Source organism: Nicotiana tomentosiformis, chromosome 4, assembly GCF_000390325.3.
Source record: "Nicotiana tomentosiformis chromosome 4, ASM39032v3, whole genome shotgun sequence".
In the NCBI taxonomy this organism is placed as follows: Eukaryota; Viridiplantae; Streptophyta; class Magnoliopsida; order Solanales; family Solanaceae; genus Nicotiana; species Nicotiana tomentosiformis.
Genome location: NC_090815.1, coordinates 99,764,850 through 99,836,938, shown reverse-complemented (window position 1 = coordinate 99,836,938; position 72,089 = coordinate 99,764,850). Strand labels below are relative to the sequence as shown.

Sequence of the window (72,089 nt, the reverse complement as noted above, 5' to 3'; positions counted from 1 at the left end):
TCGAGCCTGGGACATGGTCATGGCCTCGATCAAGTTCGATCTTGGGTCTTGATCCTGGCCCTCGAGCCTTGCCTTCGATCATGGCCCTCGAGCCTTGCCTTTGATCATGGCTTCGATACTGAGCCTCGTCCCTGAATTTGACTCAGGCCTCGATCGTGGGCTCGATATCTGGGTTCGATCTGGGCCTCGATCATAGCCCAGAATATACAATAGAAGGGAAAATTGCAGCAGCTTTTTAAGTCCAACTTTTGATCCGTTAACCATCCGAAACTCACCCGAAGCCCTTGGGACCTCAACCAAATATATCAACAAGTCCTAAAACATCATACGAACTTAGTCGGACCTCTAAATCACATCAAACAACGCTAAAACCATGAATCATACCCCAATTCAAGCTTAATGAAACTAAGAGTTTTCAACTTCTACATTCGATGTCGGAACCTATCAAATCAAATCCGATTGACCTCAAATTTTACACACTAGTCATAAATTACATAATAGAGCTATGAAAATTTTCGGAACTGCATTCCGACTCCAGTATCAAAAAGTCAACTCATCGGTCAAACTTCCAAACTTAAATTCTTGTTTTTAGCCATGTCAAGCCTAATTTAACTACGGACTTCCAAATAAAATTACGAACACGCTCCTAAGTCCAAAATTACCATACGGAGCTGTTGGAATTATCAAAATTCTATTCCGGAGTCATTTTCTCAAAATATTGACCGAAGTCAAACTTGGCACTTTAAGGCTAACTTAAGGAACCAATTATTCCGGTTTCACTCCAAACACTTCCAAATTCCAAACCAACCATTCCCGCAAGTCATAAATCATTACAAGCACCTACGGAAAGTTTATTTTAGGGAACGGGATTCTAAAAGTTAAAATGACCGGTTGGGTCATTACAGAGGTAATGGATAAGAATTATCTTCAAAAAATTTCGGAATCCGGGCACGTGGGATTCCAAGCCTTGGAATAGGTTCGTATTGTGATTTATGACTTGTACGCAAAGTTTGGCATCATTTCGGAATGTTTTGGTATGATTTGGATGCACTCGTCGAAGTTTAAGAGTTTAAAGAAAGGTTTCGATCATCGATTCGCAATTTTGATGTTGTTTGGTGTGCTTTGAGACCCCGAGTAGGTTCGCGTTATGTTTTGGGACTGGTTGGTACGTTTGGATAAGGTCCCGAGGGACTCGAGTTTGAAACAGATTGAAACTTGGAATTGAGGACCTGCTAATGCTGTTGAAATCTGGTGCCATCGCACCTGCGGAAGGAGTGGCCGCAGGTGCAGTCACGCAGGTGCGAAGATTCCATCGCAGGAGCGATTGTGTGGGGAAGTCTTGGAGCATAGGTGCGAGGAAATTTCCGCACCTGCGAAGCCGCAGATGCGGAGAAGAATCACAAAAGCGAGGGCTATTGGTTTGAGCTGGAGCCGCACATGCAATAGAATTTACGTAGGTGCGGTGCCGCAGAAGCGGCTAATTGACCGCAGGTGCGAAGGTCACTGGGCAGTGGGATGTTTTTAATCCGAGACTTAACCCATTTCTCTCACACTTTCATTTGGTTAGACGATTTGTGGAGCTCTTGGAGGGCAAATTTTCATCATCTATGTCAAGGTAAGTAATTCCCATATATTGTGAGTTAAATACATTATTTATATGTGAATTTGAACATGAAAAATAGTAGAAATTTGGGATTTTGGTAGAAAACGTAGAAATTGGTATTTTTGGATTTTGACCACGAAATTAGACATAGAAATTGGAATAAATTATATATTTGAGTTCGTGGTGTTATGGGTAAAGCTTATCTTCGAAAATGTTCGGAATCCGGGCACGTGGGTCCGAGGGTTTACTTTATTGACATTTAGAGCGGAGTTGAGAATTGTTACAAATTGATTAATTATAAGCATTGGAGTATATTTTGATTGAATCGCACATTGTTTGGCTAGTTTCGGATCGTTTGGATTGAATTGAAGAGTTAAAGAGGCGTTGGAGCCGGTTATGGAACTTCAGAGCGAGGTAAGTCTCCTGTCTAACCTTGTGAGGGGGAAACCTACCCCCTAGGTGGTGTAATTGCTTCGTGGTACTAGTTGTGGGTGATACGTACACACGAGGTGACGAGAGTCCGTACGTAGCTAAAGCATGTTTATGTCCGATAGACTTAGGACCTTATTATGTAATAATTGAATTATTTGAACTCATTCTGCTGGCTTAATTATTTGAGCTTATAATTGAAATTGATTTAGAAATAAATATATGTATACTAAGCCGAGCCTTGTCACCTTGAGTTGTTGGCTAGTTATTTGAGAAACGGTAAAGATTGTATTCACTTTGTGCTCGTGTACTATATTGTAAGCATGTGTTTCGTAATTCGATAACTTCCTTCCTTTCTTGTAGAGCGGGCCGAATGACTCGACAGTATAATAGATGCATCTATGGTTCATGCCGCTCGACCCTCGGCAGTGTACATATTTTTCTTGATCGGGCCGAATGACCTCGGCATAATCATGAGTTATATCGCTCGCAGGTCGAATATTCACGAGATTGTCCTCCCACTGATGCCCGACAATGTATGTGGTATTTTCTTATCCGTTCGATACTGACACTTGATACATCTGAGCTGTTGAGATAGAATACGAGACCGAGAAATCTATATCTTTAAAAGAAACTTTTTGAAAGATTATCTAGCTTACAATGTTACCCCATTATTATTGTCGTGATTCATATCTGCTTATGATTTATCATATTTCTTTATTGGACCTCTAGTAAGTATCGATGTAGACCCCTCATCACTACATCTCCGGGGTTATGCTAGATACTTATTTGGTACGCGTTGATTTATGTACTCATACTGCACTAAATGTGCAGGATATGACAGGTTCATTTGGTGATTATTTTGACGTGTAGGTGTAACTGTCGAGGAGACTTTATGTGAGCTGAATTCAAGGCTACGCATCGCAGTCTACTGTGACACCGAATTTTGGGATATTCTAGGAGTTTTTATGATTTTGCTTAGCATTTATACACTTATATTATCTATTCCGTTAAAAAATGTAAATTTCTATGAATTTTTTTGCGTTGATATATTCTTCTAATAAAGAGTTACGATTTCTAAAATATTAAAAATTCATAATTAAATTGGTATTTCATAGTTGGCTTGCCTAACGGTGATGTTGGGCGGCATCACGGCCTATAGTGAGTTTTGGGTCGTGACAGCGTGGTATCAGAGCGTTAGGTTCACTTAGGTATCACGAGTCATGAGCAAGTCTAGTAGAGTCTTGCAGATCGGTACGGAGACATATGTACTTATCTTCGAAGGGCTACAAGGCTGTTATGAGCACTTCCCTTCTTGATTCCTTAGAGGCTTATGACTTTATTTCCTCCTTACTCGATCTTATACGATATAGAGTGCTTGTTATCAATTGGGCATCGAGAAGTTATAGTAGCACTACAGATGTGGTGTAGGATATTGTTTCCTGTGTATTCGGGCAGGCTACTATTGTCGCCTTGTGGAAGGATGTTCTGTCATTTCAGCTCAGTAGCTGTATTTCCGATGGTTTGAGGCTATGCACAGATTGCTATGATGTTCATGCATTATTATCGCACAATATTGATGTAATGGTGGGATGCTCGTTTATGTGTCGAGGCAGCGAATGACTTTAAAGGAGGATTTCTCGGTGCATGATTTAGAGGTTTGACATTTATTTCCAGCAGAGGAAAGGCAATCAGACTATGGATGTTTAGGCCTTGGTTGGTGAAGTAACGAAATTTAATATTTTCGAGCGTGGTGAAATTATCATTTGTGATGTGGTGTCGTCGTTCTTGTTTGAACGCATTAGGGTTCGCTGGTGTTATGGTCTTCTTCAATTTTGCCTTCGGGGTAGGGTGTTGTGAAGTGGTGCCTAAGAAGCGATTGTCAGAGATAGCGGAGTGTAGCAGTTTCAGAATCAGATTGGTATTTCTAATATTTATGGCTAGAGAAATATGATCTTCAGGTGCTACATGTATGGATTTGATTTGAGGCAACATTTGGGCAGCGAAGTATGAGAAAGGACATGGCTGGAGATGTCTCGCGAGGGTAGAATTTCTAGCAGGTAAAGTATGAAAAGCAGAGGTCGAGAAGTTGCTTAAAAGAGATGGTTTAAGCGAAGTGAGAGTGGTAGAGTAGCATATGGATTATGTGGTAAGATAGCCACATGCCTTGAGAAAGGTTAAGAGCAATTTGGGGAATCGTGGTGGGAAGTGACTAGGTCTACAGATTTTTATTTAAGATGGAGGCTACTGTAGTGAGGAAGATTGAATATAGCCGAGAGGAGTTTGCTTGAAATGAATAGGGGTGTGAAAACTTGATTATCGTCTTGGGATGCAACATGACTTCGAGTTTGGAGCGTATTGTCGGACTTTCAGTTGATGTTAATTGGGAATGAACAAACTTGTACAGCTGGTGGGCGAGTATGGGCTCAGGAGGGTTTACCGAGTTCGCGGTGGTGGTACCTAGTGCAGCGTCGTTAGAAGAGGTCGGTATGGAATTTTCACAGGTGGGTTATCTCCAATTAGCAGGTTAGTGTTTTGCGATTTTGATGAACTTTCTACGAAGAACTATACTTACTACCCGACGGAAGGTCGAATATGCGATTGTGGCTGATAATTCGGAATGCTCATGAATAGTTTAATAAGGAACTACAAGAAATTTGGTGGGTTGACAGTGTGAGATCATGGTAATTGAGAAGTAGAAACCTTTGTGGGTTCTAGGTTTATATAATTGTAGCTTAAAGCTAAGTAGGGGAGCCCTACCGTCTATGATTGGATCGCGTGGTTGTCCGCTGGTGCGGTTTCTGGTTATCGGTGCATTGGTAGGTTATTATGGCTAAGAAAATGAAACATTAGGGGTAATTCGAGCGGAGAACTTGATTAATGTGTGCTAAAATTCGCCTTATCGATTCATGTGCAATTTTGGAAAGACTCAGAGTTTATGCTTCTTGTGGATGTGATGTACAAGGAAAAGAATTCAGTCGGTTGCTTCATTGAGACGGTGTTCATGTGCTAGCAAAGTGATGGAGTTTGGTTATATTCGGGACCATGTCAGAGTGGGTGACTCTCAACAACGGTCCTAGTGGGTTCAAGAATTAAAGTGCAATGCCTAAGGATTTCGGATCCGTGATGTGGTTAAGGATCGAATTTTTGCAGTGGATTATGAACGAGACTTGAAGTGTTCTATGTTAGCATCGGGTATGTGGTGCAGTATTTGAGGATGGAAGAAATAGCTTTGGGTTCGCGGAAGGTTTTGTAGAATGAGTGTACCAGTTGGAGATGATATTGTGCGTATAAGGAGGGTATGAGATGGTTCATGAGTATTGAGAAGATGCGGTCTTGTGATGCGTGTCACTCGGGATGAGTGCGGATTTGGTTCGTTACATTTTTTAATGGAGCTATTATTATTTATAAGGCATGTCGAGAGTAAATTGGAAGAAGTTGGGTCGGTTAATAATAGTTGCATCAGCCTAATAATGGCAATGATCAGTTCCTTCAGCATGTGAAGTTATACATATGGTGCGGGCTTGACAACCACCACAACATGATTTATTTGGGAGTTATTTGATTCAAATGGCCTTGTTGTGTAAATGGATTCCGGAAGAGTCATGACGGTTTAGACCATGACATGAGGTTTGTATTTTCTACTGTTGGGGAATTCAGTTACGTGTTGCATTGGTTCTTCTGAAATGAGCTAAGTGAAAGATTTCTAGCCAATGAAGTGTTTATTCTACTTGCAGTTCAAGGGTTATGATGAATTATTGTATTCTCGCATAGCGACATGATAGGTGCAGTGAGCGGCATGGGAATTTGAAAGTTGAGGATCAAGGTTGCGGTTTGGTGTTGACAAGAATGTCACGAGCTCAAATGAGTAGGGGATAATTCAGATGTTTAGAGTAAGCTGGCATTTTCTTTAGTGTCACTTGAGAACGACGTTCTGTGTAAGAGGCTTTATGTATTGATTTGCGAATTCTTGATTTTATTTACATAATTAGTATGGTTGGTGGTATGGATGTGCGGACTTTGCTACCTGGGCGGAAGGTCGTGGGAGCGTACCCCACGGGGAGATTTGTATAAGTGTGACATGTTAGTCACTTGATTGTTAAAGATTGAAACCATGTATGGAGATCTTTGGTACTACCGTTAATGTAAGAGTTTATGCGTGGAAGGCGATCTATTCCTTTGGTTACCGTAAACTATGGGAATTTGGTCCGGGGTGGACGACTGCTTGTGTGTGTCATGAATAGGGCCATTTGTGGATCCTTGGAAGGTTATTGGCTCAGTATGGTATGATCAGAATTCGTTTGAGGTCCACTGGTGGGTCCAATGTGAATGTGTGCTCTACGTCAGGTCTGATGTGTTAATTCATCATAGCATTGCTTACGGAGGAGTCGTTGGGCATTGGATGTTATTCTCATTGCCAGCTATTCCGTGTAATCTCTATTGTGCTAAGTGGGTTGTGAGATGGCCTGATTATTCGCACATGTGTTGAGGTCCGTGTAACTTGTGGTGTTATATGGGTAGGATGGCTCTCGAGATGCAGGTCATTTATCGCACCTTAGTTGTGCTTGGGTTTCGTAGCGTATTGATAAGTGAGGATTTTGACTACAGATTAGCGCCTTTTTGCTTTCGTCTTAGTCCAAAAGCTCTTAATTTTGTTACAAAAAGTGATAAAATATGCTTAATTGCAGGAATATTGGAAGATGAGCTCCAAATATGAAATCCACTTCAAGAAGGAGTAATATGAACTTAAGGACAAAAATAACACAAAATCTAAAAGTGCGGTCCGCAGAATACCATCTGAGGCCGCAGGTCATGAAACAATTCAATCAGAGAAGGTTGCAAGATGTGGACCGCACATGAAATTGTGCGGCTGCAGAAACTGGATAAAAGCCAAAGTTCATAGAACCTGCATGTCAAGTTCGACAAGAGTGCGGACCGCACAATTATTGTGCGGCCGCAGAAGATTGTGATGCGTCTGCAACCACATTTGTGCGGACCTCAAAAGAACATGGTGCGGCCGTAGACATATTTGTGCTATCCGCAGAAAGGGAGAAGTGCGGCCGCAGTTAAGAATTGTGCGGCCGCAGGTTTCCAATCCTGTCAGGCTGAAGCAAAGTGCGGACTGCACATGGAATTGTGTGGCCGCAGAACCTCCGAAAAGGCATTTTTGTCCGAAAATTCCAGCACTGTATTAATAGAAGAGTTTCACTTTTTTATGTCAAGTTTTGGACATCACCGGCTACAGTAGACGGTTTCTTTTACTCTTTATAGTAGTTTTGTCTATTTTGAGCTTTTTGAATATTGATTTCATCATTTTAATTATCAATATGGGTTTAATTATCACTTCTTCTTCTTTTTCTTCCAATTTAAGCGTGAGTAGCTAGATTTTCACTACGGTTGTGACCCAACCCTAGTGTATAAACTTAATGTGGGTTTGATTTATTGCTTGTTTATGGTTGGGTATTGATTATCTAGCCTAGTTCTCGCTTTTATGTGAAGAATTAGTGGTTGCAAATATTATTTCATGCCTATTTGACTTGGTCTCTACTTGAGAAAGAGAGACTTAGTCTAGAAAAACTTGGCTAGTAAGAAATTGGGTCAATCGAGAGATTGATTAGCCCAATTAAAGGGTTGAACCTAGAGATAGTAAAACCCGACTTGATCTTATTATCAACTGTTTTGTTCAATACCCATTTGGACTTGAGAAATCCAAATTAGGCAAAACCACTATCCGACCGAGAGGTATTGAGTGGGTACTCGAGTGTTGATAGCTATAATATACCCCGACCAATAAAAAAAGCTTTAAAGTTTACAACTCATTAGGAAAACACCTAGGTGAAGGTCATAGCCTAGGCCTTTTATATCATTTGAAAAACAAACAAAAACAATTTCCTAGTTTTATTTTTTAAATCGCAATCGTAGTTTAATTTAGATTTTCAAATAAAACCAATTATTGTGGAAGTACAAATTTAGATATACAAACTCACGCGCTAAGATATATACTACTAACACCCATTCACATAGCTCCCTGCAGAATTTGACCCCGACTCTTGTTGGGTATTACTATTGCATAAACCATTTTCATATCCTCAAATAGAGAAGTGAAATTGGACGAGATCAAATTTTGGCGCCGTTTCTGGGGAGCTAAAAAACGGTGTTAGCTATATAAATAGGTGTGTTTTTGGAATATCTTCTTTTCCTTCCTTGTTACAAACGTGTGAGTATTGTAGGTGCAATCATGGCAAACAATGAGCTCAGAAACATAGCTGTGGGGAATGTGGACGTTGATGATGATGCAATGGATGAGGTCCCTCTTGAACCTCAAGCCAATAGACGAGGCCGACCGACTCAAGACAATGTACCCGTTCCACCCCCACCTCTACCACGAGCAGCTTCACACCAGGTGTTGCCGAATGAAGAGTATGTAAGTGCTATAGTCCCGCCCCGCATTAGGGCGAGCAACTTTCAAATCACGAATGTAATGCTCACATTGCTAGAGCAACGGGGATTCTTCACCGGGACTCCGAGTCAAAATGCATACAAATACTTGAAGGGGTTTGTGGATACTTATTGGGGGAGTAAACATACAAGCGTCTCCGAAGATGCTTTAAGATTGAGGCTATTTCCTTTCTCTCTATGGGGGAAAGCCTTGGATTGGTTAGAGAGATCGCCAAACCATTCCATCCATACATGGGATGAGTTGGCGGAGAAATTTATCTCCAAGTTCTTTTTTCCTGAACATATGGCTACTCTTAGAGACGAGATTCTAGCATTCAAACAAGAGCCCAATGAGCCGTTGCATGAAATATGGGAGAGGTACCAAACTATGGTCAAGGAGTGCCCCAAGAATGACACGACGGAGGCTATGATTCAACAAACTTTCTATCGGGGGATCAATACGACCAATCAGTGTGTGGTAAATCAACATGCCCGTGGAAATTTCATGACAACGCTGTATGCGGAAGCTTGTGAGATTTTAGATGAAATGGCGGACACTTCATCGGCATGGCAAAGTAGGGAAAATGTTCCTCAAGGTGATCCGAACGTGATTCACCTACATAAAGAATTACATGACCATGGGCAAGCCATAACCTAGTTGACAACCACCATGAACCAATTGGCAAAGACTCAACTTCAACAAGTACAAAACCCGAGGCAAGTCAATGCTATGGAGGGAGTCAATATGATGGTAAATAAGAGAAGAACAAGAAGTCCACAAGTGCAACAAAGAGTGGGAAATCTTGTGCAAAATGATAGTTGATTTGATTAGGGTGATTCTTACAATGATCAAGAGGAAGAGGTTCAATATGTGAACAACTTTCAAGGGCAAAGAAACAACTTCCAAGGCCCTAGTCAACAACAATGAAAACCTTTAAATAATCAATACAATTGGAATTCTAACAACCAAGATAATTGGAATAGTGGAAACAATCAAGGCAATTAGAGTGGAAGCAATAACCAAGGGAATTGGCAAAACAATAACAATCAAGGTAATTGGGGAGGCAACAACCAAGGTGGGTTGAACAACAACCAAGGAAATCGGGGGTCGGGTTTTCAAAGGTCCCCGATGAATCAACAACCAAGAAACCCACCTCCTTATCCTTCTCATGGTCCTAGTTCCTCCAATAATGAAATGAGTCGTATTGAGAACATGTTCAAGCAAATGATATCGAAGAATGCAGATTCTGATGCCCAACTTGCTTCACACAACATGTCATTCCGAAACTTAGAAGTGAAAATGGGTCAGATCTCTCAAGCATTAAATTATCGTCCTAAGGGGGCACCACCAAGTGATATGATGGTGAACCTAAAGGGTGTGAACAATACGGGGCATGCCATGGCCATTACTACAAGAAGTGGAAGTAGTGGGAATGCACCTACCTCAAGTCAAAGGCAACTTATAGATGATGAGCAACTGGTAGAGGAAGAGGAGATTCCAAACAATGTTGTGCACGCAAATGGGGAAGTGCGGATTGATATTTATGACATGGTGGAAGAGACTCAAGAGTATGTGAACCCATCTAGGTATCATGTGATTGACATACCGGAACCGGTAGTGCAAAAAGCTAAGGCACTATTGCCTAATCCACCTCCTTCCTATCCTCAAAGGCTTGCCAAGAAAAATGGAGAGAATCAATTCAAAAATTTCATTGATATGATGAAGAGTCTCTCGATAAATGTGCCATTAGTTGAAGCCTTGGATCAAATGCCCGAATATGCAAAATTTATGAAAGACTTGGTGACAAAGAAGTGGTCGATGAATTTTGAAACTATCAAAGTCACGCACTAAGTGAGTGTAATCATGCATTCGATGGCTCCTAAGTTGGAAGATTCCGGTGCTTTCACAATCCATTTTACCATTAGAAGTGCCGAGTTTGCAAAATCTCTTTGTGATCTTAGGGCGAGTATCAATTTGATGCCCTATTCGGTTTTCAAGATATTGGGAATTTGGAAACCAAGACCCACATCTATGAGATTACTAATGGCCGATCGTACAATGAGGAGACCGTTGGGGGTGATTGAGGATGTATTGGTTCGAGTTGACAAGTTTATTCTCCTGACGGATTTTGTTATTCTTGATTGTGAAGTGGACTATGAGTTCCCGATTATTCTTGGTAGACCATTCCTTGCTATGGGGAAGGCTCTTGTTAATGTGGAAGCTGGTGACCTCACTTTCCTGGTGGGTGATGAAAAGGTAGTGTTCCACGTGTGCAAATCTATGAGGCAACCAAATTGCAATGAAGTATGTTCGTTCGTGGACTTGGTGACCGATATGATAATTGACGATACAAGTGCCACGATTAATGTGGGTGACATGTTGGAGGCCGTATTGCTAAATTTTGATAATGATGAGATGGATGGCTTCATGGAATATGTTAATTCTTTGCAAGGAATGGGGTCGTACAACTATGCACCACGAAAGCTTTCCTTGGATCTTGAGAATAGGAAATTTCCTCTGATGTTTTAACTTCAATACCACACAGGGGGGGGGAGGGGGTTGATTTGTGTGGTGTCTAATTTTTCACTTAAACTGATTATGGAAGGACCTGGTTCTTCTAAGTGTTCCTTATCCTACTATTGCTGAAATAGTAAATGCAGAAAGTAAAGAACACAAGTATTTTACGTGGAAAACACCTGGCTCAAAAGGTGAAAAAAACCACGACCTACTTCCCAGTAGGATTTTCCCAAACTCTCCACTAAATCACTGAGCCAAAAACTGTATTTACAAAACACTTTTGTAAACCTAGGATTAACTCTAATCCCGTTATGGCAACCAACCTCTAACTGCTGCGACAACTTCAAGTTAACTCTAACTTGAATACTCTGAGTACCTATTACAATTGCCTCTAGATAAAGCTGAAAGGTACAATATAAAAACACCTACTACAATTGAACTAGAATAAAAGACAGACACTTGGAGCTGGTTCTTATATCTGGTTCATGTAGCTTCAAGTTTGCACACTTGAATCACACACGAATTTCTTGCAAAATGCCTTGCTATTTTTCTCTCAATTCACGTTTAACTTCTGCTTTTGTGCATCACCGTTGAATGAGAACATCCTGCGATTTATAGAGTTAGTAGAGTAGAAAATAACTAGAGTTCTAATGCTACTCTTCCTTGGTGGAAGAGTTCTAGTTGATCTCAACTTCTAACTCCTCTCTTATCTTGGATAGTGTTCTCTTTGGTTAAGGAGTCCTTCTCCTTATCAATTATGCAACCTTTTCGAATAGGAGATATCAATTGTACCAAGTTAAGCTTATCTCCTTTACGTGTATCCCACATGCTCGAATCTGCCCATGTCTATGCACACAAGAGATGGACCTGGTTCATGCCTGAGCTTCCTTTGTCAATCTTCAAAACAAACCTTCACTTGGGCCAACAAATTTTCCCTTTTTGATGATGACAAACACTGTGCTCTTCATAATCTTAGGCCCTATTTCAACTTAGCCCAACATCAACACAATGTTAGAACATTTTTCCTTTTTATCACTTATCATTATGGACTAGGTTCATTAGGTTATAAACATCACTGTTCAAAGTGAAAAGCACAACCCTTTTCCCCATTTTGGTATCATCGAAAAGTTGCATAAAAATGTACGATACCTAGATTTTAAAACTTACTCATGGCTACTAGGGCTACTTCAAATGCAATCATGGATTAATCATCATTGATAAAGCTAAGAATTTTAATCATCAAAGAAATATAAACAAACAGTTAGAGAAAATACCAGCAAATTTTACTGATACTTGATATAATTCTTCCACAAAGCATAAAAAGAAATAAAAATACTGAAAACATGAGCAAACAAAAGAAACATCCTAGATTGGGTCACTAAAGGATCTACACTAGGCTAGGAGCTTAAGGCTAGGAAGAAGTAGGTGCTTGGTTTTTGGCTTGGAGAAGTTTCAGCATATCTTGAAGAATGCCATCATTCTTCTCCTTTTCTCTTGCCAGCTTTGTTCTGAGAGCAGCTCTCTCAGTCTCCACCTCAGCCAACCTTTTCTTCCCCCTCTCAATCTCAGTATCCTTTTCCCCACTCTCCTGCACCAAGGCTCTGACCTTGCTATTGACATGTACCTTCTTGGATGAACCAGGTTCATTAGGAGTGGCATGAACCTCATAGTCACAAGTAATCTGAGTATTTGCCCCAAAGTGATCTTTGCTTGTAGCCACCTCCCACTTCTTCAGAGGCACCTTAATATGTGCAAGCACAACTGTGAGAATGAAGCCATAGGGAATGTCATGAGTCTTGGAGCCATTTATAACCCTATCAAGAAGCTGGATTATAAATCCAAGCCAATTGTTCTGCCTCCCGCTATCCAAACACTCCATCATAACCAAGTTCATGAAGTTGGCAATGTGCCTCCTTTCCTGCCTAGGCAGAACACACTTGTTGACGAATTCAAACAGAAACTTGTGGGAAGGCTTCATCTCACTCTTGTACATAGCCTTGGGCTCAAGTTCCTCCTCATTTTCACTGAATTTTCTAGTAATAGATAGGGCAGTAGGAAGGTTTTCTAGGCTTGGCCACTTAAGCTTTGTGTAGTCATTGTACCCTTGAGTAGGTACACTTAGAATTTCATCCAACTCCTTCACATTGAAAGAGATTTTCACCCACTTCACCAAGCTGGTAACCCGTCCATCCTTCGCTGCAACATTTTCCATAAATTCAACAATTTCACTCCTGGCCAACCTGCCATCCATCAGAAGGACCATGTCCTTCCAGCCTTGCAATTCCAATTTCTTCAATAGTAGCACCATCCCTTCCTCCTCCACACCCATGAGGAGTCTACCCTTCAGAATTGTCCTCTTGCCAAACTTGGCCATCTTGTCCTTCTTAGGATCTGAATCATCTTCCTCTTCCTCTCCACTCCATTCTTCTTCCTCAACAATTTTCACTTGTTTTGTCTTCACAACAAACCTGGTCCTTTTTGCTAGGGTGGATGGTTCATCAGACTTTGACACAGAGATAGACTTCTTAGTGGAAGTCTTGGCTTTTTTGGGTTTGGGAGTCTGAACCTCCACTTCTTCAATCACATCTTTATCTTGATGGACCAGGTCCATCTCATCAACACCAACAGCCTCAACAGGCTCAGCCATCTTCTTCTCCCCTTTTGCAGCCGCTTTTCTTTTGTTTTCTTCTAAGGCTTTTTGCAAATTTGCCTCATTCTGCTTTAGCTGGCTTCTTGTGGATCTTCCTCTTGTGGGAGGATTTTCAGTAGAATCAGAAGGAGCACTCTTCCTTTTTTTGTTAGCCCTGGCAGTGCTAGGGAACTTAGACTTGGAAGTTCTCTTCTTATTTGGGTTGTAGCTCTCACTCACTTTCTTCAATAGGTCTGCGGGGGTTTCTTCTACTGATGAACCAGGTTTATCTATATTTTGCCCAAGTTTAACCAGCCCTTCAGCGGCTTCGCCAGACCCACTTCCCCTTGTTTGTTTTCACACTTTCCTCCATTTTACCTGATTCTGCTCCACAAATAGCCATTATACCTGTATCAGGAGTGGGTGAAGAATCAACCACTCTTTTACCCATTCCCCTTTCGTCACTATGAGCACCATCACTCTACTTTTCTTTTTCCTTTTTTTTACCACCAATCCTTCTGGACTCAGAAGATTCTACATCAACCACAGATCCAACCAGAATAAACATGTTCTCCAGATTCTCAGCTAACTCAGAAATGACTTCAGTAGTAGTATTTGGACCAGAGGTTACCTTTTTTTTATCAGAAGACCCAGTTTCTTCCCCCTCAGTAGCAGACTTGAAGGATTCTTCAGAGTTCTGGGGTTCTTGGGCTTGGCTAACTTTCAATTGAGCGTCTAATTTCTTTGATAATTCACTCCCATCCACTGTCTTGCGAGCAAGCATCTTAACTCTTCTTTTCTTAGGCTGAGGAGTGATTGAAGATGAGGAGCATGGTGGGGGTGTGCTGGGTTTTTCAGAAGGGTTAGTCATTGCTATGCTTGGTTCTGGAAGAAAAAGAGAGGTAGATTGAAATTTGGAGGATGAGAGAAGATGGAGAGTATTTCGATGGCTTGAAAATTTTGGAATGAAGACAGAGATGATGATGATGATCAATTTAAAAGGGGGTAATTAATAGGTAACGACATGATTTTCAGACTTTTAGAAGTCTAATCAAACTGAATTGTCAGTTTTGAGGAGACGGTGGAGTCTTTCCCTAGTATCTAGTTGGTTTAATTTGGTTAGGATTCATTTGAACGGAACTGGTTCACTTATATTGGATAAGTTTAAAAAGGAATTTGGACTTAGGTAGGACTCTTCTCATGATCCAAATATTATTATTTCAAATTATGCAAAGTGTATAAAACATACCGTGTTATCTTGATGAACCAAGTTCTTCACTGAGAATTCTCTTGTGTAAGTCTAAATTTGCCAAAATAGAGAAAATATCATTAGATATTTATGAGTCATTTTAGCACATGGAACAAGAGTATACTATTGAAAGTATGAGTATGAGCAAAAATTAATCTAATTATATACACATTTTTAGATTTTCTAACCTAAAACAATTTATATTTTTTTCATTTTTTTTTTCATTGTGAATTCTGAACTGGTCCTTTTAGGTGATCTTAATCATCCCTAATTCTAACATGTTCCTTTCAAAATGATCTCTACTTAGGGATTTTGTGAAGATGTCAGCTATTTGCTTGTCAATAACATAAAATTCCACAGTGATCAACCCTTTTTTATAGTTATCCCTCAAAAGGTTATGCCTAACATCTACGTGCTTAGTTCTCTTGTAATGAACCGGGTTCTTTGTCATACTAATATCACTAGTGTTATCGCAAAAAATAGGAATACAACTAACATCAATTCCAAAGTCCATTAATTGCTATTTGATCCATAATAATTGAGCACAACATGAAGCAGTAACAACATACTCAGCTTCAGCAGTAGATAAGGCCACTGAATTTTGCTTTTTGGTGGCCCAAGACACAAGACATGAGCCAAGAAAGTATGCCATATCTGAGGTGCTCTTTCTATCCACTAGAAAACCTGCATAATCAGCATCAGCAAATCCCACTAGATTGAGATTACTACCTTTTGGATACCATAGACATAGATCAGTGGTGCCTTTTAGATATCTCAATATTCTCTTGACAGCAGTAAAGTGAGACTCCTTTGGATTTACCTGAAATCTTGCACAAAGGCCTACACTGAAAACAATGTCAGTCTATTAGCAGTGAGATACAACAATGAGTCAATCATTCTCCTATACAACTTCTGATCAACAGATGAACCAGGTTCATATATATATCCAACTTTGTAACTGTTGCAATAAGAGTGTCAATTTCTTTGGAATCTTCTATTTTAAACCTTTTTAGAAACTCTTTTACATACTTCTGCTGATGAATATAGTTCCATTTGAATTTTGTTTAATTTGTAAGCCTAAAAAGAAATTAAGCTCGCCCATCATGCTCATTTCAAATTCACTTCCCATTAGTTTAGCAAATTCTTTACTTAACTTATCAATAGTTGCTCCAAAGATTATATCATCAACATATATCTGAACTACCAAGAGATCTTTACCTTTTTCTTTCAAGAACAAAGTATTGTCAAATTTACCTCTCTTGTAGTCATGCTCAAGCAAAAACTTTGATAATCTTTTATACCATGCTCTTGGAGCCTGCTTGAGTCCATAAAGTGTTTTGTCAAGTTTGTACACATGATCAGGACTTTCCTTGCTTTCAAAGCCAAGAGGTTGCTTGACAAACACTTCTTCCTTTAGATAGCCATTAAGGAAGGCACTCTTGACATCCATCTGGTGAAGGGTAAATTCCATGTAAGCAGCAAAGCTATGAGAAGTCTTATTGCTTCCAACATTGCAACTAGAGCAAAGGTTTCATCATAGTCTATGCCCTCCTCTTGGCTATATCCTTGGACTACCAATCTTGCCTTGTTCCTTGTAACTGTTCCATCTTCATCAATTTTGTTTCTAAAGACCTATTTTGTGCCAATTACTGAATTGTCCTTGGGTCTTGGTACCAGATGCCAAACTTGACTCCTTTAAAATTGGTTGAGTTCATCTTGCATTGCATTTACCCAGTCTGTATCCTGCAAAGCCTCAGCAACATTTCTAGGTTCAATAAGATATAAGAAGGCATCAAAAGCATAAAGATTTTTTAATGAAGACTTGGTTTTGATTCCAAAGGTTGGATCAATGATTATGTTCTCAATGGGATGAGAACTTTGATACTTGTAAGATTTTACAACCAACTGGTTTCCCTTTGATGTTCCTTCAATGCTTTGTTATTGTGGAACAGGTTCATGGATAGGTTCCCTTGATGTTTGGAGATCATTTTCTCTTTGTTCTGTTCCCCCTGTCATGTTGCTCTGGGTGGAAGAACATGTTCCATCACCTGTTCCTTCTTCCAGTGCAGCTTCAGTCTGGGCTGTTGTTTCATTTAAGTTTCTTATCAGCCCAATTGCTTTATCATCATGTTCCTGTCTCTCAGAAAGAATGTTAGCTTCATCAAAAACCACATGAACATTTTCTTCAATACACATAGTTCTTTTGTTATAGACGTTATAAGCTTTTCTATGTGAAGAATATCCCAAGAATACTCCCTCATCACTTCTGGGATCAAACTTACCTAGGGAGTCTTTACCATTATTGTGCACAAAGCACTTGCATCCAAATGCTCTAAGATAGGATATGTTTGGTTTTCTCCCTTTAAGTAACTCATAGGGAGTCTTCTCTACAATAGGTCTAGTCATGCACCTATTTATGATGTAGTATGCAGTATTTATAGCTTATACCCAGAAGCTATGAGGCAATTTACTAGAAAGAAGCATAGTCCTAGCCATATCTTCAAGTGTCCCATTCTTTCTTTCAACTAGTCCATTTTGTTGTGGAGTCCTAGGAGCAGAAAAATTATGATCTATGCCATGCTCATCACAAAATTCAGCAAATTTAGCATTTTCAAACTCAGTGCCATGATCAGACCTAATTGATGCAAGTTGATTACCTAGTTGTTTCTGAGTATTTCTAACAAAAGAATTTAACATGTTAAATGCTTCATCTTTAGATGTTAAAAATAATGTCCAAGTAAACCTAGAGTAATCATCAACAGGCACCATCATATATCTTTTACCACCTCTGCTTAATGTTCTCATTGGACCACAGAGATCCATATGGACCAGTTCCATCGTCTTGGTGGTGCTTACCACTTTCTTACATTTAAAAGAGGATCTTACCTGCTTCCCCCTTGCACAAGCCTCATAAAATTTGTCTTCTTTGAACTTGATGTTAGGCAGCCCTATCACCAGGTCCTTGGAGACTAATTTGTTGAGTTGACTCAGACTTGCATGTCCAAGTCTCTTGTTCCAAAGGAGGGGATCATTTTCCAACATACTTAAACAAGTGAGTTCATTTTCTGAGAGTGTGGACAGATCTACAATATATATATTGTTCACTCTTTTTCCCTGCAAAACAATCTTGTCAGTGGTAAGATTATCACAAAACATTTGGTAGAGGTCAATGCTACCACGTTACCTCTATCACACAGTTGTGATACACTGATTAGACTGTATTTTAGGCCATCTATCAAGTAGACATTCTCAATAGAGTGAGAATTAGTCTTACCTACCTTTCCAACCCCAATGATCTCACCTTTGTTCCCATTTTCAAAGGAGATATTACCTCCTTTGAGCTCCTTAAGTGAAAGGAACTGCTTCTTGCTTCATGTCATGTGCTTTGAGAAGCCACTATCCATGTACCATATTTGGCTGCTCCCCTTCACTTGGACCTGCAAAAGGAAATCAGGGGTTAGTCTTTGGAATCCAAGTTTGGGTCCCTTTCTATAGGCAAAAGGATGAATCAGATTCTTTTTAGCCCAGCTTGATAGCCTATTCTTCCCTTGAACAAATTCTTTGTTCTTTTGGCTTGCCTTTTCTTTTGCATTGCATTCACTTTTATAGTGACCTGTTTTACCACAGTGAGTACAAATCTTGTTCTCAGGAAGTGTAAGGTACTTGCTTTTGGGATCCTATTTAGGTGGCATATTCCCAAAGCCAAGTCCTCTTCTATTGCTACTATGATGTTCCTGTAGCCATGAAAGTGCATCGGAGGACCTGTTCCATTTACAAGTTCTGTCTAGTTCATGCTTGACCTTACCTAGATCCTATCTCAAAATTCTAACCTGCTCATCCTTCTTATATAACTCATCTTTTAGTTTACCTACATTTTCTTCTAGAGTGAGTTGTGTGCAATCAACTGTCTTCTTACTTGTTCCTAATTTTAGTTTTAGGTTTTCAGATCTAAGTTCTAGGACATTTGATTCAAATGCATGAACCTGGTTCTTTAATGCAGCATTTTCACTTATAGTCTCACTAACCCTAAGTTCCAGGTTCTTACACTTTGCTTTCAAAATCACACATTCCTTAGACAACTGTTCTTTTTCATTGTTTACGTGCTCAGATTCATCAATGAAATCTAGAAGTAATTCAGATAGCCTTTCTTTAGACAAAAATTTAATCTTGTCTTTGAGATGAATTACACTTACCTCAGATTCCTCATCAGATTCTCCAATGGACATAAGTGCTTGTTCATCTCCATCTTCATCATCTGAGCTTTCATCTGAGCTTTCTCTCCAAGAAGCAACCATAACCTTTGTTGATCCTTTGTTCTTCTTGGGTTGAACCTGTTCCTTCTTCCTGTTACTTCATTCAACTCTGTTCTTCTTCCATTCAATTTCCCATTGAGGGCATTTCTTGATGTGGTGATCAGTCTTACCACACTTGTTGCATCCCTCATTGGTTTGCCTTTCAGGAGCCTTTGGTTTGCTGTAGTTTCCACTTCTTGAAGGACCCTTTCCTCTCTTTAGATACTTTTTAAAGTCCTTTGTGATCATAGCCGTTTCATCATCTTCTAGATCAGAACCTTCAGTGGTTCTGAGTGCCAGGCTCCTTTCCTTCTTGGGTGCATCCATCTTCATGGTTTGCCTTCTAAGTTCATAAGTAGTGAGATTTCCAATTAGCTCATCCAACCTAAGAGTGGCAATATTTTTTTATTCCTGAATGGCAGTGATTTTGCTGCCCCAAGTAACTGGCAGAACCCTTGTCAAAATCTTCTCAACTCTATCTTCTTCAGAAATAATCCTTCCAAGAGACTTAAGTTCATTTGTCAGTGTGGTGAACCTTGTATACATCTCTTGGATGGTTTCCCCTTCCTTCATGGTGAAATTCTCATATTGAGAATATAGTAGTGTTCCTCTGGAGCTCTTCACTTCAGGTGTTCCTTCATGGTCCACTTACAAAGTGTCAAAGATATCCTTAGCAGTGATACAACTTTGGATTCTACTGTACTCATCTGGACCGAATCCACAAACAAGCCATTTCTTGGACAGTGCAGTCAGCTCTTGTCTTTGGCACCTCTTCTCCTTCGACATTTATCTTCATGGTATCCAAAGGACTATCTGTGACAATGTCCCATGGCTCATAGTCTTCTCCTATAATGTGATCTCTCATCCTGTTTTTCCACCAAGAGTAATACTGGTCATTGAAGAGTGGTGGTCTAGTAGTGGATTGCCCTTCCCAGTTTCCAGGTGGTGCATCCCACATGCTCGAATCTGACCGTGTCTATGCACACAAGGGATGAACCTGGTTCATGTCTGAGCTTCCTTTGTCAATCTTCAAAACAAACCTTCACTTGGGCCAATATCCTCCTACAAAGACTTCAATTTAATAGACTCCTATCTTGAAGTTGAAGCCATATCCTCCACATCTCAGGTATGAATTCCTTGGCCCTTGTTTTACGTTACCAGTTATTCTTTCATCTTGTTTGACTAACGTGCAAGTTGACTCTACATTGGCGGTGCTCCACAAGAGGAAAAAAGCTATTGGGTGGACTTTGGCAGATATTCGGGGAATAAGCCCCGCATTTTGCATGCACAAGATTAACTTGGAGGACAATGACAATCCATCCATTGAACATCAAAGGAGACTCAATGAAGATATGCAACACGTGGTCAAAAAGGAGATTATCAAATGGTTGCATGCCGGGGTGGTCTACCCTATTTCCGAAAGTTCATGGACTTCTCTGGTGCAATGTGTCCCAAAGAAGGGGGGAATAACTGTGGTCACCAATGATAAGAACGAGTTGATTCCAATAAGAACAGTAACCGGGTGGAGAGTGTGTATGGACTATCGGAAGCTAAATAAAGTCACATGGAAAGACCATTTCCCACTACCCTTTCTTGGCCAAATGCTTGATAGGTAGGCTGGACGGGCGTTCTATTGCTTTCTAGATGGATATTCGAGCTACAATCAAATCCTTATTACCCCGGAAGATCAAGAGAAAACAACTTTATCTTGTCCCTATGGCACTTTCGCTTTCAAGCGGATGCCATTTGACTTGTGCAATGCACTAGCCACTTTTCAACGGTGTATGATGGCAATCTTTATGGATATGGTAGAGGACTACCTTGAAGTCTTCACGGATGACCTTTTGGTAGTCGGGGATTACTTTGATGATTTATTGGAAAATTTGGATAAAGTATTGGCAAGGTGTGAAGAAACGAACTTGGTGTTGAATTGGAAGAAATTCCATTTCATGGTCGAGGAGGGCATTTTCCTTTGCCACAAAAATTCAAAGAAGGGCATTGAGGTCAACAAGGAGAAAATAGAGGTGATTTCTAAACTTCCACCTCCAACATCCGTGAAACTGTGAGAAGTTTCTTGGGTCACGCGAGGTTCTACAGGCGATTCATAAAGGATTTTTCCAAAGTGGTGAACCCCTTGTGCAAGCTTTTGGAGAAATATGCTAAATTTCACTTCAATGATGATTGCATGCGAGCCTTTGAATTGCTCAAGTTCAAGTTGACAACAACTCCTATCATCACCATTCCTAATTAAAGTATTCCTTTTGAGCTTATGCGCGATACTAGTGATGTAGCGGTTGGAGCAGTTTTGGGGTAACGTATTAACAAGATTTTTCATCCAATCTACTATGCTAGTAAGATCATGAATGATGCCCAATTTAATTACACCGTTACTGAAAAAGAGCTCCTTACCATTGTGTTTGCTATTGAGTAGTTCTGCCCATACTTGATGGGTGAAAAGGTTATTGTTCAAACAGATCATGCGACACTTCACTATCTTATGAGCAAGAAAGATTCAAAAGCTCGGTTGATGAGATGGGTGCTACTGTTGCAAGAGTTTGATATTGACATCCAAGATTGAAAAGGGAGTGAAAATCAAGTGGCAGACCACTTTTCTCATTTGGAGGAGGAGGGGAGGCCGCATGATGGCCTTGAAATTCCCCAATGAGCAACTCTTGGCTATTTCAATGAAGGAGGTGCCATGGTTCGCAAATCTAGCAAACTTCCTTGTGTGTGGAATCATCCCGGATGAGTTTGCTTCAAATCAAAGGAAGAAGCTCAAACGGGATTATCAATACTATTATTGGGACGAGCCTTACCTCTTGCGGATTTTCACCGGTGGGGTAATTACAAGATGTGTACCGGATGAAGAGAAAAATGTTATTCTTGAAGCTTGTCACTCTTCGCCTTAGCGGCTAAAGTGCTAAGTTGCGGATTCTATTGGCCCATTCTCTACAAAGATGCAAGTGATATGGTGAAAATATGTGATGAATGCCAACGGGCCGGTGGAATCTCGAAGAAGAGTGAAATGCCTCTCACTACTATTTTAGAGATTGATATCTTTGATGTGTGGGGTATTGACTTCATGTGTCTAAATGGGTTAAGGCCATTTCTCTACCCAACAATGAAGCGAGAAGTGTGGTGGAATTTTTGAAGAAGAATATTTTCACAAGATTTGGTACTCCACGGGCTATCATAAGCGACATGGGGTCACATTTTTGCAACAAAGCTTTAGATACCTTACTCACCAATTATGGTGTCACTCATAAAATCACGACTCCCTATCATCCACAAGCAAGCGGTTAAGTGGAAGTCTCCAACCGGGAGATAAAGACTATCTTGTCCAAAAGAGTGAATGCTAATCAGACGGATTGGTCAAAGAAGCTTGATGATGCACTATGGGCTTATCAGACTGTTTTCAAAACTCCTATCGGGATGTTTCCATACCAGTTGGTGTTTGGCAAAGCTTGTCATCTTTTGGTGGAACTCGAGCACAAAGCCATGTGGGCTTTAAAGAAGTTAAATCTTGATTGGGATGCAGCCGCTAACTTGCGGGTTGCGCAATTGAATGAATTAGATGAGTTCCGGTACCATGTATATGCAAGTTCGTCCTTGTACAAAGAGAGAATGAAGTACCTTTATGACAAATACATCCGAAACAAGGAGTTCAAGGTGGGCGATCTTGTTTTGTTGTTCAACTCATGATTGAAGATGTTTCCCGCAAAACTGAAATCCAAATGGAGTGGTCCCTTTGAAATTGTGGGTGCGACACATTTTGGTGCATTGGACTTGAAGAACAAAAGGATGAGGTATTCTGAGTCAATGGTCACTGGGTAAAGCATTATTTGGGACACGCTAATGATGGCCACGTGGTGGAAGCAATTCATTTGAAGTGATGGTAATCTGCGTCGTGCCGCGACGTTAAATCAGGCGCTTCTTGGGAGGCAACCCATGTTTCTTTTTCTTTTTTCTCCTTCTTTTCTTCTTCTTTAGATATGTCTTATTTTGTGCTAACTGGATTTGAAGTGCGTTGCAGGAATGAATGTGCTTTACAGGAACTGTGCTCAGAAAAATTGGCTAAGTAAGGAAAAAGTGCGGACCGTGCAATTTTCAATGCTAGAGCAGAAGGCAATTGCGGCCGCACAAATTGAGATGAAAAAAAATGCAAAATATCTAAAGTTTGTTTGTTAGAGAAACAGCAAAAGTGTGACCGCACAACGAATTATGCGGTCCACACCAAAATCTGCGGCCGCACAGCTAAATCTGCGGACCGCAGATCATCAAAGGAAAGTGAAACTCCAGGTAGCAGAGTGCGGACCGCAGAAGGAATTCTGCCGCCGCACTCGTCCTTTTTGTATAAATAGTAATGTTAAGTCAACTGTACAAACTTTTCATTCTCTGAGCACTCAAAAAAGGGCTAAAACTTTGCACACATCCGTTCACTCATCTACCACCTAGATGCGCATCTGTGATCATTTCTTAGCACTACTTCATCACTGGTATGTTCAAATTCTTTAATTTTCTTAGTTTAGTTTATAATTTGTTAGTTATTTTAGACCATTTGTCATTAGAAGTCAATTTTCTATCCATGTGGGGTTTAAATATGTGGGTCAACTCCTAATTGCTATTTGGGGAATGGGTATCCTGATTATCATATTTATTTGCTATTACCATGTCCAATTTGTTCATAAATCGAAACCCTTAAGGAATCTGCTCGACCTAATTTTGAAATCTGTGGCCGCACAAGAAATTGTGCAGTCCGCAGAAGTGTTGACTAGGGCAATTGGTAACGCAATAATGTGCGGACAACACTTGCAATTGTGCGGACCATAGTAATCTCATCGCGGCCGCAAATTAGGACAATCTCTGTCTTCAGAGAGTTGCCATTTTGCGGTACTCATAGTGCGTCCGCACTGACGATTGTGCGGACCGCACTTTGGATGTGCGCTCACAAACAAAATTGTGCGGACCGCAATTTCATCTCTGCGGCCGCAAGTCCAAATTGTACGGTCTGCACAACCCAGGTTGCGGGCACACTTGCAATTGTGCGGACCACACTTTCCTTCCATGCAAACATATTTTGTTCTGTGAATGTCTGTTTATCTGCGCTTGAACTAGAACTGACTCCTGCTATTGTTTGTTACAGAAAATGGTTAGATCACGAGGTCATGGTGATACATCAAAGGGGATGGGTGAACCTTCCAGAGGCAGAGGCAAAAGCAATCTACCCCTCACCATCCAAAGGGTAATCGGTAAGAAAGCCATAACAGGCCGGGGAAGACAACCCGAGCCTTCCGAGTCTAGTTCATATGTACCATCTCGGGAAGCGTCAGAGGGTTACTCATTGCAAGAACAGCCTGTTGTTCAATCACAGCCACAACAGCCTTAGGGCAGATACCAACTTAGAGACAAGCCTTCCTCCTCTAAGAGCACTTTCGAGGGTTCGAAAGTTGACATTCAGGCTTCAGATCCCTCATCCACACATGCCCCCGATGCACCTGCTATTACAGTGGATGTTGATGATATTCCAGATAATGGCTGAGGGGGTGATATCAGAGTTGCCGGCCTTGAGAGGTCGAAGAAGAAAGAGATTTGGGAAGATAGGTTAGTTAGTCTGGCTGCTTTCACAAGCTTCTGATAGTGGTGGCCAATGAGATAGCTCACTCTTGAGCGTCATTTCATGATAAAAGACTTGACAAATACAACCCGGCAGTGTTGAGATAGTTCCGGAAGCGGAAAGGGTAGATGTAGTTCACCAAAAGTGTGGTAGATGCCAAAGAATACCCGATCCGTGAATTTTACGCCAATGTGGCGCATATAAAGAAAGGGGCCAAGGTAACAAAAGTGAGAAATCTAAATGTGAGATTCGATCAGAGCACCCTGAACACGTATTTAGGGTTGAGGATATGGAGCTTGTGCAATACCTGGAAAATTTAGCACTAGGAGATGCTGTTCGACCATGGCTAGCTGAGATTCTTATAGCTCTGGGCTGCCTCTAGCATGGATCATAGCAGGGGTTTCCATTCAGCGGAACACCCTAAATTTTGAGGCAAAGGTATGGAAAACATTCGTGTGTAGCAGGCTAGACCCGTGCCAAAATGAAACAAATCTTCCAATTCAGCGGGCAGTGCTAGTCGCTTCTACCATGGCCGGGGTACCCAATTAATGTGGGTGCCGTGATGTCGGCCAACATGTATGTGGTCGCCAGGAAAGGCGACACCTCCTACCCGTATCCCAACACTATCACTGAGTACCTTATGGATGCGGGTGTGGAGCCGAGGGATTTTGATACCAGGGTATGGGCGAAGAAGCCCTTCTCATGGTATTCTTTGATGGGTGGTGGAAACCCAAAGAAAAAGGGTCAACCCTCTACTACTGCAGGCCAGTCTGATGAGCCCTCCGGGGTAGCTGCTGAGACAGTTGACATACCATCTACTTCAGCAGAGCCTTCTAATGGTGCAATAGCTATGCCTCCACCTCCTTCTTCAGGTCCTTCAACATTAGTGCCTTCCATATCGGCTTTGAAGCCAGTGTCCATGCCCGCTCATCCACTATCTGCGCTGCGAGTCTCCCAAACATTGGCGAGCCTCAACAACTGGATGCAGACAACCACTGCAAAACTGTCTGACACATCCAATGTTGTTGCAGCACAGTCATCCACTCTGGCACCCCAGATTTCTCCGACAATGGAGGATATATTGAAGAAGATCTTGGAGAACCAGACCACCATCATGGACACCTTGGTAGCACATGGAGTAGTGATTGAGGAGTTGGGGAAGCATGTAAAGAAAATGAAGAAATCCAGGCATCCAGGAAATTAGTTGACAGGCTGATGAGAGAGGTGACCAAGATAGCAGCAGTTGGTGATCTTTCATTTGATATGCTCATAAGGTCAGACCCACCAGCACCAGCAGATTTAGCAGCACCATCAGCTCCAGTGGCACCAGTTGGCCAGTCTGAAGAGCCAGACCTGGCTGCCGACACTGCTGAGGCAGTGCGCCAGATGTTCACCAACCCAGTTACTTTCAGAGCCAATGATGATGAGATCCAGTTAGAAGAGACTGAGGGTGGTGACGCTGCTATGGACACGGAGGTGTCCAAGGCCACATAGGGAGTTTCACTCTTACCCTTCTTTATTCTTGTTTTGATTAAGCATTAGAGACAATGCTTATTTTTATTCCGAGGGAGGGGGTGGAGTTATTTGCTATTTGGATGACTTTTAGACATTTGGTTTGTAATAACTGTTCTTCGTTCTCTTTATTCTGTATATATATTCTCTCTGTTCTCTCTTGATGTATATATTCTCTCTTTTCCTCTTTCATTATGTATATTCATTATGCTTTCAGTAGTTTGCTTTTTAGCTTCTTTATTCTATTTTCTTATTAGTCTATGTTTAATTTAGTAGCTTCTTTTTAATTTTGTAGATTCTTTTTATGTTTTAGTGAACAATAAGCATTTGATTTTCTTAATGTCACGGTTCTTTCTAAAGGTAATTTTTGTGTGAACCGGGTGACTCTTCCCACCGATGGATGGCGTGACAACCTTCTTAAGGGATTGAGTCCGTTTTTGGTGTTTAGGTAAGCATAGTAGTAATAATGAATAAAAAAATCTAATTGAGTTAGGCTCGAAGAGTCAAACATGCTTCACTTGGTACCAACACATTTAACTACGTGATTTTACTTAAAAACAAGGTTTTTGGAAAGAAATAGTTCTAGTTAGTGACCTTGTGACTCTTGTGTTGACTTAGGCAATCATCGAGTGGTTTAGTCGAACCATAGTGATTTTCAATATTGAATGTGGTCGTTGTGGGCCCTCGACTCTATTCGCTTTGACAATCCAGCTGCGTGAGAGTTGAAATATTGTTGGTGAAAGTCCAAGTACCCGTGCAAATGGTCTAGAACTTGTGCCGAATGTGTTTCTAGGTGAAATTTTAAGTTTTGCTTAGCTTGAGAAGTGATTGTAGGCTCTCCTTGACCCGTTTGAAATTTTACATTGCCCACCAAAGTTGTTATCCCTAGTCAACCCAATTGAGCCTAAAACCTTTCTCATTTGATCACCACATTACAAGCCTTTACCCGTTTTGTTGTGACCCTCTCTTGGCACCCGAGCTTTCCTTAACACTCTTGTAAAATAATTAGCTAAAAACGTAAGGTTGGGGGAGAGACGAGGAGTTTGAAAAAAAAAGTATCAAGGCAAAAAGAGAAGAAATTAAAAGAATGAAAGGCAAGAAAAAGAAAGAACAAAAAGAAAAATGCAAAAAGAAAGTGAATAAGTTGAAAAGTTGAAGGGATTCAAAGAAAAGTAAAGATGCAAAGCATGGAAAAAGCAAAGAAGGAGAAAATGAATAACATGGCCAAGAAAGAGTGGTGTTATGTATCTCTAGTTCCACTAAGAAAAAGAAAATGCTTCAAAAAGTTGGCAAAAGCATGAGCCGATAAAAGAAAATGGAGTGCTTAAGGAAAGATGAACCTGTTCTATCATAGCTTATCCAACCTTATTCCAAAAACCTTCATTGCATCCCGAAAAAGCTCTACGTGATTTCAAGCCGAGTAAGCTTACATTAGTGGTGATTCACATGAGGGGCAAGCCTATGGTACTTAAAGTCGTGCTTGCAACATTCTTTTGAGAGAGATGAGTGAACCTTTCACAAACCTGTGAATTGAGTGTTATATTCTTAAGTGAGATAGGCAAAAGGAGATTAGAGGAGGAGAAGTTTGGGATCCACAATGACCTACATGAAAGAGCGAGCTTCCTTAATGAATAAAGTCAACTCTTGATGCTCAAGTGTCACATTAGAACTATTCATGCTTAAAAGTTTAACTTGTTGTCTTATTGATAATTCATAAGTATCGTGGGTAATTATTGGTCCCAATTGATGTATGATTGATTCACCTTTGATTAGCTGGAATGACTCTTAACTTGTGGAGGTAGGAATTACCTTATTTGCTTGAGGACAAGCAAAAGCTTAAGTTTGAGGGAGTTGATAAGTGGGGATTTTGACTACTTATTAGCGCATTTTTGCTTTCGTCTTAGTCTAAAAACGCTTAATTATGTTCCCGAAAACTGATAAAATATGCTTAATTGCAAGAATATTGGAAGATGACCTCCAAAGATGAAATCCACTTCAAGAATAAGTAATATGAACTTAAGGACAAAAACATCACAAAAGATAAAAGTGCGGTCCGCAGAATACCATATGTGGTAGGTGCGGTCACGCAAGATCGAAGATTCCATCGCAGGTGCGATTGTCGTGGGGGAAGTCTGGGAGCACAGGTGTGAGGAACTTTCCGCACCTGCGAAGTCGCAAATACGGAGAAGAAGCGCATAAGCGGAGGTTGGCCAAGAAGGCCTGGGCCGCATAATCGGACATGGTTGCACAGGTGCATGAGTGTTGAAGTACTTGAGGCCCACAGAAGCGGAAGCGCAGATGCGCTTTTTGGGGCGCAGAAGCGAGGACTGTTGGTTTGAGCTGGAGCCGCACTTGCGATGGATTTGTCGTAGGTGCGGAGCCGCAGAAGTGGTTAATTGACCGCATATGTGAAGGTCGCTGAGCAATGGGGTATTTTTAATCCTAGACTTAGCCCATTTCTCTCACATTTTTATTTGGTTGGGTGATTTTTGGAGCCCTTAGAGGGAAGATTTTCATCATCTATGTCAAGGTAAGTAATTTTCACATATTGTGAGTTAAATACATGATTTATATGTGGATTTGAACATGAAAAATAGTAGAAATTTGGGATTTTGGTAGAAAACCTAAAAATTGGTATTTTTGAATTTTGATCACGAAATTAGACATGGAAATTGGAATAAATTATATATTTGAGTTCGTGGTGTTATGAGTAAAGTTTATCTTCAAATAATTTTGGAATCCGGGCACGTGGACCTGAGGGTTGACTTTATTGACTTTTAGAGCGGAGTTGAGAATTGTTATAAATTGATTAATTATAAGCATCAGAGTATATTTTGATTGAATTGCACATTGTTTGACTAGTTTCGGATCGTTTGGCTTGAATTGAAAAGTTAGAGAGGCGTTGGAGCCGGTTATGGAACTTTGGAGGGAGGTAAGTCTCATGTCTAACCTTGTAATAGGTGATGTAATTGTTACGTGATACTAGTTGTGGGTGCTACGTACGCACGAGGTGACAAGAGTTCGTACGTAGCTAAAGCATGTTTATGTCCGGGTAGACTTAGGACCTTATTATTTAATAATTAAATTATTTGAACTCATCCTGCTGGCTTAATTATTTGAGCTTATAATTGAAATTGATTTAGAAATAAATATATGTATACTAAGCCAATCCTTATCACCTTGAGTTGTTGGCTAGTTATTTGAGAAATGGTAAAGATTGTATTCACTTTGTGCTCGTGTACTGTATTGTAAGCACGTGCCTCGTAATTCGATAACTTCCTTCCTTTCTTGTGGAGCGGGCCAAACGCCTCGGCAATATAATAGATGTATCTATGGTTCGTGTCGCTCGACCCTCGGCAATGTATACATTATTCTGGATCGGACCGAATGACCTCGGCATAATCATGCGTTATATCGCTAGCAGACCGAATATTCACGAGATTGTCCTCCCACTGATGCCCGGCAATATATATGGTATTTCCCTATCTGTTCGATACTGGAACTTGATATATCTGAGCTGTTGAGATAGAATACGAGACCGAGAAATCTATATCTTTAAAAGAAATGTTTTGGAAGATTATGTAACTTACAGTTTTACCCCATTATTATTGGTGTGCTTCATATCTGCTTATGATTTATCATATTGCTTTATTGGACCTCTAGTAAGTGTCGATGTCGACCCCTCATCATTACTTCTCCGGGGTTAGGCTAGATACTTACTAGGCACGCGTTGATTTACGTACTCATGCTGCAATTCTGCACTAAATGTGCAGGATATGACATGTTCATTTGGTGATTATTTTGGCACATAGGCACAACTGTTGAGGAAACTTTATGAGAGCTGAATTTCAGACTACGCATCGCAGTCTACCGAGTCACCATCGTACTATTTATTTTATGTTGTCTCATTTACATTCTAGGCAGATGTTGTATTATTAATGTACTCCTTAGCAAAGACTCCTGCACTTGTGACACCTGATTTTGGGATGTTCTAGGAGTTGTGATTTTGCTTAGCATTTACACACTTATATTATCTATTCCGTTAAAAATTGTAAATTTCCATGAATTTTTATGCGTTGATTTATTCATCTAATAAAGAGTTACGATTTCGGAAATAACAAAAATTCATAATTAAATCGGTAGTTCACAGTTGGCTTGCCTAACGGCTACGTTGGGCGCCATCACGGCCTATAGTGAGTTTTGGATCGTGACAAAAATAAACGGCCGAACCGAACCATTGACACCCCTACTCGTAGGTAATATAATTGTACGCTGACCTTTACTAGAATTAAAAATTGGCATGCTGAAATTGCTTCTTTAATTATCATAGGGTATAGTTATCTATAAAAATGATGAAAACTAAAGTTATTCTGTTAGAATTTTTTGATAAATGACTTCATCGTTTATTTCGAACGAGTATACTGATATTGGCAGTTTGGCACTAACCGATTTTGTTTGTCTGATGCATATTACTATTTGCTAACCTATTTACGTGTATTGGATTCATACTTAAGTAGGGCTTCTGCTAAAGCTTTTAGAAAGAGTAATTACACTTTTAGGTCCTTGTAATTAATAATTTTTGATCTGGTCCTCGTAATATCCGACTACGCACATGTCTACTTGTTAGAAATGGTGAAAATCATTTGCACCCTCCAACTTTGCTTTAAAAATCACACTTTCCCCTAAACTTTGAACAATAGTCAATTCCCCCTCGTATCTTATGCTATATCAATTTTGCCCATGACATTTTTAATTCTCCATCTATATAATCCCTTTTTATATTAAATAGAATAATAATTTATTTTTTAATCTAGACATTTTACCTATAATTTAAATAATTTTCTATTTTAGTATAAAGTTTTGCTTTAGTTCATTAACATTATAAGTAAAATAATCTTTTTAAAATTTTATTATAAAATCTAACACTATTTTTTATGATTGTTATTTTAATATTACGTGCATTAAGTACGTAGGTATGTATATATGTGAGTGTAGGCGTACGCATATATTTAAGTTTTTCTCTCTCTCCTATTCTCTATTATCTATATAGATAAATGAGTTTTGATTGTCATTAATGAAATAATTTTTAAATTATAATTTTTAATGAATTTACAATATAAATAGATAATTTTTTAGAATTTTGTTATAAAATTTATCTCTATTTTTATTTCATTAATGGCGATCAAAACTAAATTTATTTATATAGAATTCTGTTATAAATTTATCTCTATTTTTATTAATTATTTTTGTATTACTTGCATTGAAATATATTTATAAAGTTTTTACTCACTTTTATTGTCACTTTATAAATATATATTAGAGTTTACATTGCTATAAATAAAATTAAATTATTTTTATTTTGCCCATTTATTTCACTATAGGAGATATTACTTAAATAATGTTTCTCGCTCTCTCTTTTTCATCTTAAAAATAATTTTTCTTCTTTCTTGTACTTTTGTTATATTAATTTTAAGAAACGAAAGAAAAATGTCATGATTTTAAAAAAGTAAAAATAAATAAATTAGAGACAAATGTTGATATGTAAGGGTAAAATAAGTATTTAAAAAAGATAATAGACTTAAAAGGAGGAGAATAACTATTGTTTAATATTGAGGGAGAATTTAATTTTTAAAGCAAAGTTGAAATGTGTAAATAATTTTCACCCGTTAGAAATATGTGTTTTTGGCCTTTTTACGAATTCCCAGGACTATTGACCTCTAAATCATGTAACCGCCCACATGTCAATATTGAATTGGTACATTTGGTAACATATTTACAGAGGCTCTAAAAGATAGGGACCAAAAATATATTGGGTGAAATAGTTAGTCAAATGTCACAGTGGAAATTGTTTTTTTCCGTGAACAAATATATATATATATATATATATATATATATATATATACTATATTAAAAGCACGAAGGCCTTTACCGAAATATCGTTCGTCTTTTTTATCCTTTAAAATAGTAGTTACACGGGATAATATAGTCATTTAATTATTCTCCTAATATTTAGCACTTTTAAGTCAACTAAAATTTGATTATTAAAATTTTCCTTGTACATAGGAAATCCTAATATTTAGGACATCAAAATAAATCAAATTGAACAAATTATTTATAGAAACTAATTAGAAACGTACATAGTATCAGATTTCATTAAACATTTTATGGTTCCATGAAATGACTATTTTTCTCCCAAATTAAGGTATAGTCTATATAATTATTTTCTAGAAAAATATACTTATGTCATTAAAGTGTAGTCTATATTTTGTCTACTTATAACCTTTAACCCATTTCTGACCAAATAAAATTATAAATACCACGAAAAACATAAAAATCAAATTTTGAAATAATGCAGTCGAAATATATGAAAAAGTAATAAAAAACATAAATATGTAGCTCTCTATAGTCTGGAAACAACATAAACATAATCATTGGAAACAATTACTGTAATACTAAAATATGTAGAATTTTAAATCAGATAAATTTTGATTATTAAAAGTTTTTACTTGAATTATGTAGAAAAATCTAATAATTAAAAGTTTAAATCAATAAAGATTTTACCTAAAATAAATTTTGTCCTCTTTTGGACTATGCAACATAACTATAACACATTGCATGTTAATCTTAATATTCAGAACTTCAAAATCACTTAAATTTTATTTATTAAATTTTTGTATAATATTTAAAAATTACGCTCAATAATTATTACAACTTGCATAATCATAAAGAAAAATGTATTCTAAATGAGTAGAATTTACTCAATAATAATAGAATATCATACACTAAATAATTATTTTTCTATTAATATTTGCAGACTTTAAGCAATAAGGATGAAATAGTAGAGGTAACAATATATTCTAAATGAGTTGTCATTAACTAATTTTCTTTTTTTCCATAAATATTCCAACAAATGACAGCTCCCTATATTATTATATATTATGTTATTTATTATAAATTATTAATTAAATATTAGCCATCTTTTAGGTTTATATTGCCACTTATCAATTTGTATTATTTGAAAATTTATCGTAATAAAAGTATTTTTTACTTGTTTGTTTCTATATTAGGAAAAAAATTAACAATAATTTTTATAAGTTATTCTTATTATTCTTTGAAGACTTCCATCTACAGGATTTCATCTTATATTTTGCCTGCTAAATTGGATTAACATTTATATTTTTAGAAAGTTATCTAATTTATTTTTATTTTAGAATTCAATTGTATATTAATAATATTAATTTATGTAATTTTAAAAAAAAACTTTATTCATTGACATGGGAAACACGCGCAAAGCGCGTACCCTAAGACTAGTATTATATTAAAAGCACGAAAACTCTTAGCGAAATGTCGTTCGCCTTTTTTACCCTTTAAAAATAAATTTTACACTGGACAAAATAGTAATTTAAGTTATTTTTCTAATATTTTGGACTTTAAAGTTAACTAAAATTTTGGTAATCAAAATCTTTCTTTATTTAAATTATGTAAAAATCCTAATAGTTAGAAATTTAAACTCAAATCAAAGTTTACTTTTATAGACTACTAATGAAAGCTAGGATGACAAAGAGAAAAAGCATTACGCGTTGGAAAAAGTACAATCTTATTCTACAATTACTGAAAAAAATAAAAATTATACATATGCAACCATTGTTACGGTAACTACTTTAATGCTTATTAGTGAAAACTTTATGGAATGCTAGATACTACAGGAAGAATGCAATTAACAAAATCTTATGGATGCTATAATAAAATGTCCTATCATTATATATTTTTGGGGTCAAATGTAGTAATTATATGGGAATTGCTTACCAATATTTAGGTGTTCTATCTTAGCCAATAGCTTCTTAATCCTTCCATATTAGAATTATTTAACATAATTATAATATATTTCATATTAATTATTTTAATATTTAGGATCTGAAAATTAACTAAGTTTTTTTTATTTGAACTATGTAGAAAATTTATTCAGTACTTTAAATAAATTAAATTTTAATTGCCTTATATAATTATTTTCTTATTTGAACGATGTAACATAATTATAATCTCTTTTAAGTTATACTTAAATATTTAAAACTTGAAACCAACAAAAAATAAATTAGTTAATGTTAAAACCAAATAATTAAGTCTAAAAATCCAATTCAATTATTTATCAAATTTATCATATAACTAAAATTATTTTCCAAGTTGACAACTCTTAGGATGCCTAAATTGGTTTTCATAAGAATAGTATTGGCGGTGAAAGAAAATAAAAACAATAGTAAAATTAACGTGGAAGGTTTTATAGATAAGCCTTTTATCTATTAAATAATATTATTCTATATATATTAAGTAGTATAAAATAATTTTGATTTTATAATACAAACTTATTATATAGGAGTAGTACTTACGATTTTCTAAAAAGTCGTAGGTACACGCGCTATAAGACTAGTACTATATTAAAAACACGAACGCTCTTAGCGAAATGTTGTTCGCCTTTTTTATCCCTTAATAATAGAGTTTACACTGGACAAAATAATTAATTTAATTAATTTTCTAATATATGAAACATTAAAATCAACTAAATTTTTGCTCATTAAATAATTCCTTATTTGAACTATGTATGAAGCTTTAACATGTAGGACTCTAAAATTAATAAATATTTTTACCTTATATAAATCAACTAATTTTCAAGTAACTATTCCGTATTCACCAAATTGCATTTGGACATGCGAGGAAGAGTTCCAAACTTCCAATCCTATTGCAAGTTCCACTTGGTCTAGCGTGAATAAGATGGATGGGAATCCTTAGAATCAATTTGAGTGGTTAGAAAGATACAAAAGTTCCCATAGACACATAATTTAGTTCTGTAAGCTTTATTAAAAAAATAATTACATTAGGAATAATCTAGGTCCAAGGTGCAACTCTCATTAGGAATAATTTATGTACTAAAATGTAAATACAAATTTTACTAAATACTATAATTAGATATAAACTAACTCAATTCATAATTATGATACTCTTTAGCTCAACATCAAATCCAACAAATACTTTCAAAACGACACAAAAGAATTGAATGTGAGATATGGGTAGACACGCAAAGCGTGTATTCTAAAATGGTGCCCTTCATGAAGTATTGATCGACATTTTTACCCTACACAAATAAATTTCACATGAGACAATCTAGCTAATTGGGATCAATATTCTATCATTTTCTAAAATTTATATTTTATAATATAATTTATTTTATAACTCAAATACATTATTCAAAAATATTGTTGTAATTTTTTATATTATATATTCATTAATATAGATACACGCACAAAGCGCGTACTATAAGGCTAGTATATATATAATACACTTTTTATTGTTTAATTTCTAGACACCGTCCAGCTCAAACACAATTATTGACTTTTCAAGAAGTATTTGAAGGAACTATCCAAATCCTATGGAAAAAGCGAAGATGGTAGGGAAATGGACCACTCAGTAGTGCATTACATATGTTAGGTGATTATATATGTATGCTGCGGGCGGGGAACAGTGCACATTTTGACTGAAGGAGATTATATTGGACTTATCCAAAACACCAGTATTAACTTGACTTTCCAAAAATAGAGTTTTCGAATTTTAGTTTCATCAGGTTTTATGGGGTCCACGACACGAAATGTAAGGCCTGCACATGGAGGTCGGCAATAGCAATTTTAGGTCGTTAACAAGCCACCATATAGAGAATATAATGGCTTTAAAGAGCACTATGTAAAGTGAGTGATCCATTTCTGAGAAACGAAAAGTATAGGCAGAGAAAACACAGCGAAAAATAACCAGAAACAATTACTGATCGAAAGAATACAATGAAAGACGACGACTGTTTTGATTTAATCATATATCCGACGACAATAATTGAATGGGGGACCAAATAACCAATATAAGAGTAGCAGTCAACTAGCCACTATGTTGTGAGAAAGGGAATTAGCTCACGCCTATACTTTTGTTGTGGAGGTGCTATTCTATACTTTTCTGCAAGTACCGTCGCTGCAGATTGACATGAATTGACCATAATCATGACTCATGAGTAACTCGAATTTCTCCTTTGAGCATGTAAAACATGCACATGAGTATATAATTTGTTATTACCATGTCATGTTCTTTGCGCGGTGCTGATCTCTTTCTAAGATGTCTAGAAATACATGGATACTTTATATGGACAGAGACGGAGTTGGGGTGTTTAGTTTATGGGTTCTGGACCGTCAAACCCGTAGCTATAAGTAGAGCGGCTCAACGAAATTGGTGGCCTAAAGCCGAACTTTAAGAAGAGGCCCAAATTTTATTTAATAAAATTATATATATTTATGATTTTTTTTTTGTTATTAATAATAGTTTTATGGACCGTTTTGTATGTATTTTGGCCCTTCACTCGGTTACCTGCTAGATTTCACCATCGAAGATATCTAGTAACTCTACTCACCAAGGTTTCAAATATTTTTAATAAGAAATATCTGCGGTTAAGAAAACATTTTTATAAGTTCTCAACATCTAATGATCGTAATTTTATACTACTAAAGTATATTTTAAATAATTTTATACATTTGTAAGAGTTCAAGTTTATTTGATTAAAAAAAATGACTTGATATACTCTTTATAAGAAATAATTTACTTAAAAAGATAATTACAAGAGATTTTGTTTTTATTTTTTTATTATCAATGTCATCATTAAACTGTTATTTTGCGATATTGTATGTTTATTATGAAATTCAAGTATTTATCTAAATAACCTCTATTTTTTCTAAATAAATTCTATATCCAAAAAGAAAAAAACATAAAGCTAATATCTTTGTTATAATAATATAAAATTAACTAATACTGAAAATTGGGACCTTCAATTAGGGGGCCTAAATCAATTGCTTTAACTGCCTCCCCTTGGGCCGGCACCGGCTATAAGGCTGGCTCCGCCCCTTATATATATGGACGGTTGAAATTGAAACTTGGTTTAATGGGCATCTAATTCCGAAACCTTATCTTCATCTTCTCAGCTCCCTCTTTTACTTGACAGTTCACAACACTCGAATCGCATTAGTTTCAATTTTTGCTAAAATGAGTTTCAAAAGCTTCTTTTAATTAGCTATAATTAAGTTCTTATAAAAACGGTTTGTTTAATTGATACAGATTTTGCAAGATTTAACAACTAAGGTCGCTTTTAGTTTTTGCAAGATTAAAAAAGTTGAGGTTAGACATTTCAAAAAGATTTACTTCTTGAAAAACATGATCAAATAAACGGCTTTTGCCAAACTTAAAAACTGGAAAGTCAATTTTTGCAAAATTTGGGATAAACGGCAGTTAAATATCTGAGACGGAAAGTGTTAGTTTAGTACACCACAAGGGGGAGAAATGAATAGTGTATTGATCTATTAAAATTTTATATCGGAAATTCTAACGTCATATCTAGAACCAGGTTCTCAACTGGTTCTACAATAAATAAGTGCAAAAAATAAGAAGACATGAATTTTTACACAGAAAACTTCCTTGCTCAAGGGAATAAAAAGCAAGATCCATCTCTAGGATTTTCCTCACAAACTTCACTAAAAACAATGAGCAGTATCATGTTACAAAAATTCTTTTATATTATAAGCTAAGAGACTAACTCTAATCACTTAACAGTCTGCAAATTAGATGATTGTAACTACTAACTCTAAACTAATTCCTTCCTTACAAAAGTACTTCTAGAAAATGCAGAGTAAGGTTACAATTCAAAACACCAACTATAAGATCAAGACAACTTAAACTGGACTTGACTCCATGGAACATGGTTCTTGAGTTTATCTTTCTGTTGCTCTTCCGATTGTTTTTGCTTGCGTGTATGTTCTTTCAAAGCTTTCGGTGTAGGTGCATATAACTGCAATATGTCAAACGTTATACATATATAGCAATACAGTTAACAGTAAGGTTAATTAAGAGATAATCCCGAAAAATCTTCTAACCCCGAGAATAAAGGAATAAAGATCTTCTTGATTTTATTATTTCCCATATGGACTTTATTTCCTTATAAACTTGCCTATGATTAAGTATTTAAGAATTGCCAAGATTTTCCACAAATATACGCTGTTGTCAGCTCATTATAATTGAAAAACGATCCGTAAAGTGAATTTCATGCTGGACGTGGTACAAGAACCAGTTAGCAAAAACAGGGTCTCAAATTTACCACACCTACATAACCAAATTACATATTTGTTAATCATCAGAACTCAATTTACAACAAAAAGATCGTACCATCGCACAAACTTAGGGCATGTTATTGTCAAGCTAGAATATTCTTGGACCCTGCCCACTAAATTCTGTCTGGGCTATGTTCATCAGTACTCTGAATTATAACTCCAACGTACATATGCTTTGCCATATTATTTATTCGGACTGTTAGATACAGTAATGGAATCTGAGGATGGAGGCCCATTGGTTCATAGAAAGATGGAGAGTTGGCCACCAGGGGTGCTTTCGCTGCTTGCTTTTCTGAGTACTCTCACAAACGATTTTTCATTTTGCTTCTTGGAGTGCTATATATATATATATATATATATATATATATATATATATATATATATATCGTTCAATAGCGACAACAATAATAATAATAATAATAACAATAGTGATTATAATAATAATAATATTTTATTATATATACCACAGTACTAGATGACTCACCTAATTGTTGAGTCTTTCTTTTCCGTCAACTCGATAACATAGTCGCATGATAATAATACGCACTATAATAATGTCTTTATCAATGGTGGACTTAAGAGGTATATTGTGTTATCTGAGCTTCCAATTGAAAATCTTAAGACGATAAGTGAATAAGTCCATATTTGTAAATACTTCCTTTTTTGTTTTGAACTTTAATTTTTGCTTTGGGTTTTTTTGTCTTTCTTTGGAAAATCTAAAGTAATTATATATTCAACATGCTAATGACTAATGAATGATCCTGGAACATAAATTTGGGCTATACAAGCTAAGAAGTACCTAGATAGAGTTATTAGCTCGATGAGTTGAATTAAGAGAAGCAAGAGTGGATTCATACAAAGTGTTTGGAGTAAAAATGCTAGCAAATTAACTTATCCATATTTGACTCTCATGCTTGTAAGGGTTGGGTGAGTTATTTTCCATATGAGAAACCTGAGATCTCCGTCACCAGCAGCCTTCTCAGTCAGAGCTCTTCGCACGGGGTTGCCTACGATTTACATCTCCTGTGTGATTTGCGAGCTATTACACAGTGAACATGTTACCCAATGCGCACCCGAAGGGGTAGTGGCTGCGGGTTTTTATGGGAATTGTCCAAAAAAAATATTTGACTCTCATATTAAGTAAAAAAGTTTGAGCCTCCAAACAAAAATAAAGAATCGGGTGTAGCCTAGCCTAGGTCCATTATAGACCTCCTTAAGAATCCTTCCATAATCCATGGGTTGCCCAGTTGGGTTGGAGGGTGGTTATTTATGCGGATGACTTGAGATCGATTCCCTCTCAATGCCTTCTGGGTTGAGCGGTTTTCCCTCTTACCAAAAAAGAAAAAAATCCATGTGGGACACATATATTGTCTAATAGGACTAGTATTTATACTTCATCTGGATTATGAGAGGAGAAGAGTTTAACTCCAGAGTTAACCCAAACACTTGAAGAAACAAATGGAATCACTAGCTAATGAGAGCTTCAGCATTGAGCTGCAGCAGCTTGATGCAGCTAGTACTGATACTGCAAGGAAGGAGAGGACTCAGTGGTTACTGACTTCTCCTAATCCACCAAGCCTTTGCCATGAATTCATTAATACAGTAAAAGAAACTGTTTTGCCCCACGGAAAGACCACAAAACAATCAAGAAAAGGAGCTTTCTTCTCATTCATGCAAGGCTTATTTCCAATTCTTAAATGGGGAAGAAATTATAAAGCTACAAAGTTCAAGCATGACTTAATGGCTGGCTTAACTCTTGCCAGTCTCTGCATACCTCAGGTGATTAAAACGATGCTTCTTACATTTCTGTTACTTAATAATATGGCTTAAAATATTAAACTTCTTACAGAGTATTGGATATGCTAATCTTGCAAAACTTGATCCTCAATATGGCTTATGTAAGTTCCAATACCAGTTATATATCTTTGGCTCATCTCTGTTTCTTGTTGGTCTTAGTTTATGTGTGCTTTTCTCTTTTTGTTTCAGACACAAGTGTTGTTCCACCATTGATATATGCTATGATGGGGAGTTCGCGAGAAATAGCCATTGGCCCTGTTGCTGTTGTATCACTACTGCTTTTTGCTATGGTTCCCAAACTTGTAGACCCTGCTGTTGATCCTATTGCTTACAGGAATCTTGTATTCACTGCCACATTCTTCACCGGTGCATTTCAGGCTGTTTTTGGTCTATTCAGGTACTCCTTTCATTTTATTTTATATGTAAGAAAGAAATACATGCTTTTGGCACGTACCAAAAGTATCCTTCGAACTTGTAGTCCAAATATGCCGGAGTAACAAATTTCTTTTGTCTTTTAAAAAAAAAATATTATTATAAAACTTGGAAAGGATTGTAAAAGTAGCTCTGTCTCTCCTGGAATATGGTTGTTAATTTACAGTACTTAATTATCAGGTTGGGATTTCTAGTGGATTTTCTTTCACATGCTGCAATAGTTGGATTCATGGGAGGCGCAGCCATTGTAATAGGCCTCCAACAGTTAAAGGGTTTGCTTGGAATCAACCATTTCACAACCCAAACTGATGTGGTGTCTGTTTTGGTAGCTGTTTTCAAATCATTCCATAATGAGCCAGTGAGCATCTTCTTTATTTGGAAACTATTCTCCTCTTTCTCTTATCTGTTGCACTTTTTTATCTTACTCTTGGCTTACTAAAATTTTCCTTTTGCACCTTTTTAGTGGTTTCCTCTGAATTTTATACTTGGCTGCTCGTTCCTCGTCTTCATCCTAATTACCAGGTTCATTGTAAGTAGCTACTTCTTTATTTTATTTTTAATCATCTTTTTATCTTATTATACGGTAGCTGTGTCCTGCATTTTATTCATCTCTTGGGAACTTGAAAAACTACAGGGGAAAAGGAACAAGAAAATGTTCTGGCTACCAGCAATGGCTCCTCTTGTATCGGTTATACTATCGACTTTGATAGTTTATCTATCCAAAGCTGATCAACATGGAGTCAAGATTGTAAAACACTTCAAAGGGGGTCTCCCTCCAAGTTCAGTTCATCAATTACAGTTCAAGGATCCACACATTGGAGAAGTCGCGAAAATTGGACTAATTTGTGCTATCGTCGCTCTTACTGTCTGTCTCTAATCTTTGTTTCTGTCTTCCATCCAATACTTCTCAACTTAGATGAAAATATCCTTATACCAAAATGCTGTCAACAGGAAGCCATTGCTGTAGGCCGATCTTTCGCTTCAATCAAAGGCTATCATCTTGATGGAAACAAAGAAATGACAGCCATGGGATGTATGAACGTTGTGGGATCTTTAACTTCTTGCTACATAGCAACTGGTAAGCTATCAATTAGACAATTTTTTATTCATTTTAGTACTATACTTTAATTTTGCAACTGATAAGTTTTTACTATTATCATTGTTGAAGGTTCATTTTCAAGAACAGCAGTAAATTTCAGTGCAGGATGTGAAACTGTGGTGTCAAACATAGTTATGGCAATCACAGTACTCATATCCCTAGAGTTGTTAACTAAGCTATTGTATTATACTCCATTGGCTATACTTGCATCAATTATCATATCAGCACTTCCAGGATTAATTGACATTAATGAAGCATGCCATATTTGGAAAGTGGATAAGACAGACTTCATTATTTGCATTGCTACCTTCTTTGGAGTACTCTTTGGCTCAGTGGAAATTGGTCTTCTAATAGCGGTAACTAAATCAGTCCCTACATCTATATGCCTAATTTACAGCTTCTTGGCTAGTTATATGAATTTCATCTAAAATAAATAGATGCATAAAATGATTCTTATAGCTTATATCAACTTGTTTCGGACTCGGATAATTAGAAGAAATAGATAGTAATGTGAGTCATTTTTGTTTCTTTTTATTTTCTTATTTTTTATAATGGAGTTTGATTATATTAGTGACGGTTGATACTAGGGATGCTCTTTCCCTTTCGCACCCTAAAGGGTTGTTTGGTTGGGAAACAAGTTATTTCGGGATTAGTTATCAGGAAATTGTTATCCCACCTTCCTATAGGGATAAAAATAGCACTACAATTCCGGGATAAGTTATCCCGGGATTAGTTATACCGCGATTTTATCTGTAGGATAAATTCACCTCAAATGTAATCCCAGAATTAATTATCCCTTATCCTTCGTACCAAGAAAAAAAAGTAAAAAAATCACCTAACAATATTTTGTCGCTGATATCTCTGTTGGATTTATTGCAGGTTGGCATCTCATTTGGTAAAATAATAGTTGATACAATTCGACCAAGTGTAGAACTACAAGGCAGACTTCCTGGAACATACACCTTCTGTGACATTACTCAATTTCCCGTGGCCGCTGAAACTCCAGGAATCTTGATAATTAGAGTCAACAATGCTTCACTCTGCTTTGCAAATGCTAATTTCATAAGACAAAGGTACAACTTAAAATTTTATGGAGGAAATTGAAAATAAAAAGTAAATAACTCTAAATATTTTGTTCAATATTTATCTGTAATTTTCCTTTCTTTTTTAAAGGGTATTGAGGTTGGTCAAACACACAAGTGAAGGGCACACCAAGGAGAAGGTTAATGTCTTGGTGCTCGATATGTCCAGTAAGGATTACTACTTGCACTAGATCCAGTATTGTTCTTTTTTATTTTATTTTTGGTTTTAATATTTATAGAACAAATTTTATATTAATATTCCATCTGTTCCAAAAAGGATGATACTTTTCGGATTTCGAAAGTCAAATTTTTTAACTCTGACCATAAATTCGGACATAAAATTATTAGGTTTTTAATTAACATTTATTGATAGAAACTAGGAGTCCACCAAACAGTATAGAGCACCAGGTTTTCTATATGTTTCCACAGTAAATAGACAGAAAGTAAAGAACACACAATATTTATGTGAAAAACTCCATGCTCAAGAGATTAAAAAGGATGACCTACCCCAGTAGGATTTCAACTCCACTAAACTGAGCAAACTTCAAATTACAACCTATTGCAATCTAGGAATTAAACTCTTAATCCCCCACATCTTACAATAACTCTATTGTAAGTCCTTTGTAACAAATCCATTACAAAGCAACACTCGTTGGCTAACTCTCTAGTCAACACAACCAAAGCAAGTTAAATGATGTCCTCCAAAATACTTCTTGAAAGCCGTATAGGTTTACAAGTAAAGAACAAAAGACAAAGACTCAACAAACTTAAGAACTCAAGATATCTTTAGTGTTGGGATCTGGTCCTTGGTTTGTAGCAACTTTGTTCTTGAGTGCACCTAGAGAAAATAGTGGCAGCTAACATTTGAGATGATAGGACTTTCGGACTGTCAAGTGTTGGGTCAAACCTTGTATCATGTTCTATATATATGAGAGAGCATGTGAGAATAGATAGAGACAATAGAACTTTGGTTTGGCTGCACTGCTGCCAGTCGGTACAGTGAAACAATTTTTACAGATGTAGGGTTGATTGTACGACAGTCGGAGAACTGATCATATATGTTCCCTTATTTGGTTCCTCGAGAACGTTTGACCAGTCATCGAAACATATCACAACATGCGCAAAGGAACTGGTCGCATCAGGTTCCTATCTGGTTCCACAGTAAAGTTTGGCAAATCATCAAAACTCATAATAGCATAACTTATCATTTGTATATTTAAAAACTACATAAAAAATATTATAAGTCACAATAATTTAAAATTTATAATATTTAAAAGGTATATGAAAAAATCATGATCAAGAAACAGCTCATTTAACTCTCGAAATGTGAAAAGTACTGACATATCTTGGACGAAGAGTATATTTTTAATTTGTCCTTTCATTACTTGTTAAAGTTTTCCCTTTCATTTATTTGATTATGTAATTCTCTGTACTTCACTAATGTGAGGAATTGAGAGGGACTTTGTCATAGAAATACTAGAAATTACAGAAATGGTAAAAAGCACTTAAAGTTTACACTAGTGGTGTTAGGTGAACTGCTTGATTCAAGTTTGAGGGTTAAGCATGTTGAATCAATAAATTAGTAAACGACCCAATTCAAAAGTTTAGTTAGGTCAAGTTAAGTAACAAGTTATAACATAGTAACATAATTACTCAACCTAACTTTGGATAGATTAGGCGGGTTACATAGTCTAGTATTTAAATTGACACCTCCTTTAACCACTAGATTAAAAGATGAGATTTTTGTAGTTCTTAAACCAAAATAAAGGATATATATATATATATATATATATATATATATAATTAGATACGCGAGAAAAAATTCAGTGTAATTTTTAATTTTTAATCCTACCTCTCTAATACAACATCAATTACATTCTTTGCAGATGTAATGAATGTGGATACATCAGGAATCGTGGCATTGGAAGAGTTGCACAGAGAACTGGTTTCCCAGGGCATACAAGTCAGGCTCTAATATTTTATTTTGCCTTCTAATTATGTGCCAGAATATATTAAGTGCATAGTAATTTATACTAATAAAAATGACGTTTTTTCTTTTCCCCTTTTCCTTTTTTTGCAGTTAGGTATAGCTAGCCCAAGTTGGAAAGTGATTAACAAGTTGAAAGCAGCAAAATTATTGGATAAAATTGGGAAAGGATGGATTTTTCTCACCGTGGGTGACGCTGTAGATGGTTGCTTAAATAGCAAAATGGCTGTCTAAGCAAATAGCAATTGTTAAAAATCTAATGTTGTTCATGCTTGTTGATGTACAAAGAGGTGTGATTGATAAGTTTTTTCTTGAGTGAAAAATATATTTTGCATTTTTCTACGAAGATCGATAACAACGGTAATAAATTGGATATATAGTGCTTGATGAAAAGTTTGAGTAGTAAAGATTTTTTTTGGTTTCCCGTTCGGTATCCGCATTGGAGGTCGACTATATCCAAATTCGCGCCGCGTAGGGCCCCATTCGGATGGAAGTGTTCCCTACCAAGAATTTTACCCAGGGCTCGAACCGAGACCTCTGGTTAAGGGAAGAACAGTTCGTTGCCCCACATCCTTTGGCGTGGTGAGTAGTAAAGATTGATAAATATATAAACAGTAGATAGATACAATGCAGCTGGGCTATCCAGTAGATGGTGTTGGTTGGGGGTGGGGGGCTTATTTGGGTTACAAAGCTTATTTTTTTATCATTTAAAATGACTTTTTTCAGAAAAGTTCTGTTCTGAAAACAATTTCAAACATTTTTGAAGTATTTAATTGAAAAATACTAGTTAGGTGATTTATAGGTTTCTCCTTGTGGAAGCGGATCTGCAACACCCATAACTTGAGTTACCCGTCAGTAAGAATTATCATAAAGCGAAAGAATTCCTTGGTTTTCAAGGCAAATTCAACCCTAACCGTCTTTATTTCTCGATAGTAAGAAACGTTAGGAAAACCTTCTTTTTCTACATACATGATAGTGTATTTATAGGTTATAAGTAATATTTAGGAGAACAAACTAATGGACTAATTAGCACCCTTATGGGTGGACCCGACTCAATAGTTTTTAACAAGCATTTCATCAAGAAAACTGTACAAATCCTGTGGTAGGAAACCAGCGCTGGTAAGTAGACAGTAGTGCATTACACATGTTAGGTGATTATGCAAGAAGGAGAGGGAACAGTGCACATTTGGACTGAAGGAGATTATATTGGAGTTATCTGAACACCAGTATAATTTGACTTTCCAAAAATGGAGCTTTCAAATTTCAATTAAGTTTCACAAGGACAAGGAAATGTTAGGCCTGCACATGAAGGTTGGCAGTAGTATGGATCGTTATTAGCATGCCACCATATACAGAATCTATGGCTTTATAGGAGCACTATGTAAAGTGAGTGATCCATTTCTGAGAAACGAAAAGTACAGGCAGAGAAAGGCAAGGAAAAATAACCAGAAATATTACTGATAAAAAAAATACAAAGGAAGACTTCGATTTGACTCTGATATAATCATAGATTGAGTAGGGGACCAAATAACCAATATAACAGTAGCAGCAGCAGGATTCTCCACAAAATTGTCATATCGTAAACCCACTATACATCTAAGAAAGGGAATTAACGATCGAGCTCTCACCTAAACTTGTGGAGGTGCTGAGTCAATTTGGATAGCTGTGTAGCCAAATTTACCAATAAAAGAACTTACAAAGAGTAGTAAAATGAATTTTTTGGGTTTAGTTACGTATACGGTCAAAACAGATTTCGGCTTTCTTACGTTCGATCGAGATTGAGTGGCAAGAAGCCAGAGTAGGATTTTGGGAGTAAGCTTCGAAGCCAGTACAAACGAGCCTCGAAGTCCAAAGGCAGCTCGAGAAGTCGGCTCGATAATTCTATCGATCCCGAGGCGTTGCTTCGAGGTCGGAAATGCACCACGCCCGCCCCGAAGGTCGAGCTCAAGCCAAGACCGAAGAGCCGACCCGGTAACGGGTTCGGGCCAGTATCGAGTTCGGACCAGTATCGAGTTCGAGCCAGTGTCGAGCTCACAGACAAGAGCCGTTGCAACCGCACCAAGGGAGAGAATCTTGGCGGGAATCGAGGAAGAGACAAAACATTATGGGTTCTCCACTATATGCTTTATTTTATTATTTTGTTATAAATAATGTAATGACACTCTATTATAAAAGGGGGGTCCTTGTAAGCTAAGGGCACGACAGACAGCAACAAAAAGATCACTTCTCATATTGAAAGAGATCCCATTGTGTTTGATTGACTTTATCTTATTCGTTCTTTTTGCTCACTATTTTCATTCTCATAATCAAGAATACACTTATTTCTATTTCTCAACACGATTTATATCAAATTGTATCGCATATCCTTAGAACCATACACAAATCTAATGTTATCCGATTTTTCGGGTAAACAGTTTGGCGCCCACCGTGGGACTAAGGGTAACAGTGGTTGTTTGATACAAATATGCAATACACACCGGTCTACAACTTCAAATCGACAAATGGCAAACCCTCGATTGATGGCTTTACCTATCGACCATGAAGTCGACCTTCAAGATGAAACCAACAACTTGACTCTTTGAAAATATCCTTATACCAAAATGCTCTCAACAGGAAGCCATTGCTGTAGGTCGATCTTTCGCTTCAATCAAAGGCTATCATCTTGATGGAAACAAAGAAATGACAGCCATGGGATGTATGAACCTTGTGGGATCTTTAACTTCTTGCTACATAGCAACTGGTAAGCTATCAATTTAGACAATTTTTTATTCATTTTAGTACTATACTTTAATTTTGCTACTGATAAGTTTTTACTATTATCATTGTTGCAGGTTCATTTTCAAGAACAGCAGTAAATTTCAGTGCAGGATGTGAAACTGTGGTGTCAAACATAGTTATGGCAATCACAGTATTCATATCCCTAGAATTGTTAACTAAGCTATTGTATTATACTCCATTGGCTATACTTGCATCAATTATCATATCAGCACTTCCAGGATTAATTGATTTTAGTGAAGCATATCATATTTGGAAAGTGGATAAGACAGACTTCATTATTTGCATCGCTATCTTCTTTGGAGTACTCTTTGGTTCCGTGGAAATTGGCCTTCTAATAGCGGTAATTAAATCCGTCCCTACATATACTTCATTAATTTACAGCTTCTTGGCCTAATTATGTATGAATTTTCATTAACAAAAGAAAAAAAAACATAAATGATATTTTGACGTGCAATATCAAATAATTAGAAGAATAGGTTGTCTTGTGAGTCATCTGAAGGAGGCGGACACTTTTAGCAACAGTACGACATTAAGTGATGCTCTTTGCTTGGCTCTAAGTTATTCCAAAAATAGAAGACTCATGTCCACTCTTTGGTGATCTTTGTCCTGTTCTTTTCAATTTTAGTAACTATTGCCAACAGAGACAACAACTTTACATATGCTTTAGGGATGAGGTAGCATTTAATTGATCACATCTGATGCCATACTAAGTGGTGTAGCCACGTAGAAAGAAGGGTGGTCAGTTGAACATTCTTCGTTAAAAAACTTATACTGTATATATATGTCAAAAATTACTTTCTATACATATATATTAAATTTTAAAAATATAAATCTTATCTATCTCAAATTTCTCGGTCCAATTATAAGTAGGTTTACTTAACCATTTAAGTCTACTCATAAACCTAACAATTCCATATTAGTTATATTTATTAATCAACTAACAGGAAAACTTGAAAGTCCGATTGGAGTAGTAACATAATTGGTGCAATTTCATCTTGTAAGATAATGAGTGGTAGTGAGACTTGAACCTAAAATTTCTGGATGATCATATATATGCCATATTGAAATATGTTACCGTCTCATATGAACGCTTGAGTTGTTAGAAGGAGAAAATATATTAACTATTTAATTATGTCTTCAACAATTCACCGAAAAATAAAGGGAGTAAATCCTGACGATGTTATTTTTGTGGATGCCTCTTGTTGGGTTTATTGCGGGTAGGCATCTCATTTGGTAAAATAGTACTTGAAACCATCCGACCAAGTATACAACTACAAGGAAGACTTCCTGGGACAGAGACCTTCTCTGACATTACTCAATTTCCTATGGCCACTGAAATGCCAGGAATCTTGATAATTAGAGTCAACAATAGTTCACTCTGCTTTGCAAATGCTAATTTTATAAGACAAAGGTACAGATTCAAGTCTCATTGAGGAAAATGAAAATAAATATTAAATTATTCTGAAATTTGTTAAACCTGCAAATTTTTCTTATTTAAGGATATTGACGGCAGCGACAAATGGAAATGAAGAGCATACCAAGGAAATGATTCAGGTTTTAGTACTAGATATGTCGAGTAAGTTTCTTTACTTGCATAATATCCACATGTTGTCTTGTTTCTTTTTATTACCTAAATTACCATCTCTAATACGTACTACATTACTTGTAACAGCGCCTGGCCCAGTTTTTGTGTTTTGATGATGTGAGACTCTGTCTAAAGTTTGGGATGTTACATACACCCCCTCTTATGGACTCACTCAGCGTCCTCGCTGAGGTTTGCCTACTCGCTGAGGTTTGCCTAGACTCAACACTGAGATTTGCCCCGCCTAACCGGAATTTGTCTAAACTTAGTTGAACTCTGACCTACAATTGCCTAAACTTAGTTGAACTCTGACTTTTTGTTGATGTGAGACTCTGTCTAAAGTTTGGGATGTTACATACACCCCCTCTTATGGACTCACTCAGCGTCCTCGCTGAGGTTTGCCTACTCGCTGAGGTTTGCCTAGACTCAACACTGAGATTTGCCCCGCCTAACCGGAATTTGCCTAAACTTAGTTAAACTCTGACCTACAATTGCCTAAACTTAGTTGAACTCTGACTTTTTGTTGATGTGAGACTCTGTCTAAAGTTTGGGATGTTACATACACCCCCTCTTATGGACTCAGCGTCCTCGCTGAGGTTTGCCTAGACTCAACACTGAGATTTGCTCCGCCTAACCGGAATTTGCCTAAACTCAGTTGAACTCTGACCTACAATTGCCTAAACTTAGTTGAACTCTGACCCACCATCGGCAAAGCTGACACAAGAGTGACTCTGATACCCATTTGTAATAGCCCAACCCGCTAGTGATATTGTCCGCGCTGAGCCTAGGCCCTCACGGGTTTAAAACGCGTCATTAGGGTCTAAAGCTTGTCAACTTATATACTCAACATCTCTCTTGTGTTTTACCGATATGGGACTCCCTCTAAAGTTTGGGGTGCTACATTAATCACATTTTTTGCAGATATAATGAGCGTCGATACATCTGGAATCGTTGCATTGGAAGAATTGCACGGAGAATTGGTTACACGGGGCATACAAGTTAGTCTTTCATCATTTGCTCTCTAACTATGTGCTAGAACAATGTCAACAATTTCAATCTTTTCATTTTTTTGTGGCGTTATTTTCTTAAAAGCAGGTTTAAAAAAAAATATATTTTTATCTTTGGAACAAATTTAACTTTAAGTTTATTATTTTATATTTAATGACATTTTTTTTTATGGCTACATCAATATCATGGTAGATTTAAGATTATAAATTTTTTAAAAAAAATTCTTTCTTAAGTTTTATATCGAGTCAAACTCTGCCACATAAATTGGAAATAAAGGAAGTACTAACATATTTTTTAAAAAATTAAGAAAATTTGGAAAGAGAATCATTTTACAAAGGAAATGACGTTTTTCTCCTCTGTTCTTTTCTTTCTTTTCTTTTGTCGCAGTTAGCTATAGCTAACCCAAGGTGGAAAGTTCTTAACAAGTTGGAGGCAGCAAAATTTCTAGATAAACTCGGAAAAGGGTGGATTTTCCTCACAGCGGGGGACGCTGTAGATGCCCGCGTTAATACCATGAGCAATTGCTGAAAAGCTTATGGTATTAATGTTATTTGTTGTATGAATATCTGAGGCGGACATATGCTATACCGAGAGGGGTCACCGAAATTCGTAACGTTTAGCAAAAATTTCATGTATACAAGTATATGTCTTTAGAAAATAGTAATATATTAGTAATGGACATCCTATACACAAAGCAGATTTTGATTGAATCCAAAAACGCACCTCCTAACCTTCAAATTCTGGGCCTGTCTCTAATAAATACCATCGAGAGAATGTATCAATCAACGAATTAATTTTAGTTTCGACAAAATAGTTGTGTAACACGTACAATGGATGTCTCTTGAATAATCAAAAAAAAAAAGGAAAAAAAGAAGAAAGACAAACTGTGCGGTAATCGTTGAGAGCAATGTACCAATCGACAAAATTGCATGTTTTATTAGCGTTAGGATATCACGAGTTACTTTTGTCTTTTCAAAATCAAAGCATCATCGTGATTTACGATACAAGTGTATTATAGACGAGGCAAAACTAACGAAAGAATTGTTTTTGTCTATCAGGCAAATAGGACATGTGTTGCTTAAGGGTATAACAGTCTTTTGTTGGCAATATCCTCACTAAGCACAGTTAACTTTTGTTTAATTAAAATCTGCATATTTTATTCTTTCGCTAATTGGTTTTTAAACCCCCCCCCCCAAAAAAAAAAAACACCATCAAAAAGGAGAAAATCGATTGCCGAAATGTTGGTCGGTATTTTTAATTATGTAATTAAAAAATATATCATTTGGGAATCAAATTGGGGTCTGTATTGTGGCAGGATACTATTCTACAACTAGTCTATTGGTGCATTTTTAAGACTTTATTTTATTTTATTTATACTCTTTAATTATATTTTTGCGCGAAATAACCGACCGACTTTAGTCGATTTTTTGAATATTAATTTAAATTTATTTTAAATGAAAAACTGACCAAAGTTGGTTGTTTTCTTGAAAAATAAATTTCGCTGGACGCAAAAATAATTTTTTAAATTTTTTCGAAAAGTAATCGACCTAAGTTGGTCGGTTTCATAAAATAACCGAAAAAAATATATTTTGGAAGTCGGTCGGTTTTATGGCCGCCTTTTGATTCGATCGGTCGGCCACTACCGGTTTTAACAGAATTTTTAGTAGTGGAAAAAGAAAAAATGAACCAATTGCTAGCTAGTGAATCACGTGGGTCCAAATTCATCTCCACTTTCAATCATCTTTTCGCCAAAAAGTTACCATTATTTAGCAGTAATCTTCACGTGAATATACGGTAGATTTCTGAGAGTTCGTTAGGTGATGGACGAAACATGTAATCAAGAGTGCGCTTAGACTAGTATCATTAAGACCAAAAGTAGTTCTTTTCACTTATTTAGTGTAATTATTTGCAGTGAATCATAAATATAACTGTACTCCTTTGGTGTAATAGATATTAATCACTACTAAAAATTCGCTAAAAATCGACCAAAAAAATCAACCAAAGTTGATCGGTTATGATCAATTACCGACCAAAACGCGATCATTTGGGTGTGGACGGTATTTTGATGGTCGGAATGGCTTACCGACCAAAATTGGTCGGAAATTACCGACCAACGTTGGTCGGTAGCTTTAAACGACCATCTGGCAATTTAAATTATTTACCGACCAACTTTGATCAGAAACATATTTTATTATTTTATTTTAAAATGCGTGTTTTGGTAGCTACACCATCTACCAGCATACCAATACCCCTAACAACTGAATTACAACAACAACAACAACAACAACAACAACAACAACAACAACAACAACACAACAACAACACAACATTCAATATATACTTTAAAACTAACAAATTAAAGTTCAATTGAACATAACAATCCAAAACCAAGTTAAAACTAATTACAACAAGTTCAAAACTGGTTCTATTTGTCTAGTTCAAAGTATATAAAAGTCAAGAGGCATTTTCTACAACATCATTATGTCACGACCCAAAATCCCAACCTGTCGTGATGGCGCCTATCTCGATATTAGGCAAGCCGAAAATCTCAATAAACCCAAACTTCTCTTTAAGGTTGAAAATATATAATATTTAAATACAATACAAACACTCCCCAAAACCTGGTGTCACTGAGTACATGAGCATCTAATATGAATACAAGTCTGGAAAATATAGTCTATAATAATCTGAGACCAAATACAATGAACAAAGAGATAGAGAAGGAGAGACAAGGTATGCGAAACACGGCAGCTACCTCAAAATCTCCTGAAAATCAACCGCGCGAAAGGATCAACACCCGCTATGTCCGGGAACACCTGGATCTGTACACGAAGTGCAGGGTGTAGTATGAGTACAACCAACTTAGCAAGTAACAATAATAAATAAGGAACTGAAGATAGTAACGAGCTACACAGTTATGGTTCATTTCCAGTAATCCCAACAAAGAATAGACATACTATCAAATCTGGCAGTTTAATGTCAAATCGATTTTTATATAGTTCCTATTCATATAATCCGTATATCAACAATCTTTCAGAAATTTCACAACAATGACAGATAGCAACTAAGTGCAACAATAAATGAAAATCAAGTACAACCTCTCAAGGCAACAATCACTCACTAGGCTCCCAGCCCGCATCACTCCCTGGGCTCCCAGCCCTCATCACTCACTCAATGGGTACCCGCGCTCACTGGGGGTGTATAGACTCCGGAGGGGCTCCTACAGCCCAAGCGCTATAATTTGCACGGACAACTCACGTGCTGCACGGACAACTCACGTGCTGCACGGACAACTCACGTGAAATAATATAAATATCTGGATCTACACGGCCAACTCACGTGCCATAATATATATATATATGGATCCGCACGGCCAACTCACGTGCTATAGTATAATATAAGGATCTGCACGGCCAACTCACGTGCTATAGTATAATATAAGGATCTGCACGGCCAACTCACATGCTATAGTATAATATAAGGATCCGCACGGCCAACTCACGTGCTATAGTATAATATAAGGATCTGCACGGCCAACTCACATGCTATAGTATAAATATCTCACAATCAAGCCTTCGGCCTCACTCAGTCATAAATCTCTCCATTCTCTCGGGTTCTCAATAATCATGAAATCAGCCCAAACAATAATGATATGATGTATCAATAATAATAACAGAGACTGAGATAAAATATGCAAGTAAAAACTGAGACTGATTACATATAGCATTTAGCAGGCAATTCAACAAGTACGCGACCTCTGTGGGTCCCACAGTACTATCACATAGCCTAAGCATGACTTACAGTCAAATTTTGTCAACACATAGAGAGCATATAGCTAACAACAAATTATTCAACTTTATAATTTTTTGGGACGGACCAAGTCACAATCCCCTCGGTGCACGCCCATACGCCCGTCACCTAGCATGTGCGTCACCTCTAAAATAATCACATGATACCAAAAATGTGGGGTTTAATACCCTCAGGACCAGATTTAAAACTGTTACTTACTTCAAGCCATGAAATTGTTATTCTGCAATTTCCTTTCCTCGTGAATTGGTCTCCAAATGCCTCGAATCTGGTCATAAATAATTTATTTTAGTCAATAAAATTCATTGAAATTAATTCCATAAGAAAATAATAATTTTTCATAAAATTTCGAAAATTAGCTCAAAAATCGTCCGTGGGGCCCACGTCTCGGAACTCGACAAAAGTTATAAAATCCGGAAGCTCATTCAACCACGAGTTTAACCATATCAATTTTACAAAAATTCGACCCCAACTCGACCCTTAAATCTTCAATTTAATCCAAGAGGGTTTTCAAATTTTCCCAACTCAATTCACCAATTAAATGATAAAACAACAATGGATTCAGGTAATTTGACCAATATTAAGTTAAGAATACTTACCCCGTTGTTTTCTCAGAAAATTACCCAAAATCGCCTCAAATCCGAGCTCCAAATCGTTAAAAACTGAAAATGGGACGAAGTCCCATTTTCAGAACTTATACTCTCTGCCCAGACATTTGCTCTACGCGATCGCGAACATCCCCACGCGATAGCGAAGAACAATTTCCATCGCCCAGATTTATTCTACGCGATCGCGGACTTTCCCACGCGATCGCGATGCACAACATCACAGACATACGCTATCGCGGACTAGTCCACGTGATCGCGAAGCACAAAACGCGTGACTTCTACTCTGCTCCACTTACTCTACGCGAACACGACCTTCGTCACACGTTCGCGAGTCAAAAAATTCCAGAGCTACGCGATCGCATCCCGCTTCAAGCGATCGCGAAGCACAAAATGTCACTGTCTCACATTAACCCTATGCGATCACATATTTCCCCACGCGATCGCGTAGAACAAAAACCCCCACAGACCAAATAAGCCTACGCGATCGCAAATGCATTCACGCGATCGCGTAGAAGGAAACCATTATCAGATATCAGAAAATTCCAGCAGAGTTCCAAGTCCAAAATACAACCTGTTAACCATCCAAAACTCACCTGAGCCCCTTGGGGCCTCAACCAAATATACCAACAAGTCCTAAAATATCATACGAACTTAGTAGAACCCTCAAATCACCTCAAACAACGCTAAAACCATGAATTACACCCCCAATTCAAGCCTAATGAACTTTGAAATTTCTAATTTCTACAAACGACTCCAGAACCTATCAAATCATGTCCGATTGACCTCAAATTTTGCATACAAGTCATAAGTGACATAACAGAGGTATTTCAATTTTCAGAATCAGATTCTGACCCCGATATCAAAAAGTCAATCCCCCGGTCAAACTTCTAAAAAATTAAACTTTCGGCATTTCAAGCCTAATTCCTCTACGGACTTCCAAATAATATTCTGGACACGCTCCTATGCCCAAAATCACCATACAGAGCTATTGGAATCATCAAAATTTAAATCCGAGGTCGTTTACACATAGGTCCATATCCAATCCACTTTTCTAACTAAAATTTTCAATTATGAGACTACATGTCTCATTTCACTCCGAGTTCCTCCCGGACCCGAACCAACTAACCTGATAGTCATAAATCAATTGTAAGTCATAAATTGAGTAGTAAATAGGGTAACGGGGTTATAATATTCAAAATGACCGACCGGGTCGTTACATTCTCCCCCTCTTAAACAAACATTCGTCCTCGAACGGGTTTAGAATAATACCTGGAGTCTCAAATAAGTGTGGATATTTGTTCTGCATTTCCTGCTCAGTCTCCCAAGTAGCTTCTCCAACTGGCTGGCCTCTCCACTGCACCTTCACTGATGCTATGTTCTTTGACCTCAGCTTTCGAACCTGCCGGTCTAAAATAGCCACCTGCGCCACATCATAAGTCAAATTACCGTCCAGCTATACTGTACTGAAATCCAGAATGTGAGACGGATCCCCGACATACTTTCGAAGCATGGATACATGAAACACTGGATGAACACCTAATAGACTAGGTGGCAAAGCAAGTTCATAAGCCACCTCCCCAATTTTCTTAAGTATCTCAAAAAGCCCAATATACCGAGGGCTCAACTTGCCCTTTTTCCCGAACCTCAACACACCCTTCATGGGTGAAATCTTGAGCAGAACCTTCTCCCCAACCATGTGAACAACATCACAAACCTTCCTGTCGGCATAACTTTTCTGTCTAGACTGTGCCGTGCGAAGCCGTTCCTAAATCACTTTAACCTTCTCTAAAGCATCCTGAACCAAGTCAGTACCCAATAGCTTAACCTCACCCGGCTCAAACCAACCCACCGGAGACCGACACCGTCTTCCATATAAAGCTTTATACGGAGCTATCTGAATACTTGACTGGTAGCTATTATTGTAAGCAAACTCTACGAGTGGCAGAAATTGATCCCAAGAACCCCCAAAATTAATGACACAAGTGCGTAGCATATCCTTCAATATCTGAATAGTGCGCTCGGACTGTCTGTCCGTCTGAGGGTGAAATGTTGTACTCAACTGAACCTGTGTGCCCAATTCTCGCTACATTTCCCTCCAAAACTGTGAGGTAAACTGTATACCCCGATCTGAAATAATGGACATCGGCACACCGTGTAGGCGAACAATCTCACGAATAGAAATCCCAGCCAACCACTCCGAAAAATAATTAGCACCGACTGGAATAAAATGCGCAGATTTGGTCAACCAATCTATTATCACCCAAACAACATCAAACTTTCTCAAAGTCCGTGGGAGTCCAACTACGAAGTCCATGGTAATACGCTCCCACTTCCACTCCGGAATTTCAACTCTCTGTAGCAATCCGCCCGATCTCTGGTGCTCGTACTTTACCTGTTGACAATTTAAACACCGAGATACAAACCCAACTATATCTTTCTTCATCCACCTCCACCAATAGTGCTGTCTCAAATCCTTATACATCTTCGCGGTGCCTGGATGAATAGAGTACCGTGAACTGTGAGCTTCCTGGAGAATCAGCTCACGCAAACCATCTACATTAGGTACACATAGCCTCCCCTGCATCCGTAATACACTGTCATCTCTAATAGTGACTTCCTTGGCATCATCGTGATGAACCGTGTCCTTTAGGACAAGCAGATGTGGATCATCATAGTGGCGCTCTCTGATGCGATCATATAAAGAAGACCGAGAAACCACACAGGCCAAAACTCGATTTGGCTCGGAAATATCCAATCTAACAAACTGATTAGCCAAGGCCTGAACCTCCAAGGCTAAAGGTCTCTCTTCTATCGGTAAGTACGCTAAGCTGACCAAACTCTCTGGCTTACGACTCAAGGCATCAGCCACCACATTGGCCTTTCCGGGATGATAGAGGATGGTGATATCATAATCCTTAAGAAACTCCAACCACCTTCGCTGCCGCAAGTTAAGATCCTTCTGTTTAAACAAATGTTATGACTCCGATGATCGGTATATACCTCACACTGGACACCGTACAAGTAATGCCGCCAAATTTTCAAGGCATGAACAATAACTGCTAACTCAAGATCGTGGATTGGATAATTCTTCTCATGTACCTTTAACTGTCTGGACGCATAGGCAATCACCCTACCGTCTTGCATAAGTACTGTGCCGAGACCAATCCGCGACGCATCACAATACACAGTATAAGACTCTGAAACTGTAGGCAACACCAATATTGGAGCTGTAGTCAAAGTTGTCTTGAGTTTCTGAAAGCTTTCTTCACATTCATCTGACCACCTGAATGAAGGACCTTGCTGGGTCAATTTAGTCATAGGCGATGCAATAGACGATAAACCCTCCACAAAACAACGATAATAACCGGCCAAGCCGAGAAAACTCCGAATCTCAGTAACTGAGGATGGTCTGGGCCAATTCTGAACTGACTCTATTTTCTTCGGATCCACCTTAATACCTTCACCGGACACTATATGTCCCAAGAATGCCACTGAACTAAGCTAGAACTTACACTTAGAGAATTTGGCATAAACTTTCTCCTCTCTTAGCCTCTGTAATACAATACCCAAGTGTTGTGCATGCTCCTCCTGGCTACGTGAGTACACCAAAATATCATCAATGAATACCATGACAAATAAATCAAGATATGGCTGAAATACACTATTCATCAAATGCATAAATGTTGCAGGGGTATTGGTTAGCCCAAAAGACATCACAAGAAATTCATAGTGGCCATAACGAGTCCTGAATGCCGTCTTTAGAATATCCGAATCCCGAATTTTTAATTGGTGATACCCAGACCTCAAATTAATTTCGGAGAACACCCTCGCTCCCTGAAGCTGGTCAAATAAATCATCAATACGTGGCAATGGATATTTATTCTTGAGTGTAACTTTGTTCAACTGCCTATAATCAATGCACATCCGCATAGTACCATCTTTCTTTTTCTAAATAGAACTGGTGCACCCCAAGGTGACACACTAGGCCTAATAAACCCCTTTTCAAGGAGTTCTTGAAGTTGCTCTTTCAATTCTTTTAACTTAGCTGGTGCCATATGATACAGAGGAATAGAAATGGGCTGAGTGCCCTGCACCAAGTCAATACCAAAATCAATATCCCTGTCGGGTGGCATACCTGGCAGGTCTGTAGGAAATACATCCGGAAAGTCTCGCACGACCGGTACTGAATCAATAATAGGAGCATCTGCATCAATATCTCTCACAAAGGCCAAATATGACAGGCATCCCTTTCCAACCATACGTCGGGCCTTCAAATAAGAAATTACCCTGCTAGGAACAAGATCTAGAGAACCCCTCCATTCAACCTTTGGCAACCCCAGCATCGTCAACGTCACGATTTTTGCGTGATAGTCCAAAATAGCATGACATGGAGACAACCAATCCATACCCAGGATTACATCGAAATCAACCATACCGAGTAATAAAAGATCAACTCTAGTCTCCAGCTCCCCAATAGTTACCACACACGACCGATACACACGATCCACAGTAATAATATCACATACCGGTGTAGATACACAAAAAGGTAAAACTAAGGACTCACAGGGCATATCCATATAATGAGCAAAATATGATGATACATATGAATAAGTGGAACCAGGGTCAAATAATATAGAAGCCTCCCTGTGGCACACTGAAACAATACATGTGATCACTGCGTCTGAGGCAACAACATCTGGCATGGCAGGAAAAGCATAGAATCCTGCCTGCCCGCCACCTGATCGGCCTCCCCCTCTTGGGCGACCCCTAACTGCCTGACTCCCACCCCGAGATGGCAGGGCGGGTGGTGTAACTGTTGGTGCTGGTGCCGTCAGTCGAGAACTCTACTGTGAAACCCCACTCAACAGACTAGGACACTCTCTCTTGAAATGACCAAATTCTCCGCACTCGAAACAACCCTTTCTCTGACGGAACTACTGCTCCTGATAACCCGAGGAATAACCTGCAGAAGCCTGTGCGGATGAGGCATGATGAGAACTCTGCGCTGGTAGTGCACTGAATGAAGACTAGCCTGAGTGAGTACTGTAAGAACCATGGCTAACTGATGCACCACGATGAGTTGGACGACCCGTCTGAGCGTGTCTGTAAGAACGACCCCTACCACGGTGAAACTGACCCCCTGAAGGAACACCGCCGTAATCACCCAGACCACAAGGCCTCTTAGCCCCTCTCTCTCCACGTTCCTAGCTACGAACCATCTCTATCTGTTGAGAAATGTCCACTACCTCATCAAAAGTAGCACCTGATACTCTCTCCCTAGTCATAAGTAACCGCAGCTGATATGTGAGGCCATCAATGGACCTCCTAATCCTATCCCTATCAGTGGGAACCAACCTGACTGCGTGACGAGCCAACTCAAAAAATCTCATCTCATACCGCGTCACGGACATATCACCCTAGCGAAGCTGCTCAAACTGTCTACGCAGCTCTTCTCTGCGGGACTGAGGTACGAACTTCTCCAAAAAGATCATGGAGAACTGATGCCAAGTAAGGGGTGCTGCACCAACAGTCCTACGTCTCTCATAAGTCTCCCACCATCTGAGTGCAGACCTAGAAAACTGAAAAGTAGTGAATGAGACCCAACTGGTCTCTAGAATACCGACTGTCCGAAGCATCCGTTGAGACCTATCCAGAAAATCCTGAGCATCCTCTGACTCAGTACCGCTAAATGGTGGAGGTCGAAGCCTCTCAAATCTCTCAAGTCTCCTATGCTCATCATCTGCCATAACAGGAACTACTGGGGCCTGAGCAGCTGCAATCGGCTGGGCTGGTAGTGCCCCCGGTATCTGAAGTCCCTGTACTACCTAGTCTAGAGTACGGGAAACGGGGTTATGAGTACCTCCCCCAGCCTGAGAAGTGGCAGGTGTGGCCTGAGCCAAAACCACCTGAGCAAGACCAGTGCAGGCTATCAATATCTGGGCCAAAGTCTCCTGAATGCCTGCAATCTCAATGGGCACAGCTGGTGCCTGAGCTGATCCTGTCGGCTCAACTATATCTGGAATCTTCTCCTGTACTGGAACAATTGGTGGTACTATAGGTGCTATTCCAACTGTGGTACGAGCTACACCTCAACCTCTACCTCGGCCTCTACCACGGCCCCGGCCTCTCGTGGCCCTGACTGGCGGCACTGGTGGCTCACCATCTGATCCGGTAGTATGTGTCCTCACCATCTGTAAGAGAATATAATAGCAGAAATTTAGTTTCCAGAATCAACAAATTCGCACGACAGAATACAAGAAAGTGAAAATTTTTCCTAAGGGTTCTGCAGCCTCTCGAAGATAAGTACAAACGTGTCTGTACCGATCCACAAGACTCTACTAAACCTGCTCATGACTCGTGAGACCTATGTAACCTAGGCTCTGATACCAACTTGTCACGACCCAAAATCCCAACCTGTCGTCATGGCGCCTATATCGATACTAGGCAAGACGAAAATCTCAATAAACCCAAACTTCTCTTTAAGGTTGAAAATATATAATATTTAAATACAATACAAACACTCCCCAAAACGTGGTGTCACTGAGTACACGAGCATCTAATATGAATACAAGTATGGAAAATATAGTCTATAATAATCTGAGACCAAATGTAGTGAACAAAGAAATAGAGAAGGAGAGACAAGGTCTGCGGAACACGGCAGCTACCTCAAAATCTCCTGAAAATCAACCGCGCAAAAGGATCAACACCTGCTATGTACGGGAACACCTGGATCTGCACACAAAGTGCAGGATGTAGTATGAGTACAACCAACTCAACAAGTAACAATAATAAATAAGGAACTGAAGATAGTAACAAGCTACACAATTATGGTTCTTTTCCAGTAATCCCAACAAAGAATAGACATGCTATCAAATCTGGCAGTTTAATGTCAAATCAATTTTTATACAGTTCCTGTTCATATAATCCGTATATCAACAATCTTTCAGAAATTTTACAACAATGACAGATAGCAACTAAGTGCAACAACAAATGAAAATCAAGTACAACCTCTCAAGGCAACAATCACTCACTAGGCTCCCAGCCCGCATCACTCCCTGGGCTCCCAGCCCTCATCACTCACTCAATGGGTACCCACTCTCACTGGGGGTGTACAGACTCCGGAGGGGCTCCTACAGCCCAAGCGCTATAATCTGCATGGATAACTCATGTGCTACATGGACAACTCACATGCCATAATATAAATATATGGATTCGCATGGCCAACTCACGTGCCATAATATATATATCTGGATCCGCGCGGCCAACTCACTTACTGCACGGCCAACTCACCTGCCATAGTATAATATAAGGATCTGCACGGGCAACTCACGTGCTATAGTATAATATAAGGATCTACACGGACAACTCACGTGCTATAGTATAATATAAGGATCCGCACAGCCAACTCACATGCTATAGTATAATATAAAGATATGCACGGCCAACTCACGTGCTATAGTATAAATATCTCACAATCAGGCCCTCGACCTCACTCAGTCATAAAACTCTCCAGTCTCTCGGGCTCTCAATAACCATGAAATCAGCCCAAACAACAATGATATGATGTATCAATAATAATAACAGAGACTGAGATAAAATGTGCAAGTAAAAATTGAGACTGAGTACATTTAGCATTTAGCAGGTAATTCAACAAGTATGCGACCTCTGTGGGTCCCAACAGTACTATCACATAGCCTAAGCATGACTTACAGTCAAATTTTGTCAACATATAGAGAGCATATAGCTAATAATAAATTATTCAACTTTATAATTTCTCGGGACGGACCAAGTCACAATCCCCTCGGTGCACGCCCATACGCCCGTCACCTAGCATGTGCATCACTTCCAAAATAATCACATGATACCAAAAATGTGGGGTTTAATACCCTCAGGACTAGATTTAAAACTGTTACTTCAAGCCGTGAAATTGTTATTCTACAATTTTCTTTCCTCGTGAATTGGTCTCCAAATGCCTCGAATCTGGTCATAAATAATTCGTTTCAGTCAATAAAATTCATTGGAATTAATTCCATAAGAAAATAATGACTTTTCATAAAATTTCGAAAATTAGCTAAAACATTGTTTGTGGGGCCCATGGCTCGGAACTCGACAAAAGTTATAAAATCCGGAAGCCCATTCAACCACGAGTCTAACCATACCAATTTTACCAAAATCCAATCCCAACTCGACCCTCAAATCTTCAATTTAAACCAAGAGGGTTTTCAAATTTTTCTAACTCAATTCACCAATTAAATGATAAAACCAACCATGGATTCGGGTAATTTAACCAATATTGAGTTAAGAACACTTATCCCGTTGTTTCCTTTGAATATCACCCAAAATCGCCTCAAATCCGAGCTCCAAATCGTTAAAAACTAAAAATGGGATGAAGTCCCGTTTTCAGAACTTAAGCTCTCTACCCAGACATTTGCTCTACGCGATCGCGAACATCTCCACGCAATCACGAAGAACAATTTCTATTGCCCAGATTTTACTCTACGCGATCGCGGACTTTTCCACACAATCGCGATGCACAACATCACAGATATACGCGATCACAGACTAGTCCACGCGATCGCGAAGCACAAAATGCGTGACTTCTACTCTGCTCCACTTACTCTACGCGAACGCGACCTTCGTCACGCGTTCGCGAGTCACAAAATTCCAGAGCTAGGCGATCGCATCCCACTTCACGCGATCGCTAAGCACAAAATGCCACTGCCTCATATTAACCCTACGCGATCACAGATTTCCCCACGCGATTGGGTAGAACATAAACCCCCACTGACCAAATAAGCCTACGCGATCGCAAACGCATTCACACGATCGCGTAGAAGGAAACCATTATCAGATATCAGAAAATTCCAACAGAGTTCCAAGTCCAAAATCCAACCCGTTAACCATCTGAAACTCACCCGAGCCCCCTCGAAACCTCAACCAAATATACCAACAAGTCCTAAAATGTCATACGAACTTAGTCGAACCCTCAAATCACCTCAAACAACGCTAAAACCATGAATTACATCCCAATTCAAGCCTAATGAACTGTGAAATTTCTACTTTCTACAAACGACTCCGGAACCTATCAAATCACGTCCGATTGACCTCAAATATTGCACATAAATCATAAATGACATAACAGAGGTATTTCAATTTTCAGAATCAGATTCCGACCCCAGTATCAAAAAGTCAACCCCCCGGTCAAACTTCTCAAAAATTAAACTTTCGGCATTTCAAGCCTAATTCCTCTACGGACTTCCAAATAATATTTCGGACACGCTCCTAAGCCCAAAATTACCATACAGAGCTATTGGAATCATCAAAATTCAAATTCGAGGTTGTTTACACATAGGTCCATATCCGCTCATCTTTTCTAACTAAAATTTTCAATTATGAGACTACATATTTCATTTCACTCCGAGTTCCTTCCGGACCCGAACCAACTAACCCGATAAGTCATAAATCATTTTCAAGACATAAATTAAGCCGTAAATATGGGAACGGGGTTATAATATTCAAAACGACTGGCCGGGTCGTTACATATTATCACCATCTGATGAACTTTTATTTACAAGACGGTATAGAGAACGGTCTTGTGGAGGACGGGAGGAACGATCACGAGCAAGATGGGAGGAACGATCACGTAGAGGTCGACCCTCTGGCAATGACTCACGAGACCGGGGCTACGAAAAAGCTCCAGTAGATAGGAGAGTTCTGATCTGAGCTTGCATGCCAAGGAATTGAGCATCTCTAAGCCTTTATCTTTCCTTGGCCACTTCTAGCTCGGATGTGAGCTTTGTCACTGTCTCCCGCATAGCGGAGATGCTCTCTCTATTAAGTTGCTCGCCTTGCGAGGAAGTCCATATTCCTTGCATTTCACACTTATAGCGATGGGATATTTTAGTAGGAAGCCCGTATGCCTTCCCCCATTTTGGACCGCCAACAGACTCCAACCGTATTCTTTCAGCATCCTCGTCTGAAGGTTGGGTTGGCTCGCTCGATTCACCAGCTGGATGACTACGAATGAATTCCTCTACGTTACTTTGGTAGCGACCCTATATTATTTTAAATTAAATCAATATTTCAAAATTCTTATAAAAGTAAATTATAATACTTAAAGAAAATTGAAAGCTTACATATGCAGTCGAGGCCCAGTCCTCGACCCACCTATCTTGATCTCCCCCTCTTTCTTCTTCTTTACAATATGCGTCTCTTTGAATAAAAAAAGGCGTGAAGCCATCCACACACAGACCTAACTGAATGTTCCTTGGTTTACTAGCAAAATCTGGATATGTCCTATCAAAGGGCTTCTAAGTTTCTCCATCTGAAGAATGACACATAACACCAGGTGTCTTCTATTTTTAAAGTGCCATCTCATATGATGAGCAGAACTCATCGATGCATATAACCTCTTTAACCTAGGTATAAGAGGTAAATAATGCATCGCCTTGACATCGACCATATTCCCATTGGAAAGCCTCTTGAACTGAGGCTTTTCGCAAAATTAACAACTGTCTAAAGTTGCATCATCTTTATAATATAACATATAACCATCTTCACAACAATCAATTCTCATTGACGAAAGTCCTAACTTAGAAACCAATCTCTTTTCCTTATAGAAATCACCAAGTAAGTTGATATTAGGGTCAACTAGTTCACTCATAAGGTTAATGAAAGAGTCCATGGCTGCTTGAGAAATATTCCAATCAGATTTGATACTTAGTAATCTAACTGCAACAGACAGCTCAGAGTGCGGACTTCCTTCACGTAGTGGACGACTAGCTTCCTCTAACTGTTCATAAAAATATTTTGCGTCATCATTAGGAGTTTGTTCAATATTTTCATTGGGCTCACCCCCGAAGTGCATCCCAAAAGCATCCGCAACCATATCCTGAATTCTAGAATCAAGATTTGTATTCTCCACCGACCTACTACTTTCACCAACAACCATATTATGAAATGTCCCACGGCTACCATCGATCTCTCCATGATTAGTCCACACAAAGTAATTCTTTTTAAACCCCTTCCTATAAAGATGAAGCTTAACTTCCTCCGATTTTTTAAATTTCATACAATCACACCTGACATAAGGGCACCTAATTACTCCTTCATTTTGGTATGGTGGAAGTGACATTTCATGTTTAATAAAGTCATCTACCCCTTCTACAAAATTCTCCCGCAATCCCCGCCGATTAGGATAATTCCTATTATACATCTAAGTACGATGTTCCATCTATACAAATAAAATAAGAACAAATTAATTTATTCTACAATTATAAATTAATTAATTCTTTTTTCATTAATTCAAAATAATTATTTTTTCCTAATTACACCAAAAAATAAATTATATTAAATATAATTAATTATAAACTAAAAGTTCAATTTATATCCTAAAAAGTTTAATTCATATTCAAAACGTTCAATTTATATCCTAAAAGTTCAATTTATATCATAAAAAGTTCAATTCATATCCAAAAGGTTCAATTTACGTAGATTAATCGATATAGGTAGGGACGTTTTATTTTTACTATTAGTCGATATAGGTCAAATATTTTATTTTTAATATTCATCGATGCATCTAAGTAATTTATAAGTCGATGAATCAATTTACAAATAGATATATTTGATGATAAATTATATATACTAATTAGGATCTTCACAAGTCTATCCCTAAAAGAACCCGACCCTGTGGTCCTAGCGCTTTGCGTTCTTATATATATATGGCTATACCTATATATATATATATATATATATATATATATATATATATATACACACACACACACACTTCATTGTAATACTTTAGCTATATATATAGCTTGTTATAGTATATGTTAGTGTGTGTGAGTGTGTGTGTGTGTATATAACACGCTTCGTTGTACTACTTTAACTACATATATAGCATGTTATAGTATATGTTAGTGTATTCATTATTTGTATTACAAAAGTGTTAACGGATTATATTTATATTATTTAGATAGTAAATATAAAAGTGATTCAAAAGTTTGACCAATGTTGACCTAATAACCGACCAACTTTGGTCGGTTATTTTCCAAAAAATAAAATATACCGACCAAAGTTGGTCGGTAAATGCTTTCCCTGCATTAACCGACCAACGTTGGTCGGTAATTTTAAATATAAATTTTTAAATTTTATAAAATATTTTAAATAATAAAATAATTATTAAAATTTAAAAAATTGGGTCCACATTACCGATCAAAGTTGGTCGGTAATCCAAAAGTTTCTTTGACTAAGCAAGTCTGACTAGCTGGGTCAACTTGTTGACCAATTTACCAACCAACTTTGGTCGGTATTTATTTTTTTAAAAAAAACATAAAATATTTTTTTCCAGTTTTCGTCCAAGCTGGACGATTTTGATCGCTTTTTATGACCGACCAACGTTGGTCGGAAACTTTTGATCGATTTTAGCGGATGTCTAGTAGTGAATCTACAAAGCTAGATACGAGTTGTGTAGATACAAAATATGCAAAATTCAGAAACTAGATTGTTAATACGTTCCAAATATAAAGAATGGTCCATTGGATACGTCAATCTTGGAACATATTGTGCAAAGATCCCACATAAAAAAGCCACATGTTGTTTGGATATGGGCTTTGTGACCATCAGTAGTTGGCCCTGAAGTTGCATGACAGAAGAATTAACCCAAATAGTTGCCCACCCAATCAATTAAGCTAAAAATAGCCGGTGAAAGTCATAATTTATATATTATTATGTATAATTATATATAATCAATGTATAATTTAAGTATATGGCTAAAAAAAATAAACTGTGAATATGTTGGGCTATTTGCGTAAAACTCCGTCCAAAGATACTCATCATATCATATAATATATTGTAAATGTGAAGCCTCAAGGTGAAGTTTAAACGATGAAAATAACTTTAAACGATTGAAAGGCTAAAAAAACCTTACAAATATATATATTTTTTTACTTCACAAACGATTACATTAAAATATGGGGGATTTGCAGTCGTACCTTATATTTGTGCCACCTTTTACATGTACCCTGTTTTTAAAAATTATTGATTTGGTAGCCAGCTGACAAAAAATCCGTAATAATATGATAATTATACCCCTGACAAAAGATATAAAACATGCATCACACATTAATCGCGTGATCTGCAACCTCATTCGCGAAAAATTTCACATTGAAGCTAAAACTTCATGCTAATGCATGCTGAAGTTATTTATCCTGCAGTCTGCAGTTTTGTCATGAGTAAACATGCTAAAATTTTTTAGTTCATTTGCTAAAATTTCATACTAAACATGCTTAAGTTTTTGTCATGGAGTATGTAATTTTCTAATGAGTTTTTACTAATGCATACTGAAGTTATTTAGTTCATTTGCTAAAATTTCATACCAAAACATGCTGAAGTTTTGTCCTACAGTCTACAATTTTTGTCATGAGTTTTATCCGAAACTCCAGTCTAAACAAGCTGAAATTTTTTAGTTCATTTGCTAAAACTTTAGACTAAACATGCTTAAGTTTTTGTCTTGTAGTATGTAATTTTCTAATGAGTTTTTGTTAATACATGCTGAACTTATTTAGTTCATTTGCTAAAATTTCATACCAAAACATGCTGAAGTTTTGTCTTACAGTCTACAATTTTTGTCATGAGTTTTATCCGAAACTCCAGTCTAAACAAGCTGAAATTTTTTAGTTCATTTGCTAAAACTTTAGACTAAACATGCTTAAGTTTTTGTCTTGCAGTATGTAATTTTCTAGTGAGTTTTTGCTAATGCATACTGAAGTTATTTAGTTCATTTGCTAAAACTTCATACCAAAACATGCTGAAGTTTTGTCCTGCAGTCTACAGTTTTGTCATGAGTTTTATCCGAAACTTCAGTCTAAACAAGCTGAAGTTTTGTCCTGCAGTCTACAATTTTGTCATGAGTTTTATCCGAAACTTCAGTCTAAACAAGCTGAAGTTTTTTTAGTTCATTTGCTAAAACTTCATACTAAACATGCTTAAATTTTTGTCTTGCGATATGTAATTTTCAAATGAGTTTTTGCTAATGCATGCTGAAGTTATTTAGTTCATTTGCTAAAATTTCATACCAAAATATGCTGAAGTTTTGTCCTGCAGTCTACAGTTTTGTCAATAGTCTTTTATTAAAGAAGGGCAAAATCATCTTTTTAGAATGCTTTTAACAAAAAAATGGGCACGAATGCAAACGAAAAAATAAAATGGGTACAAATTAAAAAGGGGCGACCAAATAGGGCGCCCATGCAGTTTTTACTTCTAGACCGGATTCATCTATTAACCAACATTCTCGTGCAGGTGCTCTTTTTGATTGCTGAAGTATAATGCTGTTATTTTGTTGTGTAAGCATTCTTTTATTTATTTATTAAAAGGAGTCGTTTCAAATTAATAATTTATCAAATGCTCTATTTTTTGTTAGTATATGGCATCAAAATATTAAAAAAGATACATTTTTGATGAATTTGCATCTATATTTTTGTCTCATATGAGTTGTCACTACCATTTTTTGGTTGATCCATTCTAAAATTGTAACGAAATTATAATAATGTGATGTACCAACATTTCAAAAATTATAAACTTATAAAGGCTTATTAGTATATACTCCTTAGATCTTAAATTACTTTGGTGATACGATTATTCAGGTGAGAGAAATGAAGATGAAAAGCGGGAATAGGTGAGGAAATATATATTACATATTTATCTTTTGACTTTTCTTTTCTTGTTTTGTAGATAAAGATGCGATCGAGCTGTAAATATGATATATCTAGGGTATGCATCGGACGTCGCGGTACAGAGAAAATTTCAGGATCTTTACATAAATAGACAATAAGATTGATTATTTACTTTATCTAACCAGTATATATAGATTATACACTGCATATTATATGTTTACCCTTAAACGGTACGATTAAATTTATTGTGTAAATTATAGACAAGCAAATTAATTTGATCCAAAAATGATAAGGAAATAAGATTAAAATTGAGATTAATAATTGAAATTGAAGAAGATGACAAGCGCGGCTTCGGATGCAATGCCTCCGAGGACAAGAGTGAGAGCAACAATCAAGTATAAGTAAAGTTATTTATTTCAAAGCAAAAGTAGTAGAATATATACTTTTTGAGTAGAATGTTTTGTGCCTTACCATGGTTGCTGAGCCTGTTATTTATAGCTTTTACCTAGGAAAACAAGATCCTAAGATCAAACCTCTTTTAAATGATAATAAAAGGGGCATTAATGAACACGTAACGACAGGCCGTGAATGTTGATATTCTCTGCAATGGTCGCACCTTTAATGAATAGTCCCTCATTGAATGCTATATGATGGCAACCCTTTGGACTCCGATCGCCGATTGCATTTCCTTCGATACCGAACACACATAACACATTCGGTGTTAGTTATTGCCTAACTCGTCTTCTGCCTATCTTCGATTCCACATTGATACAAACTAAGGGTCCACCAAACTATATAGAGAACTAGGTTCTCTATTAGTTTCCACTGAAACACACACACACTGCAGTAAGTAAATGACACAATAAAATTTTACGTGAAAAACTCCCAGCTTATGGGATTAAAAATCACGACATACCCTTGTAGGATTTCAATTTAACTATTGAGAAAACTTCAGATTACAACCTATTGTAACCTAGGAATTAACCTCTTAATCCCTCACTAACTTGTAACAATTCTATTATAAGACCCTTTGTAATAACTCTATTACAAACCTTACAACTCGACTAACTCTAGCCAAGACACAAATACAAGGTTTATGATATTACAAAAGTTTTCTACACAATACTTCTAACTAAGTTAAGTAGGAATCACAAGTAAAGTACATTAATAAATGTGCAACACAACTAAGAACATGTAATGACTCAATACAGGAAACTGGTCCTTTGTTATGTTGTTCTTTGTTCTTGATGCCTTTGAGAATCGCTCGCTGGATTGATGCACACACTCGAGAGAATTCTAGATCAATTCTACAATATTTCAGTGATGTTTTGTCTTTGGCTTAATGTTAATATTACATAGGTGACATCACTTGAATGATGCAAGCATTTTCAGTACAAAGACATTCCCAATGAAGTTGACTGCTGCACCTGCACTGTTTTGCACTGTTACGCGTGCAAGCAGCAACTTTACAGCTGTTGGGAGGTTGACTGGTATGGTCACCAAGGAAACTGGTGTCCATCTATTCCGTTTATTGTTTCTTTGACTCTTAAGAGATGATTCGCGTCCCCAGCTTGAGACTTGTTATTCTCACGCACTTGAGGATGTGTATTAGGTTCCTTATCTAGTTCTTATCAGTAAGTTTGTTAGATCATCAAAAACATAACAAGAATGCATATATCCTATCACACATGTCTTGTTACCATTCGACCATCTGTTACAAATCAATTTTACCCCATACAGATAGTCCCCTCACTTTCTGGTATTTTAGTATTACCGAAAAGTTGGTGAAGATTCCTTTCTTGGCTGGAAAGTTCCTGAACAGTCTCTGACACTTTAAAGGACGCACGACTCTTTGCGAACATGTGTTGCCCCACGATTCAGCAAATATTTTTGCCATTTTTCAAGATAATCATGACCACGATTTTTACCGTCTATAACTTTTCTTCTACTCATTATTTTTACTTCTTTACTTTCAAAATCTTCATAAGTCTCTCTTTTTCCCTGCATTTTTCCATCTTCTTCAACTTTTTCAGCAAAAGCTTCATTTACCTTTTATTACCATGGCTTCTTTCACTGCTCTCTTTGGAACTTCTAGTCTTCTCCTCGGTAGAGGCCCAAAGAAAAATAAAGATGAGGAAGTTGAAGTCGATTATGATCCTCCCACTGTTAGCACCATTATACCCAACATCTAAGCACTGCTAATGACTATCAAGAGAAGGCTCTTTGTATTTCTTCACGAACTTGGGCAGTTGGCAGGTATCCCTCCTCCATTCGTGCTTCTAGTATCCTAACTGTGAAAGAAAAGTGCAACTGCCCCTATCTTGTAATCCTCTCTCCGGATATGATAGAGAGGGTTACCTTCTCCAAGGAAGGGTTTATGTATGTTTATACGTATCCTTTTACCTTGGGTCTATTCTCCCTGGGGTCGAGTGAATGGCTCGAACCAATAATTTTGGAGTTTTGTCACCGGTACCAGGTCTACTTAGCACAAATAGGCCCTTTTATATGGTGAACGATGGCCTGCCTTTGTCAAATGTTCTTGGAGACCGGGGAAACCCTAATCCTTGCATACATGATGAACCTTTATTCCCCTAAAAGTTTCTGTGGGAGAGTAATAAACTTTAGCAAGTGAGGCAACCATGCTCACCTTACCAGCGTAGACGATGACAATGATCGTGGATGCATGGAACAGTTTGTCATCATTCATACCACAGACATTACCCGGCCATAACTCAAGCTTTCCCCGAGTCGTGGAATCGTTTTCATAA

At 37.8% G+C, this 72,089-nt stretch overlaps 2 protein-coding genes and 1 long non-coding RNA gene across 3 annotated transcripts; 2 read left to right on the top strand and 1 right to left on the bottom strand.

The window, feature by feature from the left end:
- Nucleotides 1-37,790: 37,790 nt before the first annotated feature.
- On the bottom strand, nt 37,791-38,762 carry LOC117275212 (uncharacterized). The gene is made up of 2 exons (XR_004505375.2): nt 38,522-38,762; nt 37,791-38,147 (listed from the first exon to the last, which is right to left on the bottom strand). It is a non-coding gene; the product is annotated as an uncharacterized lncRNA (long non-coding RNA).
- A 1,089-nt stretch (nt 38,763-39,851) lies between these two features.
- LOC104090102 (low affinity sulfate transporter 3-like) lies at nt 39,852-45,256 on the top strand. Its single transcript, XM_009595145.4, has 12 exons — nt 39,852-40,245; nt 40,316-40,364; nt 40,453-40,660; nt 40,876-41,053; nt 41,159-41,224; nt 41,330-41,560; nt 41,647-41,773; nt 41,864-42,150; nt 42,674-42,867; nt 42,968-43,044; nt 44,763-44,839; nt 44,957-45,256. Exons 1-12 carry the CDS (start codon nt 39,925-39,927, stop codon nt 45,095-45,097), a joined length of 1,956 nt encoding a protein of 651 aa, XP_009593440.1. The 5' UTR covers nt 39,852-39,924; the 3' UTR covers nt 45,098-45,256.
- Nucleotides 45,257-48,810: 3,554 nt separating this feature from the next.
- On the top strand, nt 48,811-50,952 carry LOC108942768 (low affinity sulfate transporter 3-like). Its single transcript, XM_070200061.1, has 3 exons — nt 48,811-49,217; nt 50,145-50,221; nt 50,619-50,952. Exons 1-3 carry the CDS (start codon nt 49,187-49,189, stop codon nt 50,757-50,759), a joined length of 249 nt encoding a protein of 82 aa, XP_070056162.1. The 5' UTR covers nt 48,811-49,186; the 3' UTR covers nt 50,760-50,952.
- Nucleotides 50,953-72,089: the final 21,137 nt, after the last annotated feature.

Excerpts from the sequence above, each read along its gene's own strand:
- LOC104090102 (XM_009595145.4), top strand. The coding sequence starts at position 39,925 with ATGGAATCACTAGCTAATGAGAGCTTCAGCATTGAGCTGCAGCAGCTT. Across the intron at positions 41,225-41,329 it reads TCCTAATTACCAGGTTCATT|GGGAAAAGGAACAAGAAAAT; the intron begins GTAAGTAGCTAC and ends GAAAAACTACAG. Across the intron at positions 43,045-44,762 it reads CTTGGTGCTCGATATGTCCA|ATGTAATGAATGTGGATACA; the intron begins GTAAGGATTACT and ends CATTCTTTGCAG.
- LOC108942768 (XM_070200061.1), top strand. The coding sequence starts at position 49,187 with ATGATTCAGGTTTTAGTACTAGATATGTCGA. Across the intron at positions 49,218-50,144 it reads TTTAGTACTAGATATGTCGA|ATATAATGAGCGTCGATACA; the intron begins GTAAGTTTCTTT and ends CATTTTTTGCAG. Across the intron at positions 50,222-50,618 it reads TGGTTACACGGGGCATACAA|TTAGCTATAGCTAACCCAAG; the intron begins GTTAGTCTTTCA and ends CTTTTGTCGCAG.